The 72,089-nt window shown below is 43.1% G+C and overlaps 1 protein-coding gene across 1 annotated transcript; it reads left to right on the top strand.

Moving 5' to 3' along the window:
- Positions 1 to 22,985: 22,985 nt before the first annotated feature.
- Positions 22,986 to 59,815, top strand: LOC147882660 (uncharacterized). The gene is made up of 14 exons (XM_087400591.1): positions 22,986 to 23,371; positions 35,906 to 35,970; positions 36,054 to 36,128; positions 36,276 to 36,360; positions 36,629 to 36,699; positions 36,823 to 36,924; positions 37,055 to 37,144; positions 57,147 to 57,221; positions 57,322 to 57,354; positions 57,478 to 57,558; positions 58,224 to 58,283; positions 58,435 to 58,586; positions 59,107 to 59,270; positions 59,418 to 59,815. Exons 1-13 carry the CDS (start codon positions 23,317 to 23,319, stop codon positions 59,129 to 59,131), a joined length of 969 nt encoding a protein of 322 aa, XP_087256717.1. The 5' UTR covers positions 22,986 to 23,316; the 3' UTR covers positions 59,132 to 59,270; positions 59,418 to 59,815.
- The last annotated feature ends 12,274 nt before the right edge of the window (positions 59,816 to 72,089 follow it).

The following is a 72,089-nucleotide window of genomic DNA, read 5'->3' as shown; positions in this document are numbered from 1 at the left end:
AGTTGAACACCCTTTTCTAACCTCACATAGAGCTATCAATTGAGTAAAGGAGTTAGGAGGATAGGAAAGGAAAAAAACATGAGGTGGGTGATATATTTTCAAATCCAACATCATCAAACTTTACCCCCCTCCTATAGTTCCCATACTTCCACTGGTAGCACCTCTTCCAACAAGAGTGTTGTGTCCAACAATAGTGCCTCCTCTTGCCAGGTTGTACCTCAAGTCCTAGTACTACTCCCACTTGGGACACCACCATTACTCAAGGATCTTGTCTTTTGTTCCTTGATTTTCATGGTATTGTCATAGATGAGATCCTTAAGAAATCAAATACATCTTTATTATCAAAACATGGATGATACATCTGAGGGTTTTCTTGCACATGGACATTCAAAGATCAAGCATAGACTTCGTATGTTTGCTTGCAATGCAGATTGATAGTCGATTGGCAAAATTTTAAGCTCAGTTTGAAGAAAACTTTGGAATGATGATAATTATTCAATGCTTTCTCTCTCAATGGCTCACTCTAGAAGGAGGATGACTAAAATTTTGGGAGACTATTCCCATAAGTTCAAGAATTGGTCCACTAGAGTGCTAGTCAAACTATGTTAGAGGTAGCCACAACTATTGAGACCTTCACCCACAAGGAATATTAGCAGACACTGTTGCAATTGTGATGGTTGAGCAAAGACATTATAACTTTCAATGGGAATGGGAGAGAAACCAAGTTAGGGGGGGCCCTTGCACAAGTTCTTACACAAATACCTTTGACCATCATGTGAATCTCTAATTATGCACCTCATTGGTACTTTTGAAGTTCGAGAAAGCTAGGCTTTGCAAGTTTACAGGCAAACAGAAAGTGTATGCAAAGTTATCTCCTAGGTACTATGGCCCTTTTAGGGTTACAGAAAAAATGAATGAGGTTGCATACAGGTTGGCATTGCTAGAGCATAGGAGTATTCACAATGCATTCCATGTGCATGTTTACTCCATAGCTCACATTGTGGACCTTGTCTATGGCCATCCACACCACAATAAGTGCATGCTTGATTCATGTTGGGTGTATGATGAATAGCTAAGAAGACACTGGAGGAAGCATAAAACCTTTATCGGCCAGAAAACAATTCTCCCTTCGATCAATCTTGGGTGGGAAGATGACTCTAGCCCTTATTAGTGTAGCAATGCAGTTTCAAAAGTGCACAATGGGTCTATCACCATGCACATAACCCTTACATGCCTTGTCTTCATCTCCATGTACACTTCTAAAATCAACTGCATCCAAGAATTGGTAATGTGATTGCCCTCCCACATGCAAAGCATTATTTTGGACATAACCCACACTCTCTTTTGGATGCTACCTCCTTTCAAATTCACTTTTTAGGCTCTCTCCACATGGACTCAATGTCTCCTCCCCATTCTCTTTGCATGAAGACATAATAAAAGCACCTTTTTTAGGCATATACCCTTCATATTGAAAGTTCTTTTAAGGCTACTAGCATCAGTCTTAAGACCTCTCACAAAGGCATATGGAATTAGATGGCATGATGGGATCCATAGACACTCATCCAAACTAAGGATTCTAAACTTATTGATTACATCACCCCCTCTCCATCTCTAATTTTATCTCCACTAGATCAATGTCTAGATGTGAATCCTCCTCTCTATGTGAATCCTCTCCCTCCTGGTCAACATTTTCTAAGGGAAAGGATTTTCAATATCCACCAAAGGGACCTCATTCTCACCACAAAAATCTCTTTTCTTGTATAGATCCCTCAATTGTGGGTTCTTTTCTTTTTTCCCTTTGCACCCTTATAGGCATGACAACATGAGGATTTTCTCTTTGACCTAGTTTAAGAATCCTCTTTCTACACATGAGACTAATAAAAAACATACAAAAGAGTAGCCTAAACCATAATTATGAAGAATTGAAGAATTAGATACAAATACTATGAATAACCACAACACTATGAAGAATTGAAGAATTAGATGCAAATACTATGAATGACCACAACACACAATGCAAAAATTCAAGAGAGCAAAGTATACATGAACTGAGAATGAATTCTACAATTTAAAAGTTCCATAAAGCTAGATAAATCCACTTGAAAAACCGTTCAAGAGAGACAAAAAAGAGTTCAATGCATAAGTATGGCCCTTGTTTGAGTAAAAGCCTCTTGTTATCTTGCATAAGAGAGCCTTTTGCAAGATCATTTAAGAGAGAACCTTTTGATTGTCCATGTGAGTTTTCTTTATGCTAATAAAGGATCATAAGCCTCTTATTTATGAGAGCAATAGGCTTGTTATCTTGCATAAGAGATCCTTTTGCAAGATCATTTGAGAGAGCACCTTTTGCATGTCTATATCAGTTTTCTTTTTACTAATAAATGAGTGTAATCCTCTCATTCATGAGAGAAATAGCTTTATGCACATACATATATCTTGCAAAATCTTATGTCCAAAAGCAAATAGACATGACAAAGTGAAGAGGTTACTACTGCAAAAGGTTAATGCATAAACACAAGGTCAAGAAAAATCCTAGCCCAAAAGTATAGAGAGATGATAAAGTGTTGGCTCTTTCCCATGACTTTCGCAGGAAGAGTAGGGTATTCTCAGTATGCAGGATTCCGAGGCTTTTTGTCACCTATAGATATATAGGGTTTGTCGTTTGTAGTATACATGTAGCTCAAGACCTCGAGTCATATTTCGATGGGAGATGTAGGCTTAAGTGTTGTGAGCAAACATAGTGTATGGATGTGTAAAAGGAACGTGTATTATCATGGTTGAGGTAATGAAGGCTTTCACCTTCATTGGAGGTTGCAGGGTTTAGAAGGAGGTTCCAAAGTTTAGAAGGAGGTTCTAGAGTTTAGAAGGAGGTTTCAGGGTTTAGAAGAGGTTCAAGAGTTTAGAAGAGGTTCAAGAGTTTAGAAGGAGGTTCCAAGGTTTAGAAGAAGTTCCAAGGTTCAGGGTAGAGTACATGGTGGAGAGCTCGTCTCCCTCATAGTTCATGGAGGTTAAGGGTTGAGGAACTAAAGGTTTAGGGGGAGCATAGGAGTGGGAGAGAAAGAAGGTATAAGAGCATGGGGGAAAGAAGAGAGAGGAGGGAGGAGGAGGAGGGAGGAGGAGGAGGAGAAGGGAGGAGAAGGAGGGAGGAGGAGAAGGAGAAGGGAGGAGAGGGAGAGGATGGGTTGGTTAGAGAAGAGGGGAGGAGCAGTTGCAAGGTTAGGACATGCTTTTGGACGTGGAGTGCAAGGAAGCATGGATACTTGAGACAATTGCTTGGAATACCAAAGTAGAACTCAACACAATGCCCCAAGAGTGTGGGCTTCATTCCACTATGGGGTATTTATACAAGTTGGAGAGCTTCTCTCTCTATATGTAGGAATTGTAAGACATTCTCTCTCTCAATGTAGAACTTGCATATAGAAGTTGCATGTAGAAGTTGCAAGTTGCATGTAGGAGTTGCATGTAGAACTCGCATGTTGCATGTTGCATGTAGGAGTTGCATGTAGAACTCACATGTACGAATCGCATGTAGAAGTTGCATGTAGGAGTTGCATGTAGAACATGCATGTAGAACTCGCATGTAGAACTTGCATGTAGGACTTACATGTAGAACATGCATGTAGGAGTTGCATGTAGAACTTGCATGTAGGAGTTGCATGTAGAACTCGCATTTAGGAGTTGCATGTAGGAATCGTATGTAGAACTTGCATGTAGAACATGCAAGTTGGATTTCTAGGAGGGATTATTTCTAGCCTTATGCAAGTACAAGCGGAGCTTTGCCGCTACTCTACACACACATTCTGTACTACCTAAGTCCATGTTGGCACAGAGACAACATACTCCCGGATCCATTTGATTACCCATCCTCAGGTTATGGCTTATTTTGATTTCGGAGTTGGGATGCCATGTGCGTAACCTAATGGTTGTTGAGCTGACATGTGAGTCGTTCCTGTTTTAATGGTTTTGCACCATACAATTTGTGGTCTGTAGTCAAGAAGCTTATCTCCTCTTAAGGAGGGGTAGACGGCTGTGAATTTCAAAGAGGATCTCATTGCTGAGGCTACAGACTCTACCATCGAATCTTCTTGGGAAGAGGTTTGGTAGGGGCCTTGTTGTTGAGGCTAGCATTTCTTGCTATCTTGCATACATGTTGGATGCGATTGCACCCGTATCATTGAGCTTGTAGATAAGTTTGTATGCAAGTCTGATATTTTTGTATTTAGGAGACGGCTGTGATGTTTAGTAGGGGTCTCGCTACTAAGGCTGTAGACTCTTTTGCCAATTCAGCTTGAGTTTTGGCATAGCTTCTTGTCCTGCTTGTGAATTCATTGCATGCTTTGAGAGTATGGAATGAAAGTGTGTGATACTATTATTGATGCAATCTATTATGTGCCTATGCAAAAATCGTGTGAATGCATGTGATGTGTTGATTAGATAGGGGCTAACTATATGCTTATTTGTGGGATTTAATAGGGAAACTAAGACTCAATCATCCCTGATACAAAATTGATTAGGTCTTCCTAATTGTGCAAAAATGTGCATATGCTATTGAGTGTGCGTGTAACAATCTAGTGCAAACTATATGTGCAAAAATGTGCATATGCTAGTAAGTGCATGTGTAACAATCTAGTGCAAACTATATGTGCAAAAACGTGCATATGCTAGTGAGTGCGCGTGTAACAATCTAAGGCAAACTATTGAAGACTTGGGGTTCCCAAAACTTCATTACTATCGAGGATGGCTTGCGTGATGATGTTGTATCACTTCAATCGGCTCCCGTTTATGGTTGTGTTGAATTGGACTCCATCCAATGTTTTCAGTAGCATAGCTTGAATTTCAGATTCTTTTAGTGGTCTTGGCATTGCTATGGGGACACTGCCACTTGTGTAATTCTTGACGTACTCTGGCACTTCTTGAAGATCAGCCTTTGATGGTGTTGAACTAGCCTAACATGTGCCATGTGTACGGGGTGGCATAGTATTATAACCTATTTGTTTGGCTCTTAGAGACCTTTTTTTCTTTTCTTTTCTTTTCTTTCTTTTTTTTTGGTGAATTCTCTTGATCGATCTTCATTCACACATGTGGCTTATACTTTCTAAACTTCTTACGTTGGGAAGTGTGGAGTAACTTTTCCACTGGTAAGGTGCTCCCAAGTAAGGGTTCATTTGGTGCACATACTCCTTCCAGTCCCTCAGGGGACCATTCAAGAGGCGGTGGCTCTGATTTTGAGGGAGCTAGCTTTGTGAGATATAATTCAACGATCCTTGTTTGGACTCATTCGAATTCATTGAAGTGTTTGGCCTTGGCTTTTTTGTGATTTCCTCCTTCAGCTTTCTTGTGGGATCTTTTACTATTATTCAACTTTCGAGGTTCAACTTTTGGGAGCTCGACTGTCATTAGGGCATGTAGAATGGCTAAGTCATTATCAAAGATTTGATCTTCAATTTTAACATTCTTAGCCTCAGTTTCAAGGTCCTAAGGAAAATCTGAGTCATCATTGGTATGGGTACCTTCTTCAGGTTCATTATTCCACTCGAGGTCAGCCATAAAGAATGGCATCTCTAGATCGATTGGTTCTTCATGTGTGAGTGGACGATCTACTTGTAGCACCTTAGCATCTATTTGTGAGAAGATGGAGCCTAATGAATGGTAGTTGTCGATGGTTGCCAAAGTTTGTATCCAGTTATTGACATTGCTTTGTGAATCGCCCCCTATGGCATGCTATTATAGGGGAGCTAATTTGTTTGACATTGTCGTTGAAGATGTATCATCCAATGCTATAGGTTTTATAGCTCTTGTCCTCACATTCACCTAGACTACGGTGTCATGATTCTGGATTGTCAGTCTATTAGCTCCCCAGTCATGGAGGATTGATGCTTCCCGTATCCAAGTACATCATCCAAGTACATCCCAGTAAGATTTGACAGGATTTTTTTAGGAGATCCAAGGTTGTGAATTAAAGGGAAAAGTGAACTCTTGTGACCTTTGTTGACACACCATTCACTATTCCCAAGGGTTTAGCTCATGAATCATCTGCAAGGCGTATGTTGAAATTAGCCTTTTGCATTGGTGGGAGACCCCATTCATCGTAGAGCTCCTTTGATAGGACATTTACACCTGCTCCACCATCCACTATGGCTTGGACTTCATTATATGCATTGTGGATCAAAGGCACAGTAATGTTGTGTATATCATCTCTCTCACCCATTCGCATAGGGATATCTTCGATGTCGTCCATAGGTGGAGGGGGATTTGTGAGTTCAATCCAGCCTTTGAAACTCTCCTAGAGATTGGGACAATTCCATAGGAGGATTTCGATGGAAATCGACACAACTCAGGATGCTAGAGAGTGCATCTCCTTCAAGTTGATGTGGTGGTACATTATGTTGTGGAGTCTATTGTTGGAACAAAGACCCTAGTACAGTATCAATACTTTGTGGGGCCAAGTCATGGATTGGGTCTTGAGCTTGTTTCTCAGCCTCAAATTGAGCTTGTTCCTTTTGTACCCATTGTCTAAGTGCCTGAAAACGAGCCTTCTCCACTTTTGCATTTGGATATGGAGCTTCTGTTATTTGAGGCTCAGGAGCTGATGTGGATGAGCTTGGCTACTCATTACTTGGTAGAGGTGGAGGCACTTGTGCTTTCTTTTTAAGAAGTCGCTTTGGTTGGATTGGAATGTTAGGGTCCTTGGTGGCCTCTTTTTGGTGGCATGTAATTACATTCACAGGTTGTGATATCATGCTTGCTGGCCCCATGCTTTGATGGTCCACCTTAATGATGCCAATTGGGACGACAGGCTTAACCTTTGTTTATTGTGGGACCTTATTTTTCATGGGACAATCCATATAGGCATGTCTTATGCCACAATCTCTATAGAGTGGTTGGAAAGTAGTGGGGCTACCATGATGAGGGCACTTTGCAATCCAATGATTTTCTCCACAAATGTAGCATTTGATTGGCGCTCAATGTGTTGGGACGTACTTGATTTGCATAGACTGGTATTAGTCCCTTTGTGCCTTCTACATAGTACACTAGGTACTCTGCTTCATACTCAAATGGCGAGTCTACTTCCTCAGCTTGTAATTGATGTATTGGAACTGCTTGAGGAGCTAGATTTGGCGCTCTTGGATATGGTCATGGATTCGGATTCTTGAGTGATTGTGGGACTTGTGTCCGAACAGGATCAGGATTCAGCCTCGGAGCTAGGGGCGCTTATGTAAGTGCCAGTTACCTGTACACTGGCATGGGTGCCACTTGGTATTGTTGAGGTCGAGGCGGGTTATTGCGCATGTTGAAGATGCAACTATTTCATCATGGCCACCGACGATGCAAATATGGCACCACAACCTTGGCGGTGGATTTTCTTATGCAGTGATCCTGGCTCTTAGGATCGAGCATTCATTTGCTATATGATTGGCCATGCAGTGTGGACACCAGACATTTTCTCACCATGGATATGTCTAAGTTGGTGGCTGAGATAAGTGAAGCTTTTGTTCCATGGCATGCATCATGTCTTCTTTCAGCTTCATGGTCATCACCTCTAGGCGATCTTCATTTGATGGTTTGGTAGTGGACTTGGATTTGCCCTTTTTAGAGTGCTTATTTCGTGCACTGGATCTACCATCATCACTACTGGTGTTAGAGTCAGTCATGCCTTCCTCGATGTCAATGGATGTTGCATGAGCAGCACTGAACGTTTCATAGCTGCTATTCTTTTTCATATCCTTTCAGATTTTCTTCCTTAGTCCTGCAATGAATCAGGCTGTGAGGTACTTTGCATCGAGGCATGGGTTACATTTGGCGATTGATCTTTTCATCTTGCCCAGGTACATGCGTACATCTTCTCAATAGCCTTGTTCGATCTTGCTTAGTTGGAGAGCGGGATCATCTTGTAGCCTCTCCGTTTGAAAGCGTCTTTTAAATTCTATTTAAAGCAGGTCCCATGTGGCTCGCTCTTCCACTAGAAGGTCTAGGTACCATTCAGATGCTTCATCACTTAAGGCCATGGGAAGCCAGGCCACCTTGGTTTCATGGGATTGATCTTCACCTGAGGCAAGGGCTTAATAAGCCCTTATTATAAGAATGGAGAGGAGCGACCCGCGAGAAAAGGGGGAAAGAGAGAGAGAGAGAGAGAGAGAGAGAGAGAGAGAGAGAGAGAAGGGGGAGAGAGAAAGAGAGAGAAGGGGGGAAGAGGAGAGAGAGAAGAGAGAGAAGGGGGAAGAGGACAAGAAGAGAGAGAGAGAGAGAAAGAAGGGGGGAAGAGGAGAGAGAAAAGAGAGGGGAAAAGAGAGAGAGAGAGAGAGAGAGAGAAGAGGGAGGGGGAGCGAAAGAGAGAGAGAAAGAGGGGGGAAAGAGAGAGAGAGAGAGAGAGAGAGAGAGAGAGAGAGAGAGAGAGAGAGAAGAGGGAGGGGGAGGGAAAGAGAGAGAGAGAGAGAGAGAGAGAGAGAGGGAGGGGGAGGGAAAGAGAGAGAGAAGGGGGGAAGAGAGAGAGAGAGAGAGAGAGAGAGAGAGAGAGGGGGAGAGAGAGAGGGGGGAGAGAGAGAGAGAGAGAGAGAGAGAGAGAGAGAGAGAGAAGAGAAGCGAGAGGGGGTAGAGAGAGAGAGAGAGAGAGGTGGTAGAGGAGGGAGAATGGAGGGGGGTGATTGAGATGGAAGGGGGGCGGGGTGGAGAGGGGGCGGGGGGGTGGAGGGTGGAGGGAGGTGGTGGAGGGGAAGGGGGGGGTGGAGGGTGGAGGGGGGGGGTGGAGAGGGCGGGGTGGAGGGGGTGGGGGGTAGAGGGAATGGTGGTGGAGGGGGGAATGGTGGAGGGGGAGGGGGGGTGGTTGAGGGGGGGGTGGAGGGTAGAGGGTGGAGGGGGGGGTGGAGAGGGGGGGGTGGAGCGTGTGGGGGGTGGAGGGAATGGTGGTGGAGGGGGGAATTGTGGAGGGGGAGGGGGTGGTGATGGAAAGGGGGGTGGAGGGGGAGGGGGGAAAAAAACTTGACGAACAGAAAACTTTGATAGAAATCCAAAGGGAGGAAGAGATGGTCACTTGAACACTCTCCAAGTCTTTCTCAATGTAATGGGATTGTTGAGGACGAATGGACGGTGGGTGGATGGCTAGGTTATCGCTGCTACGAGATGGGCTCAAAGTAACTCACCATGTGAGGATGGGAGTAGGGTGGTGGTCGATGGAGAGGGAGGAGTGTCTTGCGTAGGGCTCAGAATGGGGAAGAGGATGGAGGCAATATGTGAAAGAAAAAGTATGAGAGGGATGGGTGCACTTTTATAGGGAAGGAGGGGGAGCTATGGATTTAGTCAAACACATGTGCACCTTTGAATTTGTCTACGTTTGAGTAGTCAAATACATGTGCAGCTTTGAATTTGTCCACGTTTGACTCGGGAGGTGGTTTTAATTTTTCTTTTAGGTTATGGCATTTAGAACCTTTAACCATTGATTGCCCATAACTTTTGGTGGTTGTGTTAGAATGTGCTTCCGTAAAAAGGAGAAATGTTCAGAATTTCAAGCTCTACACTCTAACAACCATCACATGGTCTGATTTATTCCTTAAGGTGCTATTTTTCCAACTAAAAAGAGAGTTAAAGGATAAGAAAAAGAATGCAAATTGGGGTGCAAATAAGAAGGAAGAGAGTGCAAAGGATGGGTTCACACCAACTGATGATCAAGGTAGATCAACGGAGGCATCCACCGTTGTTGCATGTTCACACCAAGTAGCAACCCGTTCTTGATGCAATATAGTTATGGGCTATCGAGGAATCCTATGGCCTGCATCAACCAACGATGTTGTGGTTTTCCAACCCTTGATGGTTGGGTGGGGGGGGACCACTCAAAATCAACTAATTTTGAGCCACATCACCTGAACACCCTTGTTGCAAGTTGAGCATTCAAGTGGTCTAAACCTAGCATGAGATCACCCATGTAGGTGGAGTAGATGTCACCTCATGCAGTAGGGTGTTTCCAACCTAAGTTGGCTGCCCGCCTTCAAATCTTGTGAGATGTATCCTATGTGCCACTCGTAGCAACAAGCCATGGGGGTGTGAGTGGGTGGGTGAGTGAGGGAATAAAGGGACAAAAAGAAAAATAAACAAAGATAACCATGTAGAACTCACTCCCAATGAAAAGGCACATAAGAAAGACACTATAAATTTGGTTGCATCACAAGCTACCGTTTTAAATGGAGGAAATTCCAAGAACATTGCCATAAGAGTAAGTAAATTCCAAAAAAGCCACTGTTAAGTGGCCTTCTACGTGAGGGAAGGATGTGGTCCCCACGTCAACCTCAAATAGTGACCTATCACACATCTGTGACTTGGGTCCCCGAGTCTCAGCAAATACTATAATGTAATCTTTTATGCATCGATCCTTTAACCCCAACCACTTCCACCTTATTCAAGGGTGCCCATAGTATAGGCATGAGTTCTCGCACAAGGCAATGATACTACCCTATTGTTTGTTGGCTTGCCCACTCATGTAAGACTTATAGTAAAAGAAATATGATTGCATAGAAATTGTAATATTGTATCGATGATTGAGTGCTCATGTAGCTAAAGAAAAATTGTAGGTGAGAGAATACATACAAACAAGTCATATGAACCAAACCTCCCAAAACCTTGGTGGCCTTGCCTACAAATCAAAGGGAATCTCTTAGTCTCAAGTTCAATTTGGCATCTTTAAACTATCACAGGAGGCTTCATGTGGTTTAGGCCCTCGTAGTGATTATGATAGGGTAGCTACTAATGTAATTTTGTTACCCTATGTCCTTAGTGGCCAAGAACATATCCCTCTTATTTAAATTGTCTCATTACCAACCCAATTTTGCATCAATGTATGGTGCTATACTTTGATAGGTGCATTGATGATAGCACTTACACCTCAAACAAGTGCATTCATAAACATGCAGCTATGTTTAGATTTCAAATTTGTACTATGAATTATTTTTCTATGGATTGATTCACACACCACACATCATTGCATGTTAAAATGGTAATTATGGTTAGCACAACTATCCTCGCTCTATCTCATATTCATCTAAAGGAGAGTACAAAATAGCCAATTTGAGCCCAAAAAGTTCACACAACTCTATTGCATTTTAGAGTTCCCTCCTCCTTCCAATTCATCTTCTAAATTTTGCTTAGACTGCTTTTTATTGAAAAAATATCCATAGCCTTTTCCTCTTTTTTATTTATATAATTTATCCCTTTTGAGGTAGAAATTATTTTATATATTTTTTGCTATGTGTGTTGTGCATTGTTGGTTCTAGAGTATAGACACCAAGTTTGGACTTGTTCCCATTTGCAAAGTCTTTTGCGAATGGGAGTTCTTAGGTTTCTTAGTATAGCACTCAATAAGGGTGAGAGGAAGAGGAGGGATCATAGGGAACTAATGCATGCAAGAGTCGGGGAGTGTGCCTATCATCACTCTAAGGCATGTAGTGAAGTGACTGTGGAGTGCGAATTTTGATGAATTGGCTCTGTCAGGGTTGATGTTTAGCGAGGCGGTGGTCGAAGCTAGGGCGGTGGATGGTGGTAAGTGATGGGAGGCCTTCTAGCTCAACTGGGAATGGGTATCAGTGGCATGATAGTATGGCTTCATATGCTGAGCTTGCTGCTAAATGTTTTGCTAGTGGATTTACTCAGATATCTAAGAAGGAAGCTCGATAGATGGTTCAGGCAGATGTTCTTTAGAGAGCTTGAGAGTCCGAATGTAAAGGATGGTGTGAGGCTGAACAAGAGCACGCACATGCATGTGAGATTGCTCTGGATTGTGTTAAGCTAGAGTTGGAGAAGCTTCATTAATGTGTTGTGTATCTTTTCTTCACGTTCTAACACAAAGGAGCTACTAGACTTCATGGATTTTGAATGTGAGGTACTTGCATGTGGCTATGAGGCTGAGTTTCTTTAGGATTCTTCTTGGTGTGTTGTGTCTCTGAAATAATCAAAAATGAGTTGGCTGGATGCTCCTTTTGGTTCAATGATGCAGCTGTGTTGGTATTTCCCTAGTCTTCGACCTTCAATGTTGATGCATTTCTCTACCATGAATGCACTGTTTGGATTGACTTTCCTAACATGTCGCAATGGTTGGGAGAGTCATCATAAGTCATTAAGGGTACACTAGGGTGTGTTTTGCTCTCCTTGTGCTACTCGGATGCATTTTGGCCCTAAACATGTCTAGATCCTCTGGGATTGCCCTTAGCCACTTCTGAATTTCTTAGAGGTTAGGCTACCTGAGGAGGTGGTGCATTTCAACGAGTCAAGTTTGGGCCTTTCCCAATACGTGATTTACACGTAAGAAACCTGACCATTTTGCTCGTGTTTACCCATGAAAGGTCTGAAAGAAGCTTGAAGGTGGGTTTTTGCACCATGTAGAGTCTAAGGCTAGTCCTAAGTATGAGAAACAAAATGATCATGGCATGCAATTGAATGACAAAGGTATGGAAGGTTCGAAGGTGGCCAAAGATAATTCTTTTGAGGATGATTCTAGTGCTTGGAAGGGTGTGCATCAAAAAGGTAAAGGTGAGGTGCAATTGTCGAAGGAGTCTTTGTCTTTGAAGTCGTAGATGAGGGGGAGGAAGAAGAAATTGATCTATGACAAGTCCCTAAACATTTCAAATCTTACATGCTATAGGACCACAAGATACTCCTAGAGCACGCTAAATGTGGTCAACTAAGCAAGGAGACTAATACGAGTATCATGGTCCAACTAAAGTTAAGGGGGTAGACCTTGCTAATGAAGGAGAGACCCTAAACCAATCTACATAGCCGATGATATGACCTCCAAGTAAGGACATGTCTTGCTTGCCTTGCTACATGAGTTTCAAGACTATTTTGCATGGAAATATATGGACATGAAGGGCATGCTACTTGTAGTTGTACAACATGCCATCCCTATGATGGATGATTTAGACTGGTGCGGTAGTGACCCTATCCGATGAACAAGTATGCAATGATTTTTTGAGAAAATATATAGAAGTAGATTGATGCAGGGTTCATTCATGAGATTGAGAATACAGACTAGGTATCCCCCATTGTCATAGTGCTAAAAAGGAACAATGAAGTTAGAAGTTAGAGTATGCATTAATCTCAAGAAAGTAAATGCCGCAACTTGCAAAGACCATTACAGGAAAGAGTTGCAGGCAAAGAGGCTTATAGTTTCTTGGATGGGTTCTCAGAATACAACCATGTGTCTATAACACCACAAGATCATCACTAAATTTGCCATGGAATGCATCAAGGGTAATGCTCTTTGGACTTACTAATGCTCCTAAACATTCCAAAAGCTAATGATCATGGCCCTCAAAGAATACTAGCGAGATTTTCTAGATGACCTATGCATTCATTCCAAGTGGGATGATCATCTCAAGTATCTAAGACTCATATTCGAGAGATGTAGTCAATATTAAATCTCCCTCAACCCCTTTAAGTGCCAATTTTAGGTGAAACATGGGGTTATACTTGGTCACAAAGTGTCCAAAAATGGAATTTCCATGGATTATAATAAGATTAAACTCATCCTGAAATAATCCCCACTCACTAATGTGAAAGGTTTACAAAGGTTCACCAGGCATACGAGCTATTATCGCAGATTTATCTACAATTATGTTGAGATTTCCCACCCTTTGTACAAACTGCCGATCGTATTTCATTGGATACAAGAATGCCAACTATCCTATGAGACCCTTAATCTAGCCTTGGCATCAGCCTCGATTCTTCGAACACAATCTAGGGATGGATTGTGAAAAGGAAGGGGGGCATGTTAACCATCGCAAACGGTTAATAGTTTGTGCACTACAATAGCAAGCGGAGATGTAGGAGAAAGTGTGAGGATTGGCATATGACATTTGCCTCGGAGTCATATGGGCCCAAGTGGTTGTAATATGAATGAGAGAGGTACATGAGAGTACAAGGGTTAGCCCTCCCTTTAAAAGGTGTTAAGGCCAAAAGTTTGACTTTGGTCTTCATTGTGTACTTGCAAGTTTTGGGAATATACGCTCTCTCTTTCTCTACATTCTCTTGCATTGAGTCTTCTTGTTTCCTATTGCTAAGTTGTCTTGTTTGCCACTATCTACCTACCCCATTCTCTCCTTCCTCTTGCTCTCATACCCTTCTTCCCTCTCCCTTCCCCTCCCCTCTCTCTCCTTTCTCTCTCGTGGAATCACTTACACACAATCTGGTAGACAGTTGAGTGCCACAAGTGTGAGGCTTGCACATATGAAGCTCCCACAAGGAGTTGCTTGGGAGTAGAAGCTTTGATGTCATTCTTCCAAGATCCCCACGATACGTGAGTCACCACCAGACTACACATACCACCAGACTACACATACCATTATAAGATTTTGGGTAATAATAGAAAACATAGTATTAACTAACACAACACACTACATAAAGAGGTTAGAGTATTGATTTATGTAGATGAGTCTAGGTTTTAATATATCCTAAACATCAATGTCTGTTACTATCTCATCACATACATAAATAGGTGTATGAATTTATAGGAAGGTCTTACCAACGTCATTTATCATGACATGGTAGTGTCTAATTCTTTAATAGAGAGATCTCGTGTGTATGAGGATACAAACATGATTAGAGTCAAAAAATACATCACTATGATAGTGACCTCTTCAAATCTCATAAATGTTTTTCTATTAAGACCTCACCAAAAGGATGGATGAGTCTATAAAGCAAAATGAAAAGCATGAGCTCAATCCTAAAATGCACTCTCAAGATTGATGGTATTACCATTAAGATATGGCAATAATAGGCTCTTAACTATCTAGAGATGAATGGAGGCTTGCCATAATAATAATCTTTGGTCATTAAAACTCAAAAAATGGAGTCCTTAATATATATGTAGGGACTTCTTGAGCTTAAAAAGAAGTGAAATCTTGTCAATAAAAAAGAATTTTGAGCCATTGAGGCCCAAGAAATATAAGGAAAGCTAGCCAATAAAAGGGCACAAAAGATAGCCCCCCTTAAAACTAGTTCCCAAATCAACAAATAGTATAGTCAACACTTAGTTTGACTTTCAAATATGACCTTAGAAAGACTTTGTGATAAGATGAAAAATTAATTGCCTTGTGTTACTAATATAAATCTTATTAGAATAGCTCATCATGCCCATTCCCAACCTCTAAGAAAGATTTTTTGAGCAAAGTAGAGTTTGAGCTAAACAAACCAAAACAAGCATTCTCATGCATCATGATCATCAGTGAATTTGAAGACTCTTAACTAGTTCTAGCTTTAAAAAATTGCCTTTCCAAGGGCCTCTTGTGAGTGGTGATAACATATATTTAAGTCTTCAAGCAAATTTTAAAAAAGGGATTTTTTAATGCTAGAACAGGCTGCGCTAGCACCACCTATTGTAGGATAAAATTTTTATTTTTTAAAGGTCTGTCAACAAGCTGGATGAAGCTTGATATGGACTCAGAAAAGCCAAATTTTTTTACATAGAATAGGCCATGCTATCACGGCCTATTCTAGGTTTAAATATCTACCTTTCCAAGTGCCTTTTGTGAGTGATGATATGAGACATTTAAGTTGTCAATAATATTTAAATAAAGAAAAACTTTTATGCTAGAATAGGCCGTGTCCATGCAGCCTGTTCTAGCGTTACAATTTTCCTTCTTTTGGCTAGGTTGGTAAGCTACATCAAGCTTGAGGTGCACTCTTACATGCTCTTGGAAATGCCAATTTTATACCTAGATAAAAAGATTTGAGTTTCCAGGTGCCTTTGCAAGTGTCGATAAGTAACATTTTAGTATAACACCATAGCTATAAATTTGAAATCGTTATGTTAGAATAGGCCACATATAGCTAGCCTTTTAGAGTGCATCTCAAGCTTTATGCACCTTACCAACATATCTTTAGAAAAATATTTTTTTCAAAGACTCCTCTTTTAAAAGAAGTTCCTAATTGGGCTATCCAACAAGCCTCACCCTTGAAAAACAATAGCCTAAAATGAGGAATCATGCTCTAAACTTGGTGGACTTTATGAAATGATTATTTTAATGTATCTAAATAATTAAATGTTGAGACAAACATCATAGATGTGTAAATCATGTCCTTCCATCTTATTTCATATGCTACACCACCCCATTTGGATTTTCCAATCAAAAGATATAGGTTGTCAATTTTTTAAGCTCAAATAGGCTCCACTGGTGTGGCCTATTCTAGCATAAAAAGTTTTAGTTTTATACCTCTATTGGTAAGCTAGATGGAGCATGAGATGCACTCACAAAATAAACTTCAAAAGAAAACTTTGTTCACCTAGAACTAGCCACCTAGAGCGGCCTATTCTTTTTAAAAGAAAATTCCTTGCCAAGTGCCTTTTGGGAGTGCATTTTAATATTCTAGCAAATCATTAAAAAAGAAGCTTTTTATGCTAGAACAAGTTGGGCCAATGCATCCTATTCTAGCAAAAAAACCCCATAAAACTCTGATAGCCTATATCTTTTTATTAGCAAATATAAATGTCTTCATGTACCCAGTGTGGCCTCTTCTATCATAAAACTTTGATAGCCTATATCTTTTGATTAGCAAATCTAAATGGAGTCATGTATCCGGTGCAACCTATTCTAGCATAAAAATTTGTTAGCCTATATCTTTTGATTGTTGTAAAATCTAAATGGGATAGGGTAACATATCAAATCAAATTGCAAGACATGATTTACAAATATATCATGTTTGTTTCAAAATTTAATAAAGTGCCATGCATAAAAATAAGCATTTTATGAAGTTATTGCTAATTTTCTCCACCAAATTTAGAGAATGATCGTCCATTTTAGGCTATTTTATTTCTATGGTGAGGTTAGTAAGAGTGACCAATTAGGAGCTCCTTTTCAAAAGGGGTCTTTGAAAAAAAATACTTTTTTAAAGCTATGTTGGCAAGCTGTATCAAGCTTGAGATGCACTCTTACAGGCTAGCTATGTGTAGGAAATGGAGAAATACCCCATCTGAGAATGCTATCATGGTTTGCAAGAATGAGCTCAATATTTTTTTGCATGCTAGCCATGCTATGCAAGGTGAGATTCTAGCATTGGAAACTTGGTTAGCTTGGTGGGATACAAGAGATTTTCATTGGGGTTCTTGGTTTGTTTCACAAGATGAATTTGGTGTGTTTGTTCCTACCACCAATCTTTTCAAGGCTAGGCATGCAAGCATGAGGTCAAGAGGGGGATATAAGGATCAAATCTCATTGTTTGAGGCTATAGGGATGATTTTGCCCTTGGAATTCCTTCAAAATGTAAGATATAATGCACATATGAAAGGAATTAGATTTAGATGTGGCCCTGGGATGGCTAATATGACAGAATGCTTTTATGGAAGAGGTATAGGGTCATCTTTGAGAAAGTGATTAGTTGACTTGAAAATTTCTTCAATGCAAGAAATGGTGTGACCTCACAAAAATAGAGCATTCATGCAACAATCCACACAATGTTTGCAAAAAATGTCCTATACATGAAGATCCAAATGAGGTCTTGGAGGAAGGCAACCAAAAGCAGCACACGCACATGCTCAAGATGAAGTAGGTAGCCAGACTATGGTGGTGGAGACAAAGGTACCAAAAACAATTTGGGCAATTCACTAAACAGAGCCAAATAGAAAAAAGACTTGCTTTGGATGCTTGCCGGGCCAAGGTGGAAGGTGTGGATGGATGGCACATTTGTGAAGGAGATGGAAAGAGTGCATTTGGAGTGCCAACGTGGCATTTTTAGCTGATGTATTGGAGTTTATTTCTTTGGTACATCATAGTGCACAAGAAATAGAAGCACACTCTATGATGTATTGGAGCTTATTTTCATTGGGTTTCTTGATTTATTTCTCTTTCTTGCTCTCTCTCTTCTCAATTTGCACTCATGCTTCTGCTTTTATGGAGCTTGTAGGAGAAGGATATTGACTATGTAATCACCATGGATAAATCATGTAATGTCAGTATTGTGGGTTGTAGATATGGGCATCTAGAGTTTGATGAGGTGGACTTACACCATGCTCAAGTAACTTTCTGCACTAATGGGCACACAAAGCACTTGATTGATTTTGGTGGTGATTTCTTTTTCACTCAAAAACTCTTGCTTGGAGTCTGGGGTGACTTAGTCATCACCAGGATGATATGCATGGGAGAAATTTGTGTGTCAGACACCTTAGTGTTTGATAGAACAACTTCCACATTTGGAAATGCTAAATCAAATCTCTCTTTTTCAATCAAAAGTTGTGGGCACTTTTGTTGGTGGAAAAGTGCCAGCTCTAAGAATGCCCCACAAGCATAGAAGGATGCCTATGATGAGATTAATGCCAAAGAAATGGATGTGTTCACCACATGCCTCAAAAATGCAGTGTTTGCCCAAGTAATGCATTTGACATATGCATCTGAGGTATGGACTACATTTATGAGGACAACACATCAGTCACTCATCTTAATTTAAAGAAACAATTGGTAAACCCTCATATGGAACAAGGTGATGCCTTGGTGGAATATCTAAACAAGATGAAGGTCCTCAAAGATACATTGAATAAGAATGGATTTGAAATGGAAGACCCAGAGTTTGTTGAATGGGTACCCCCACATTATGAGAGTCTTAGGGTGGCAATGATTGCCAAAGGCATGGCTATCAAGTTAGATGTATTGATAAGCCTATTGATCCAAGAGGAGGAGCAAGAAAATTGATTGAAGGATGACCATGCTGAAGGTGCACTAGTGGAGAAGATGCACAATATGCTATGCAGCTCCACGGGGCAAGAAGCCTCAAATGAATGCATAGAATGGTGAGAGTTCTACGTCCAAGCCTAGATAGAACAAGAAAAATCAAAGCCAATAGAGAAAATTGTCTTTTGCTAAGCAAAACCCATTTGCAAAGAGAAAAAATAACTTCTATGAATGCGCAAGTTGGCTCATATTGGCAAAAATTTTTATAGCAAGTCCAATCCTAGAGCAACAATGGTAAGAATCCATGCAGGACACATGCAAAAGGATTGACTATGCTTTTGCTGGGTCAAAAAGGGGTGAAAGCTCAAGGGAGATGTGTTGTGCAACAACGATGATACCAATTGTCACACATAGGTCATGCAAAGACCTTGGTGCATCACAACACATGTGTTGTAGGTGTGACCTAGTTCAAGACACTTGATCTAGTCAAGGGAGCTCCAAATCTCCATTTAGGAGGCAATCATCTACTTCAAAGGACTTGGTGACCTACCAATTCAACTTTCAAATGGGAAGGCAAAGTTTATTTTTGTAATGTTTGTTATGTGCCAAGGCTTGCCATGAATGTACTGTTAGTCATATAATGTGTTAATCAAAATATTTGGACCTTCTTCGATGATCATATGCTGCTCTTTTTCACTCAAAAAGAGACCATTGGACAAGGATTGAGAGATGAAATTTTTACAAATTGGAGGTCATAAACCCTGGTTAGAGAGTGTATGTATGCTTGCACATACATATTCTCAATTATGGCACCAAAGATATGGGCACTTTAACCTACATTTTCTTGCATGCAAGAACATGATGAAAGACCTCCCTCCCTCCCTCTCTCTCTCTCTCTCTCTCTCTCTCTCTCTCTCTCTCTCTCTCTCTCTCTCTCTCTCTCCACACACACACACACATGCATGCACGCACACACGCACGTGTGCGTGCACACACACACATGCATGCATGCATGCACGCACGAACACACACACATTTATATCTATATTTTAATATTTTTATATATCTCGACATATATGTCTTTAACTATGTATACATTTTAATATAGAATACTTTATCTTTCCCTATCTACATTAATAGGGCATGTCATCAATTGGAGGGAAACAATAAGCCTCCAGAACTTTATCGGATCTAATGCTACAATCCATTTTTGAATTCTACAAAATCCATAAAAATTAGCTTAGTGAAAGTGCCCAAATGACCACGTTTGGGGTCTAGCCATCGGTGCACCATACCTACAAATGCACCTGGATGTTTTGGGATTTTTTTGGGTTGTTTTTGAAAATTGAGTGCTTGTGGGAGGCAATTGGTATGATGTAGTTGCAAGATGGATGCCAAAAAATCCCAAAAATTTACGATGCCCTTAGAGGTATGATGCCCAGGCCAAAATAGTTAAAAGGCTAGAATAGTTAAAAGGCTAGTGAAAGTGCCCCAATGACCACTTTTTTGGGAGTCTAGCCAAGGCATCATACCTACAAATGCACCCTAATCTTTTGGGGATTTATTTGGTGTGAAAATTTGGTAATTTGGACGGTGCAATTGTAAGATGGATGATGCAAGATGATGCCAAAAAATCCCAAAAAGTTAAGGTGCATTTGCAAGGATGATGCTTAGGCTAGAACCCCCAAAAAGTGATCATTTGGGAACTTTCACTAAGTGCAAAATTGCCACTTTTTTGGGTCTAGTCTGGGCATCGTACCTACAAATGCACCCTCATTTTTTGTATTTTTAAAAGGTTCTTCCTACAAATTGTGAGTTTCTATAAAAATTTGATAGATGCCAAAAATCCCAAAAATTTAGGGTGTACTTGTAGGTATGATGCCTATACTAGAATGAGTGCTTATTTGTGCACTTCCACATGAAAGTTCCCAAATGACCACTTTTAGGGGGGTTTGGCATAGGCATCATACCGACAAATGTACCCTTGTTTCTTGGGATTTGTTTTTTAGGGTGGATCCTAGAAATTGTGAGTTTCTAGGGAAATTTGCCAAAAATCCCAAGAAACACGGGTACATTTATCGGTACGATGCCCAAGCTAAGTTCGCCCTAAAGAATGGTCATTGGGCACTTTCACTAAGCATTTTAACTTAAGCTCAGTGCAACTACCCAAAATGACCACTTTCTTCATACCTGCAAAAGCCTTTCTTTTTAAGGTGGTTCCCACAAATTGTGAGTTTCTACGGAAATTTGTCGATGCAGTTGCAAGATGGATGCAAAAAATCCCAAAAATTTAGAGAACCAAAGCAAGAGGTTAAACATCAATCTACAAAATTGTTAGACACTTATTGTTGGTCTCCCAATGACCTTTTTTTAGTTAACAATAAATAAAGAGATATGTCATTATATCTATACATATAGAAATACATCTCTCTCTCTCTCTCTCTCTCTCTCTCTCTCTCTCTCTCTCTGTCTCTCTCTCTCCCCCTCCCTCCCTCCCTCCCTCCCTCTCTCTCTCTCTCTCTCTCTCTCTCTCTCTCTCTCTCTCTCTCTCTCTCTCTCTCTCTCCCTCGCTCTTGCCCCCCGCCCCCCCTTCTCTCTCTCTATCTATGTGCATGCGTACATGCATACGTGTGTGTGTGCGTAGATTAAAAAGTCCCATCAATAATTGAGCCATTCAATTAATCCCATCAATTGGATAAAAACTACAAAAAGAGAAACATATAAGGAAAAAAGGTTTAGTTGAAAAATGCAACAACAAGAGTTTGCAAAATTTTCGACCAAAATGAAGAATTTTGAATAATATTGAGTTTGACAACCACAATATTAAAAAAAGATGTCGAATCCTCAGGTAGTCCAGGTTCCTAGGTTGGGTCCCACTTACCTACCACCATCCAAACACACTTAGGTTTTAGAACATCATATTTACGTTTGGGTAGATAGGTAATGCCTATTTCCCCTGGCTTATTATAGCTTCACCTAGGAATATAGACAACCATATGGATTCTTAGATAATTAAAGAAATTTTTAGTCACAAGTGAAGTTTAAGTCACGCGTGGAGTAAGGACCGAATGAGTGCATGGGTTGAGAAGGGATTAGCAGAGGTATGGGAGGATTAGTGGCCTTAGTGTGTGGGGTGTGGTCAAAAAGAGAGTGTAAAGGAGAGATTTCACGGGGTACATAAAAGAATAATTCACAGTGGGGAAGTATAGATGTGTGTGTGTGTGTAAAGAAATAAGTGTCAGTGTGTGTAAGATACATTTTTCAATCAAAATTATTGTGTGTGTGTGTGTAAAGATATAGTTGTATATATAAATATATGTACCTATATATGTACATATATATAGATATGTGTATACATTGTTTCACACACACACACACACACACACACACAAAGGTATCTATATATAGATATATGTATGTGTAGATATATAAATATATGTGTGTATAGAGCTCAGATATAAATCATATATGTATGCCATCAATGGGAAATTGGAAGTCTCTAGAGAAAATAGGCAGTTTGACCTAAGATTTATTTGCATGTATGATGCCTAAGCCAAACCCCCTAAAAAATGGCCATTTGGCCACTCTTACTAAGCGTTTTGAAATGCTTGGTCAAAGTGGCTAAATGGCCACTGGTTGGGCATCATACCTGCAAATGAACCCTCAAATTTTGGTATTTTTGTGGTTTCTATCTTGCAAGTGCATCATCCATACTACCTAAATTTTTTGGAAACTCTCAATTTGTAAGAACCACCCAAAAGCATTCCTAAAAAATAAGGACACATTTGTAGCCCCTAAAAAGTGGCGATTTAGCCATGTTTACTGAGCATTTTAAAATGCTTAATAGAAGTTTCCAAATCACCATCTGTGGGCGCCTTAATTTTGCGAGCTCGCTGCAATTGGATTATACCAAAAAGGGCTGGCCCAAGTGGTAAAGTCGTCCGATTGGGACTTGAATCCTGCACTTGACGTCTGATTGGTTGCATTGACGCGGATGTGCATGGCTCTGACGGGCGTGACTAGGATGCCAATGCAGTTTATACAAGATGGGGTTTGAAGACCTTGTCAAGTCGGTGCCAGTCTTCATTGGTTGTAGTGGACTCTTGTGTATAGGATGATTCTTAGGCTCCCCCCGCTTGAGCAGCAACACTCTTGCCTACTACTGATAACTCACACGCTCACGCCGAGTGCTTATGTGGTGGGGTAGGACGGGTGTGAAAGCCTTCTTAGGGCGAGAAAATGTAAAGGGAGGGGGGGACATGTGTGAATGGAAGTGAGCCACGAGAGACAACGTTGAAGTTTGAATAAAGAGTGTTTTGTGAAAGCAAAGCAATTGGGAGGGTTTAGCAGACCCTTTTATGAGGGCCACTATTGCAGCACAAATAAAATCAGGTGCTTTTTCTTCATCGGCTTCTTCAATCTTCATCTTTTGGTGATTCTCTTCTTCATCTTTGTTGATTGCAATCGCTCAGAATTTCCCATCGCCATACCCTAGCCACTCCAAATCGATACCTCCCTCTCCATTCAGCTCTGCCCCCTCCCAATTTCGCAGGTCTCCTCATGATTTTCTCCTAACATTCCAACCGTTCGAGGTCTCCATCATTCGCACCTGCTTCCACATTGGTTCCGCTGTTATGTACCTGCAGTGGCGCTTCTGAAGAGTCCCGCGGCCTTGGCAATGGCGGTTCATGCTGGCCTTGCAGCCTCAAAGATTCTGCTCATTGTAGGAGCAAGTGAGTGCGCATGATTTTAAGCATCGCTTTATGTCTTGCATTTGGAATTAGCGTCATTGATGTAAAGAAATGTGTCTCTACTGCGAATTGTTACTCTTCGTAAAATATTCTTCTGAACTACAAACTTTTTTGTTCTACGTCTTACATTTATTTACTTTAATCATTTGATCCGGTTAAGATGGAATCTTCGAGCTTGATCTTAATTGTGATAATCTGGTGGGCATTTTCCTGACGAGCTGATGATATAAATTTTTTTATTTATACGTCTATTGACTTGGTCACGTTGTCCTCCCTTCTCTCAGATCGTGTAGAGACCCGCGGTGATTATATGTAGTCATGACTGATCTTTTGAGCTGGTCCCTGCTATGCGTCATGGAGTTTATGGTTTTCACTCTTATGAGTGACTCTCGTGAGATTGAAACTGCACTATGTTGTGTTTTTAGAGGATGAGTTTGGAAATGTTCCTGGATTCATCTAGGTATATGCTTCTGCTGTATTAGCGGACATGCAGATTTCACCTTGTGAAGTTTTCGTCCAAGTTGCGGCCTGCTGGTATTGTGATAACTCTTTCTATCTTAAATGGTGCGTTGCCCTATCAGCTAAATTTAGATTCAGATGCTTGTTTGGGAGAGACTAAAATGAAATCGTTTAGACTTCACAAGCAGTTGTAGCTTGAATGAAGAGATTTTGACTACTTTTTGATTAGCCTTCTCCTTTAGTGCTAGCCTTCGTCATGGCTGAGTTTGCCCTTCACCTCCGGATTGCCGACAGAAACTCAGTACGAAGACTTTGTATAAATGGATGCTCAAGTATGTGTGGGTGTGTGGATTTGTATGTGTGAGAGCATACTTTTATACTATGGTCTACACCCACTGTTAGGCGCTGATGACGTCAGTGGGGATGTCGTAGTAGCTGGTCCCTGCTATGCGTGATGGAGTTTATAGTTTTCACTCTTATGAGTGACTCTTGTGAGATTGAAACTGTACTATGTTGTGTTTTTAGAGGATGAGTTTGGGAATGTTCCTGGATTCATCTAGGTATATGCTTCTGCCATATTAGCGGACATGCAAATTTCACCTTGTGAAGTTTTCGTCCAAGTTGTGGCTTGCTAGTATTGCGATAACTCTTTCTATCTTAAATGGTGCATTGCCCTATCAGCTAGATTTAGATTTAGATGCTCGTTTGGGAGAGACTAAAATGAAATCGTTTAGACTTCACAAGCAGTTGTAGCTTGAATGAAGAGATTTTGACTACTTTTTGATTAGCCTTCTCCTTTAGTGCTAGCCTTCGTTATGGCTGAGTTTGCCCTTCACCTCCGGAGTGCCGACAGAAACTCAGTACGAAGACTTTGTATAAATGGATGCTCAAGTATGTGTGGGTGTGTGAATTTGTATGTGTGAGAGCATACTTTTATACTATGGTCTACACCCATTGTTAGGCGCTAATGACGTCAGTGGGGATGTCATAGTAGCTGGTCCCTGCTATGCGTGATGGAGTTTATGGTTTTCACTCTTATGAGTGACTCTCGTGAGACTGAAACTGCACTATGTTGTGTTTTTAGAGGATGAGTGTGGGAATGTTCCTGGATTTCATCTAGGTATATGACTGATCTTTTGAGGAAGACTTCTACACCATAGGGTTTTTGGGTGTTTTGTTTTCTCGCAGCAGTCGGAATATTAGTCATCTGACTATGAAGTCGTTAGGATTAAGTAACCGCGGACGTATAGGCGTGTACTAAGGATTTGTAGGTGCATCCCACGTTATGTGAACAGGCCAATTAATACAAAGGATTTGTAGGTACATCCCACGAGAAAGGCTAAATGTGACGAGGCCAATTAATACACTCGGAGGACATTTGCCATTTTCTCTAAGAGCTTGGATGAAGTGATGCGTTCTACTTTTTGAAGCATCCTTTTGTAGAGTCCCGATATTTATCCGGTAGGGGTGAAAGATCTACTAAACTAGGAGGTCCTCGTGCTCCGCCTCAAATGTGCTACTAGTCGAGTCATTGCAGATGCTGTGGAAATAAATGTCAAACTAGGCGTTTGATTGTTAGGACACCTTGTAGTCCAAAACGCGTGTTGAACGCATGCAGCCTAATGCAAAAATGGCTTATTTACAGCAGCAAATCTGTGGGCCGTGATACGACGAATGCCCTCATAGCTATGAAGTTGTAAAGCAAGCAGAGGGAACACCTCTACCTCAAGCAAGGCTCCAAGGAAGGGCTGTAATAACAAAAGAATGGCAAGTCTCAAACAATGGAAGGGCTAAACAAGAAAAATGGAGGCTTCTATCACAGAAAAGTATGTAAAGAGGCTTGGAGAGTAAGTATAACTAATGGAAATCTGAACATCATGCACTTCCATAAGAATGGCCATTGCATGCCTCAAGGCTCCATTTTATGGAAAACACCAACACTAAGCTGGCCCACAAGTATTGTGGCCCCTACAAGATTATCCACAGAGCTAGAGAAGAAGTATGTTAGTTGGAAATACACCTACTTGGAAAATCCAGAGGTGTTTTTAAGTCGCACTTTTGAAACTGCATGGGGGTTAGAATCTGCAAGTCTTGTCCTAGCTGCCATCTATAGATGAGGAGGGCCACATCCTTCCCTCGTCCTTCCGTAAACATGGCTAAGAAGGTGAAGAAAAGCTAAGTGTTGGAGGAACACACCAAAGTCCTGCCAATACTGTGTTTGAAGAAATTTTATATGTGAGGGAGCAAAACGTGACTGAATAGAGCTGCTATTATATGGGATATCCTCTCTGGCTTTGGGCAAGTTCTCACGCATTGATTTCATTTCTTGAAGGCATACTAGATCTTCTCGTTCTTGTAATGGATTCTTTGTTATGGCGGGCAGGGGAGACCCTGTGTATAGGGTCCCTCTCCCCCATTCTCTCAGAGTTCAGCAACCGATGCACCTTAGAGTAGAGGTTTTCCCCTAGTAGTGGAAGGGCTTTATACTTTTGCAAGTCTCTCTTGTTCCAGTTCAGTCTTGAGTAGTTCTCTCTCTCTCTCTCTCTCTCTCTCTCTCTCTCTCTCTCTCCATTGTTGTTTAGCTCCGCTGCTCTTCTCACATGATATCAGAGCCAAAGGTTGGCTAAGAAGACCTGTGCTATGGAAAGGGCTTGGAACCAGCAAGCTACGAAGGATTTGCGAAGAGAAGGTATGGGCTGTTTGGGAGTATAGAAAAGGGCCTTTTTTTGAAAGGTTGTTTTCAGATTGAGAGGTGGTATGTGTTATGGCCAGATTAAAGGAGCATGGAGGAAGAGTTCTCTACGAGCCTCTCTGCCTCTTGCTCTCCGCTCTTCCTTTTTCCTTCATACCCCTTTTGATGGGATATCTCAAGGTGTATGCCTCAGGCACACCTTGGGTTCTATGTGTGTGTGCTAGAGGCATAGTTAGGTGCCCATAAGCACTGTTAGGTGGTGGTAGATGCCACATAGGATGATTGAGAGATTCTAGGAGCTGATTGAGGAGATGATTTAGGAGATGATTGTGGAGCTTGGTGGCTCATGTAGAGGTGCCTACGTATGGACCTCACCTTTCTTCATTCCATAAGCAAGCAAGCATTCTCTCATTTCGTGTTCAGCTTCATGCTTTCCTTTCACTTCTTCAACACCTTTCTCTTACCCTCCCTCTCGACTTTCTCCGTTCATTCCACTTCTGTCCAAATGGCTACCCTGTAAGAGATGGCAGAGAATAAGGTGAAGATACCGGTATTACCCACTTGCCCGGTAGATCATCAATTGGACGAGAATAATTATGGTGTTTGGCATGTTATGATGGCAGTCCTATGACTTAGCAGACTTCATTCTAGTGGGTGTCAAAACGCCAGACCCCCTAACCCCTTGCAAAGGCCTTAGGGATCCTAGATCATCAGGAGGCCAGGAATTTGCTCAGCTCTAGGATAGTCAATGCATGGGTACGTTCTTTCGTCTTTCTGAACTGTACTCCTGAAGTCATAAATCATGTAAAGTATGATAGCCAAAAGCATATGGGAGCACCTGGCATCCTTGTACAATAAGACTTCCCCCATGAAGAGGGTTTCTCTAGAAGTTTAGATGCGCGTAGTGGATCCTGCCAAGTCTTCATCGATGCAGGAGCATATCAATAAGCTCCAGGAACTCAACATGAGATTCTTCAAGCGGGGAAGGAGATTCCCTATGAGGATATGGCCATTATCTTGCTCTCTCATTTAATTTCTCAGTACACTGCCTTCTATCCATCATTGATTACTAGTGGCAGGATGAAAAGGACTTCATGATTTTGTGGAAAATGTTTGTATCATCGACAATTTTGTCATCAAAGTTCGTGGCAAAGGTATATATAAAAGTTTGTGGCAAAGGCAGCCTTGACATTATCCTTGATGGCAAAGAAGGGATGCACTCTTCTATGGTACTGTTTGTTCCCTCTCTTGGTTTCAATCCACTGTGTGTTTATGAGACCTTCCGGCTTGGTACCACTGTTCTGTTCGATGAACGCTCTATGGAGGTTAGGAATAAAGCTACCAGCTAGGTAGTTCAGCTGGTGTACCGTGAGTCATGGGATTTATACCTTGTCCACTCTGTCCTCAATCACATCCTCCCTTCAAGGTGACCTGTGGCAATTCCGTTTTGGTCACTTGAATGTTGAAGCACTTCTTCGAGCTGCCCACGAGTAGATGGTCAGTGTCGTTCCTGTATTCGAGGGAAGTAACAATGGGACACGTTTCCAAAGCAGGCCTCACGGCAGGCTTTTATTCTTTTGGAGCTGGTCCACGTAGATCTGTGTGGACCTATGACAGTTCCCAACCTGATTGTAGTAGGTTCATGTGGATCTATTTTCTGCCTCAGAAGGCTCTAGCTTACTCTTGATTCTAGGAATGGTGTGCTCTTGTGGAAAATGAGTCTGACTTCCATGTTAAAACCCTAAGGTCTGATGAAGGTGGAGAGTTTTGTTCCCACGGCTTTGAGGAATTCTGTGTGATGAGGGCATTCAGCGGGAATTTGCAAATACTGGCACTGCCTTTGAAGCAGAGATAGTTGAGCAGAAAAACCGAACTGTGGTAGAAATGCCTCGAACCATGTTGCCCACCGAGAGGTTCCTCGGTTCCTCTGTGCCAAGGCCACAGCCACAGCAGTCCATAACCAAAGGTTACTCTCTTCGAGGCTTATTTTGTAAAGAAGCCAGATGTATCCTATTTCTGCACATTAGGATGTGATGCCTCCCAAGAAACAAAGCGAGAAGCTGGATGTTAAGGAGGATTACCAAAAAGCGAGCCAAGAGCGAGCTGTGAAAAGCGAGCCAAGCAGGAAAATTGAGTGATGAAATCTGAGGAAGTCAATTGCTCGAATGTCTTTGCAGAAGACCTCACGAAAAATTGGTGTAGAATTTGTGAATTTTGACATCACCTATGCGTTTGGAATGCGTGAAAACCCCCAAAATGACTTTTGAATCACCAAAACTCTAGATGAGAGAGAAAGAAGGGACCATAGAAAATATCGTTGAAATGGAGTACAAATGGTTTTTGGATCATTCTAAAGTAGTAACATAAAATGTGAGGAAGAAATGGTACCCGAGAAAAAGAATAGAGGATGCATTGGTCCTCGATGATGGACGACTTAAATAGTTCACTATTAGCCAGGGCAACTTGGTCTTGGCTCGCTTTTTGTGGCTTGCCTTTTTGATTGGCTTGCTTCAAGCCGCTCGGATTTTTGACTACCTCGGTGTTAAGTCCACCTAGATGATATTTATGGGTTACAACTCCTAGCGAACATGCTATAGGTTGTATGACTCTTCACGGCAGGAGATTGTCCTTAGTAGGGATGTTATATTTGATGAACAGATTCCCTCTACATGATTGAATTAGAGCCACCCCTTATTATCGAATCAATTGATGAAGATAGTGGTGATGATCTTGTTGCTGAACCTTCTCAAGTACCAGCAGCTGTCTATTCAGCAACTGAGCAATCCCCAATTTACGGGGCAATCAAATAGCTCACAGGCCAGCCAAAAGGCCAGCTCTCTCAGCCAAACAAATGGCCAGAAAGTCCAGCTGGTCTGGCCGACCAGTTGGCCGACCAGCTGGCAGGCCCACCGACCAGCTGGCAGACCCAACCGACCAGCTGGCCGACCAGCTGGGTCTGGCCTATAAAAGGCCTCTGCCCTCACACTTCCGTGGACAGGACAGGACCTGCAGCTGCTCCTCATCTCCTCCATCTTTTGCTGCAGGCCCGCCTGCTCCATCTACCTCTCCTCTCCACTTCTGCCTCCTCTGCTGCCTCCTCTTCTGCCTTTCCTTCATGCCTCCTGGCTGCTCCATCCTCTACTCCAAGATCTGCCCTCAACTTCTGCTCCTCTTCTCCAGATCAGATCCTTCTACTCCAGATCTGTCCCATCCTGCTCCAGATCTGTCCCCTTCTGCTCCTCTTCTCCAGATCAGCTCCTTCTACTCCAGATCTGTCCCATCCTACTCCAGATCTGTCCCCTTCTGCTCCTCTGCTACAGAACAGCTCCTTCTGCAGCTCCTTTTCTTCATCATATTGCTATTCCAGATAGCCTGAAGGTTCCTTCCTCAGAGCATGCTGGTTTCAGCCATTTCCTAGGGCAGCTCCAGCTCCCATCATCCTCGTCATCATTGAGCTACATGGAGGACTGCGTTACGCTCCCTCTGCTGCTATCTTTTCTACTGTCTCTCTACATGGAATCATCTTTCTGATTCACCTCAGCCACGGTCCTTCAGACACGACGGCTTGAGGTTCTTGTATTCAGTTTTTCATATTACCGACAGGCACTATGTTTTCTGAGTTCCGTTCTTCAGTTGTATCTGAGTATTGTCTATTTTCTGATCGCTCCACTGCAAACCCTATGGTTTCTCTATCGTTTCTCTATATGGTATCAGAGCCATGGTGATCTAAAGACCCCAGATCTCAGGTGATCTAAAGATCCTGCTTCTTCATGGATGCCATAGGTACAGGGAGCATCACTCCTATGAACATATCAGTTTCCTCTTCATTCTGCTGCGCACTAAGGGAGAGAACTCCATCTTCTACTTCCATCCCTCCCTCCCTTTCAGAACTCCATTTTCTACTACCATCCCTCCCTCCTTTTATAGGTTTCTGGCTTGACACTCCCCATTCCTTCGAAAGAGGGGGTCATGATACTTCACCTCTACCTCCATCGGCATCGACTTCCAGGATCTACAAGTTCTCCCTAGGCGGGACCCTTTCTGTTCACATGTGTCTAGATGTCTGTTGTTTCGAATCTTCTACCTGCATGGAGGCGGGGATAGACTCCTCTCTCCCGAGGTCCAAGATCGGACACACACTGGCTCACTGTCCAGCTCCGACCTCTCTGGATTATCAGTCCTGCTACGACAAATTTGTTCTTTCCCTTTGCACTTTTCTCCACCTTTCGGCGGTGAGAGGGGGTGGCTTATTCTCTCAAGCTTCACAGTGTTCTTATTTCTATCTGGTATCATACGTGTAACTACAACACTTGAGGAAGTGAACAATTCCCTTGCAAGGGCACTCCTCTTGTGATCTTCTATTGGGCATTTCACAGGGATAGTCAGCACCACCATTGACATCCCTACACGAAGCTCCAAGCACACAATGTTTGCCCCTCAAAATTGGCAATTGAGAGGGGTTATTCAGCAACTGAGCAATCCCCAATTTACGGGGCAATCAAATAGCTCACAGGCCAGCCAAAAGGCCAGCTCTCTCAGCCAAACAAATGGCCAGAAAGTCCAGCTGGTCTGGCCGACCAGTTGGCCGACCAGCTGGCAGGCCCACCGACCAGCTGGCAGACCCAACCGACCAGCTGGCCGACCAGCTGGGTCTGGCCTATAAAAGGCCTCTGCCCTCACACTTCCGTGGACAGGACAGGACCTGCAGCTGCTCCTCATCTCCTCCATCTTTTGCTGCAGGCCCGCCTGCTCCATCTACCTCTCCTCTCCACTTCTGCCTCCTCTGCTGCCTCCTCTTCTGCCTTTCCTTCATGCCTCCTGGCTGCTCCATCCTCTACTCCAAGATCTGCCCTCAACTTCTGCTCCTCTTCTCCAGATCAGATCCTTCTACTCCAGATCTGTCCCATCCTGCTCCAGATCTGTCCCCTTCTGCTCCTCTTCTCCAGATCAGCTCCTTCTACTCCAGATCTGTCCCATCCTACTCCAGATCTGTCCCCTTCTGCTCCTCTGCTACAGAACAGCTCCTTCTGCCCCAGATCAGCTCCTTTTCTTCATCATATTGCTATTCCAGATAGCCTGAAGGTTCCTTCCTCAGAGCATGCTGGTTTCAGCCATTTCCTAGGGCAGCTCCAGCTCCCATCATCCTCGTCATCATTGAGCTACATGGAGGACTGCGTTACGCTCCCTCTACTGCTATCTTTTCTACTGTCTCTCTACATGGAATCATCTTTCTGATTCACCTCAGCCACGGTCCTTCAGACACGACGGCTTGAGGTTCTTGTATTCAGTTTTTCATATTACCGACAGGCACTATGTTTTCTGAGTTCCGTTCTTCAGTTGTATCTGAGTATTGTCTATTTTCTGATCGCTCCACTGCAAACCCTATGGTTTCTCTATCGTTTCTCTATACTGTCCCCAATCCTCAAACAGAGAGTGACCTGGATAGTGATCCAGATGATTCCCCACCTTCTTAGGTAGCAGGGGAAAGTCCAAGGTTCGGCTATCAGAAAGTACCTGGATGGTTGATTGAAACTCTGCGTGACTCAAACATAACAGATATTCCCTCTTCATGGCTTCGAGAAGAGGACGGTTCACGTAGATCCCACCGGAATAAGGAGAAGATTCTAGAAGCAGGCTCGATACAGTTTAACTACTACTTCATGTCCCGCATTCTCAAAGACAAAGAACCCTCGATTGTCCAGGAAGCACTTTACCAAATGCACTAGAAGATGGCCATGGAGCTGGAGTGAGTTGTGCCCCGACCCAAGCGCCGTTCAGCCATTGGTGTCAAATGGGTCTACAAGACCAAGTACTCATCAGATGGTACTGTGGATAAACATAAAGCCCATCTTGTGGCCAAAGGTACTCGCAGCAACCTGGGATCGATTATGATACACCTTTGCTCCTACTACGAGGATGGCCACTCTTTGGATGATCTTAGCGGTTGCTGCTCATGAACAATGGCCAATTTACTAGATGGATGTCAAATCTGCCTTTCTCAATGGTGATCTGAACAAAGAGATCTACGTGAAACAACCTCTAGGCTTTACCAAGTCAGCAGGGATGGTTGACTAGTTGAAGAAAGCTCTAATACGGGCTCAAGCATGCTCCCCAAGCCTGGAACGAAAAGATGGATGGGTTTTTATACTAAAAGATCTCGAGCTGATCGAATCTGTACATCTTCCGACATGATGGTCTTACTTCCCTCATCATTTTGTATGTTCATGACTTGTTCGTCACAGGTAGTCACATAGCTCATATATTTGAGACAAAGGCTGTGCTTTCTGAAGCCTTTGAGATCGGGCTCTTGCACTTCTTCTTGGGTTTGGAGATCTGGGAGAGCCACGGAGGCCACTTTTGTCACAGAAGCGGTATTCTCAGGAGCTTATGGAAGCTTTTCACACGAGAGAGTGTCGCACCATCTCATTACCCATGGACCCCAGTACCAAACTATTTAAGTATGATCCATTGTAGCCCATTGTAGCCTTGTCTTTGACAGAGGCTGAGTATTGTGCTGCTTCTTCTGCTACTTGTGAGGTTGTTTGGCTTCGCCGTTTACTTGAAGAGATTAGGTTCCCACCACAGATGTCCCCACAGTCATTCACAGTGACAATTAGAGTTGCATTGCACATGCTTGTAAGCTGGTGTTCCACGCACAAACCAAGCATATTGAGATTTAGTACTAGAAAGAAGGTGCTCGCTGATGTGGTCCAACTTATCTATTGCAAGACAGATGATAACAAGGCGGACATCTTCACCAAGCCCTTGGCCCAATGACTGCTTGGGGACCATTCCAGCTCCCTCAGGATGATCCATGATCCAGGAGCTGAGAGGGGGTGTTCTGACACCCCCTGTATCATAGAGTGAGGGCCTTGGTTGTGGGTCTGCCCGCCCTTGAAAGGTAGAGTGAGGGCCTTGCTTTTGAGTTCGCCTGCTCAGGAGAGGTAGAGGGGAATAGTTATGGGGACTGCTCAGTCCATAGAGGGGTGCGTGGCTGTTCTCACATGCCCCCATCCTCGTACCAAGCCATGAAGCTGTCGGCTCTGCCATGGATGATGCCAGGGGGTGCTCTCCATCTCCAGCTCACTACACAGAATGTTCAAGGTACGCTCCGCTGACTTCATAATTGGAGAGCTCAAGATCATGAGGGACTACGGACATAGTATTTCGCACATGAGTAGGAGGTCCTAGCTCCGATATTAGCAAAGATGTTCAACCATGCTGTATGCCACGGTTTCCCATCTACTTGGAGGACTACCACCATTGTGCCAATACACAAAGCAGGAGACCCCATCGACAATGGGGATTATCGCACCCTTATGATTGGCCACACTCTGGTCGCCAAGATCTATGGGTCGGTACTAGAGAGGGAGATCAATAGTCACAGAGTCTCATGGGCAGCGGTCTCTAGGGTAGGCATGCTTCCGACGACAACACTCCACCCTTAACCAATCTTCACCTTGAGGGCCATCATCGAGGAGGCAAAATCGAGGCACTAGAAAGTCTATGTTTGCTTTGTAGACTTTCGGAAGGCGTTCAACATTGTCCCACGATCTCGTATGATTAGGAGGTTTGAGGAGATGGAGATCCGAGAGGTCTTGATTTGGAGGTCACGAGTCTATACGAGTCCGTCAGAGGGAGAGTTCGGGCTTCAGGAGGTACCATCAGAGTGAAGCAAGGATGCCCTCTTTCACCTACCCTCTTCGGCTCTACATGGATGACATCACATCATTGAGCGCCTAGGAGGCAAGGGATCACTGCTGGCTGACTTGATGATACTGATCTTTAGCAAAGGGGTTGCAGAAGCATTTGGAGGCACTAGAGGTATTTCGCAAGGAGAGAGACTCGACAGTCAAACCTTGGGAAGACCAAGGTCATGATCTTCGATACCTCACATGCTATGCTACACCGACATAGCTTCACTTATCAAGGTGAGCCAGTAGTGATAGTACAATCCTACACATATTTGGGGGCAGTCTTCACAAGGCCAGTTTATAGCATGACACATGCAACCAATGCTCAATTCTCACATGGATAGGGAGCCTTGGCTCGACTAGAGAGGTAGTGCTTTCAAGCTCACTTTTAGGACCCGCCAACGAAGAGCTAGCTTTTCGATACCCTAGCGAGACCAACGGCCATTTACACAGCACCTTTCTAGAGGAGTGACCTCTCGGCAGCAGAGTGGAAGAGATTTGAGCGGCTATAGGTGGTTATTGGTTCCAAGATGAATTGGAGTAAGCCTAAGATAGTAGAGGCGGTGTTCACCATGACACCTCTCCAGGTTGATGCCATCTTTCAGACAGCGACTTACCTCCACAAAGTATGGACCCTACCTCGTGGCAGACTACTGAGGCTGGCACTAGAGTTTTCCATATGACTAGTAGGGAGCGGGACTGATATACGGTATGCATGCATCTCCGCATGGTTTGCCTGCCACACGGTATCCAAATGGACTGGTTGTCCCCTTCTAGTACAGCATGGGCGCACTACCCGAGTCGCTCCCTCGTGATGAGATTAACCGCATCATTCGGTTAGATCTCCTCCAGCTCTATACATCTCGGACTTCGGGCGAGGACTGGGAGTTCCCCACCAAGGTCCAGTTCTACCGTGACCATTTTTGGAGAGTATCGGGGGAGGGACTCATCATCAGACCCCAGTACCTTGAGGACAGAGGAGTATCACATGCTTGAGGATTGCTATTGGTCAAATGCGGGTCTCATCACATCAGCAGCTGGGGATCGAGGCAGGGAGAGCCGCAGGCATACCTAGAGAGCAGTGGATCTGCAGATTATGCACACTGGAGATAGTTGTTGACAAAGCCTTCATAATGTTTGTCTTGTAGTCACCCCAGGAGGGGTAAAAATTTAGAATGTTGCCCTGTTCACAAATGGATGACTGGAAAAATAGATGGATTTTTGGCTCTGGAGCTGCATATACTTTTTGGTTGTGATTGCATACGAGCATCATAGCATGTAGTGTATTAAAATTTGTGCCTTGGAGCTTTTGGAGTAGACTCTTGTGAAAAAAATTAAAAAGTAAAAATTTACTTTGTAAGATTGGATATATTCTAATCTTATGAAGGTATATATAGACTCTTGTGAAACATATTTCGTTTTATGTATATTATGCCAAGTTGTAGACCAAACCTGAGATCTTTTTTCAATCTATGGCTTAACATGTCAAGCGAAAACCTAGAAGGGTGTGCAGGGCTTACTCTGTAGAAGTGCCTTTCAATCATTCCTCTAGATTTTTGCTTCCCTTTAATAGCGATATGTCTAAAAGTGTGCATTGTGGATATTTTGGCTATTTATAGTTTTTGTAAATCTCTCTCAGTGTTGTGACGGGATGTTCTATGATGTTTTCAGGTGTAGCAGGTTCCATACTGCTGAAAAATGGTAGTCTATCAGATTTTCTTGATGATACATACAAGGTGTGTATAGTCATTACTGAGTAAGTCTTGAGAATCAGCAATGCTTTCAGCAAGTGCTTGCCTTAGCTGATGTTATGCTGCAGGTTCTTGTGAAACATTTGAAGAATGAAAGCGAGTCCTCCAGACAGAGTTCGGTTGATCCGAATCTTTTAGCTCAGGTATGATTACAACAATCGATTATGTTTTTGGCAGGGCCTGAATACCAGAATGTGTAAATTGTTGTCAGTCTTGGCGAATGGGCTGGGATGTGAAGGATTTATTGTAGTCAACATTTTCTCATTTGTTGGGGCGCATGATGAATGCAGATTAATAGATTGAGGCAGGAATTGAGCCATCTAGCATCTGAAAGATCGTCAATTACACTTGTGACAGGGAGTTCCAAAGCTAATGGTAAGATTATCGCTAGACACTTTTAGTTTGGTTCTCTGTTATGAGCTAATTGCCTTATAGTTTGACTCTTACTTGAATAGATTCTCGTAGTCTGTGACTCTAGAGAATGTAGATGCTTTTTTTTCTTGTCCAATCACCTTTGTTTTTTATAATCCGACAGGATATAGGCTTATCATGGTTGGAAGGACTACAAAGCTGTCTGCGAATTTTTGATTTCAATAGCTGTTGTTGGTGACTTTAGTCATACTGTATTTTGTTCTCTCTTTAGGAGCTTTTATTTCTGTGGGTGTTCCTGTATTGCTTATTGGTGCAACTGGCTATGGTTATCTCCGATGGAAGGTGAGTCTTGTTTCCCCCCCCTTTTTTTAAATAGTTTTTCACTGATTAAATGTGATCCATATTTTCTTCAAAGATAAGCTTAGATGCAGGTGGCTGCCTCTAATGAATGGACGTTCAATTCAGGGATGCTCCCTTTCCGATTTGATGTACGTGACAAGGCGCAGTATGTCAAACGCTGTTGCAAGTGTCTCAAAGCAGCTAGAGCAAGTTACGACTGCACTTTCGGTATGTAGTAGAACAATGATTGCCAGGCTTGTACTGCTATTCCTTTGGACCCAAAAGTTTCCTAGGATATGTTGTTGCAAACTTGTAGGCTTGTAATTGTGTGGAATCTGATGTGTATTTTCTGATGCAGGCAACAAAGCGGCATTTAAGTGCAAGATTGGATAATCTTTCCAGCAATATGGATGAAAATATTCAACTGCAAGGGGAGCTAAAAAATGAGGTCAGTTATGGAAGTCACTTTTTCTTTCATCTCCTTCTTGAAGCAGAAGTGTTGCGTTGATGCGAAGCTCCTTAGCATTATTGAAAACTCCATGAGAAGACCGCTAAGGAGCACATCGAATGAGTCTAGTCCAAACACTCGTGGATCAATTTTACGATTCCACCAAGCTCTCACTGCAGTACACATAATGCACCACCTAACCTAGCTAGTCGTTTACAGAGCTTCTCTCATTAGAAGCCCCTAGATGTACAGCGGTCCCCTTTAATTATGCACTAGCTCAATTAGGACATCTATTGCACCTAGGACTTAGGACTAGTCCTAACTATCCTAACTGTTCTGACTAGGCACTAGTAGGGCTTGGGCCATTTTAACCCTACTAACCAATGGCCACTGTCTAGTTTCCATCTTCCTAACCTAAGGTGTTCCCCATAGGGGTAATACTACATCTTATAATAGATGTAACATCTCCTCCCCTTAAGAAGAGTTGACATGCTTGACAATAATGTTAGGAAACGGTTTTTTGATTTTGCTTACACTCTTTCATGTAGTTTTTTTTTTTCTGAATGATCTTTCCCCATTACTAAATATTCTTGAATAACAACATAACATGTACGCTTTTCTTTAATTTCAAGAATTCTTTTTGGTTCATGTGGAAGCACTTGAGGTTTAATCAATTCTATGAGAAGTTCTTCTCCTACAAGATGCAGTTGCTTTATCAAATGACTAACATGAAATATTGGATGCAATCTACATCCTTCTAGTAATGCCATATGGTGAGCAAGCTCAAGTATTGTGAATGGACCACATTTCCTCGGAGGCAACTTGGAACATTTACCAATCATTACAGTTTTAGAGCACTCGACTACTCACAAAGAAACTCTTTCTCACTTTCTTGGGCATGCCTCAACATTTGATGCACGTACTGGAGAAATTATTTGGCCAATCCTTCCCTTGTTTGGAGCTGAATGCTTGGCAAACTCTAAAATTGGATGACGGTCTTCCTGATTTGTTTGCCATTTACTAACATAGGCACACTACATGTCTTCTAGAGTTTGATTGACACGTTTTGTTTGACCATGTGACTGTGGATACTTAGATGTGTTCAAATTTAGCTTAAAACTTACTATTTCGGTTGCTAACAATACCGGTGGGTAATAAACCTATAACTGGAAAACTTCTTCGACATACAATTGTGCCAACTCAAGGGGTTTCACTTTTTTTTTGGTTGGAATGAATGAGCCAACTTAGTCAATTAATCAACTATTATTCACACACAGTCATTACTTCTATGCGTTCTTCGTAAAATCAATAATACTATAGAGATACTATCCCATTTGCTGGATGGAATCTCTGATAGGTGCATCAAACCGCCTAACTTAAGATGTTTTGCCTTATTAACTTAACACCTCCGGCACTTGACAACATAGTCTTGGACGTCCATATTCATACCAAGCCAGAAGAATTGTCTTTTCAAAAGCGTGTGAGTCTTCTAAATCCCTAGATCTGCCATACTTGGACTATCCCAACACTCATATGACCATTGACACCTTGTGTCTTTATCATTTGGGATAACAAATTCCACTCTTATAGACTACATAATCGTATACTATGGTATACATTCCCCATCCTTGCCCAGTACCAACTACTGGTACATCACGCCAACAGAGGATCCTGGAACTATAATCCAACTGGTACTACCTCCGGTGCAAGGTTTGCTTCCTTGCATGGGCACCTGTATCTGAGAGCTAGATAGTCCCCTCTGAAGCCCCCTCTCAAGTCCAAACTGGTACACTATCGCCAGATAAATGAACTTCAGTGCTCCAATGACAACGGATATATAATAGCTCACAAGGATCAATCAATTGTGTTTGGGTTCCCGCACTGGCAATCTATAGACCCATCCGGATCTCTAGCAGCATCAAACAATAGCTGCAACAAAACACTAGGAGACCCCCTCTGGATCTGCCAGGTTATAACGTCCAAACAAAATAGAAATTGGTAACAAGCTGCCACCTGAGTCAATGGGAACAACTCCTCTTGGCTCGAGTCTTGCCTGATAGCCTGCCTCGATAAATGAACCCATGCTTGGTGCATCAGATCGGCAGGTCCAGCTGCCACAGACAAGCAAGCAATCATCCGTCTGGATCCAGAAAGCATGTTGGCAGCGCTTGCCTCGTGCTTCTAGAAGGCTGGAGTATACGTGGTTGCAACAGTCACACTATTGGACCACCTGGTTATTGGACTCCTCTGCGTTCCTTTGGGGACATTGACACCAATAATGACTTTTTTGGCCACATGGGTCACACGTACGGGATGCCTTGGGAGCTTCTCATTCCTCAGCTGTCAATTGATTTTTTCCTTTTTGATCAGCTATCAAAGCCTCATGATGACTGTCGTAGGTACGATCGACGAAGCGCTCCTTCTAGTCCAAGCACCATGGAGACCAATTCCTCCCAAGTCAACTGATTCCCCTACCACTGGTGATCAAGGATGAATAGAAGGCTCTGTACTGGGAGGAGCACTGGGATAGTAGAGTAATGGCCATGTCCTCTGATGAAATCTGCTTCCCCGCCTAGCTGAAGTTCTTGTAACTTGATGTGGTCCCGCATCGATGAAGACTTCTTGGGATCCAACAACCTCATTTGGTCCAGTAAGACCCTCTTCATGGGGGATGTTCGGTTATACATGGACGCCAAATGCTCCCATATACTTTTGGCCAGTGCCATGTGCTTCACGTGATTAATCACCTGAAGAGTACAGTTAAGAAATATAAATGATCCTACCCTGGCATTAGCACGGTCCCAGAGCTGAGACGGGGTCTCGACCTCCTCCTGCTCTAGGATGCCAAGGTCTTTCATCAGGGGGTCTGGTTGGGCAACACCCATCAAGATGAAAGCTGCCAGGTCGTATGATTGTAACACAGACTCCATCATTACCCGCTAGATGCCGTAATTGAGCCCATCTAACTGCCGGTCAACCGGGAACGTGGGCAACACTAGAATTCTAGTCTTGTTCTCTGCCATCTTGGACAAAGGCGCCATGTTAGAGTGAAGAGGACGATGAACTGAAAGAGAAGATGGATGGGATACAAGGATACTGAAGGACGAAGAAAAGGAGAAGGCGAAATAAGAGGATGAAGGGGCTGTCAGCCCAATGTACCTTCACACCTCGCTTTCCATCCCTTGGAAACACCTCCTCTCTGATCTGAAAACACCCTTCAAAGTCAGCCCTTTGTTGGTCACCCAAACAGTCCACTCCTCGCCCGTGCTCCTCAAAGACACCTCCAAACAGCACCCTAATCCTTCTCTCTATGTGTTGGTTCAACACTCCCTCCGCTTCTTGGGTCTCAAGCCAACCGTGGCTCTGATACCATATGAGAAGTGCAGCGGAAATGAACGGAAAAAGAGAGAGATAGCACTCCTCACACGCACACTGAGAAGGAGAGGAGAGAGAAAGGCACAAGAGAACTGCAAGTGATCTCTGGAGAAAACCCTGCTACAACCGGGGGAAAACCGGGGAAAACCTTGGAAACAACAGGCTGCTCGAGAGCTCGGGAACACACAGCTCAGCAACCAAGTGGAAGGGAGCACAAGGGAGTGGATGAACTGCTCCACTACCCTGCTCCTCAGGTGCACAACTGGCCTGGCTCTGCTCTTCTGCCCGGCCCCGCAAAGATGTGATGATCTGCTCCTCAAGATGCTCTAACAAGGAGCGAGGGGGGGCCTATATACAGCCCCTCACCCTCCTCCAGTCGGCTGGATCATGCAGGCCAACTCACTGCCCTATAAGGGCCGACTCAGGTCCTAGGGGACCGATCCCCCTCTGCCCTCTATAAAGGGCTGGCACTCAGCCCTGCAGGGCTGCCTGAGGGTCGACCACTAGGCCAGCAGCAGCCATAGGAGGCCGACCTGCTGCCATATACAGCCCTAAAAGGGGCTGGCCTCCTCTGCCCGTAGCAGACCTCCAAGAGAGCCGACTGGCCTGCCTCCTCTCCACGACCTATAAGGGCTGCCCACAGGGCCATAGGGGCTGACCTGTCCCACCCAAGCCAACAGCATCGCCTAGGTGGCCGACCAACAGGTCGGCCCACCTCTGCCTACACATAGGCTCATGGGGTGCTGGACTGCTGCACATATGCTGCCCCACAGATGGTCACACATGCACACCACATAGGCGCCTCTATGAGAGCTTGGAGGAACCTCTCTACCCTACTATGGACCCTAGCCTCACATTGGGTGAGCACACTCACAAGCAAGGCCCTCTCTCTCTACGATGACATCAGGAGATGTTGACCTCCAACAGCCTCTACCAGCCCCTCTTCACACACTTGTCTGCCCTTTGGGGCTCTTATCATGGGCTGCACTTACTCTAACTAATCCTAAGAAGGAAAGACCTCCAGTGGTACCTAAGAGACTGGCCTATGTAGCTCATGCCTGACTATCCCTCAACTAAGGGTCACAGCATACAACAAAATCACCTATAAAGAGATCTATGAAGCACTTGATGATGTAGCCAGTGTGTCATAGTGCGGGGTGCATGTGACACATGTTTGGGTACCCAGGTGAGGTGTGGTCTTTACGTTTCTCACAAAGAGATATGTCTCTACTCGTGGGACAATGCTTGTAATCCTTCAATGGAGGTCCACCCTCAAATGCCAGACCCTAGCCAACTAGTACCTAACTGAACAGTAGGAAAACATATGCATTCTTTTTGCAAACAATTTGTGAAAATTAAGATATGCAGTAAATGCATTTACCAAGCAAGTGGATATAGCAATCCTACAACAAAGCTAATGTCGGGTCTTGTATCGGGATAAACTAGCAAGTATGAGTCCTCTAGGATAAGTAGGTATCCAATTCTCCATTATGTAAGCCCCCAGAATCTCTCTAGAGTACTTCTGTTGTGGAATGAAAATGCCATTCTTCTTCTAATGTACCTTCATCACAACGAAATACTGCAACAGCCCAAGGTCCATCATCTCCACCTCTTTCTCCAAGAGTGTTTCGATTTCTTTAATATTTTTCGTCATGATCACTTATCCAAACTTGATCATAAACTCTTTCCATAAGAGGTATACATTGGCATCTGAAGGAATTTTGCAAAACGCGATACATCTAAATAACTTATCGAGCATGTATACCATGGTCCACGCCCTTGGACCAGATCGCTCTAAATTACTCGTCCATTCCTTGAAGTGTAGCTCTATCAGTATGCCCATAAGCTCAACATAAGTAATAAACCTGATGGATTTACATCCTTCACTAAACTTTTTGACTATGCTTCTTGCTTCTTCTTTTGTGTGAAGACCCATACGAAGAGGATTGTAGAAAAGGGGTAGGGGACAGATTAGAGAAAGGGGAATAGAAGAGCTGAAGGGAAAGAGAATGAGGGGGAGAAGGAAGGAGAAAGGGGGGGGGGAGAGAGAGAGAGAGAGAGAGAGAGAGGGAGAGAGAGTATGTGCTTGAGCTTTCACCATGTGATCCTTAAGGAGTCATATGTGCCAAGTCATAATCTACTTGCTGGTTAAACATAGTTCCATAAAAAACAGTAGAGGGAACATGAACTTTATAACCAGTAACACCAGCCAAGCATCCAGATCTCTCCAGGCACTCGTCACTATCCATCACCTTCACAAAGTATCAATACTGCTCTCCTGACCAATCCTCAATGTTTGACATCCTGACAGTAACACTTGGGTCCATGTACATAATCTCAGCAGCAGTCGGAGTTGCCACCAAGAAAAGTTCCTCTGTCACAAGCTGAGCTGGCTCCTCCGACTCTGAGCTCGCACCCTTCTTCTTCTGATCAGCCTTCTTTTTGAAATCTTTCACAAAATGTTGGGCTCAAAGTAGTAGAAGCACTTCTTCTTTCTTTCTCTTTGCTCTTGTCCTGAGCTACCAGGGCCTTGTTATTCTTAGGTGTACCATCATACTTCTTTTCCCAAGCTTCTTCCTGCAACAGCAATGGAACCAGCTCCTCGAAAGCCACATGCGCCACCCTATGCCCTGCAGTCATCGTAGTCACAAAACTACTATAGCTCCAAGGGAGCATTCCTAGCAACATCCTTACCATCTTGGTTGAGCTAATTGCCACTAGCTGATCCCGCACCACCTTCATTTTGGTGATGTGTTCTTGTACCGATTGCCCTTCATCCATCCTCATGCCGTGCTTAGCTCTGTCTCGAGGTCCTAGATTCTCACCTTATTGTCGAGCCCATACATATCTCTCAATGTCGTCTAGGCCTCGAAAGACGTTTTCGCCATCTGAATATGAGGCAACACATATCCGCCATCATACCCACCATGATAGCCAAGGCTTCTGCATCCTGGATCTATGATGCTCTCACTAATATAGGGTGTGCTGGCATCAGCATCGTTGCCGAGGTTGGTGTGGCTGGAGTAGTCACGGTGGCTTGAGGTATCAGCTCTGTCCGTGTCGCAATCCCCCACGGCCCCCTCAACACCAAGTGGCTCCGAACCTTCATTTTCCACAAAGGGTAATTGGTCCCGTCGAGCTTGCCTGTCTCACCAAAATTTGGGATCTGATATCTATTGGTCATGATAATGAATTGAAAGAGATAAGGAGTTTTAGAGTGTCGTATACTTGTTTGAACTTGAGCTGGATACAATCTTTCAGATGGCCCGCCTGAACGTGAGCCTCCCACAATCCTTTAGACACTGAAGCTAATTCCTTCGAGCAATTAATCAAGGTCGTCCTTCAGCAAGGCCCTTGCCTTCAAGCCCCACTTCTTGAGAACTTCCTGTTAGGGCTTTGATACCATGTTAGAAAAATGAAATCCCACCAGAGGGTATCCCGTGGCGGAATACTGATAGATGGGCCCAGGAATTACACCAGAATTGTTTCACTATAGAATCAAGCTTCATAAACATATGTGTATTTCACAGCCATTCATGTGTGTGCAAGCCAGCAAATAGATTGTGCATCAAGACAAATATTGAAGAAACACTTATATATTTCTGTCCGTCCACAAACTAGACACAATACAATACCAAAATGTTCTCGTACTATATGCCTGGCACCTCTAGATCTCTGAGCCCACATGCTCCACTGAGCTGTAGGCCATCTTTTGGTGGTTCTAGTGATGCCCTATAGGCCATGGTATGTGCCTTGTAGGCATAAGTGTAGGCACTTATTGTGTTAGTGCCTCCTATGCCACATAGGACACTTAGTCCTATGTGACACCTAGGACACTTAGTCCTAGGCCTAGATACAAGTACTTTGTACTTGTGTTTAGGAACCTTATCTATCAATCTAAGTTGACGTGACTTCTTCTTCGACTCGTCCTATACTGCACACTCTCTCTCTCTCTTCGTTTAGCATCTTCAGTGGTATTAGAGCAGGTTTTGATCTTGTCTTCTAGCTCTACTCAGCCCTTGAGTCCTCCATTGCTCTTTGGGAAGTCTGCTGCCCTGCTGGTCGACATAAATTTGCAGATATTTGCTGTCATTTTTGGGACAGCCAGCTTATTGCAGTGATAGCCTTGAGGCTTTTGGGTTTTCAGGTCTTTTACAAGTTATCACAGTTGCTATGGCTGGGAACAATCAAGATTTATTTGGAGTTCTTCGTGAAGATGATAAGTTGGATGGCACCAACTATTCGATGTGGTCCTATCTCATGAAACATATTCTTGTTGCAAAGCATTTGTGGAATATTGTTTCTGGGGCTGATCTGAGGCCAGCCAATCCTTCAGTGGTTGTTTCTACTGCTGCACCTTCTGCAGGTGGTACTTCTCCTGATGCCTCTTCCTCTAGCACTGCTGCTGCTGCTCTTCCAACTCAAGAACAGTCTAGATGGGATGCAAGAGATGCAAATGCACATTCATGCATTGTTTTATCATGCAAGAGAATCATTATTCCATACATCCGTTCTTGCAGGACAGCAAAGGATGCTTGGGATAAATTGGCTTCTCTATATCAGATTCGCAATGAAGCTCGTGTTGCATATTTGAGAAGGCAATTATAGGAAGTGAATATGAATGAAGGTGAGTCAATGGATGCATATTTGACAAAGGTCAAGGACCTCATGGAACAGCTTGCCAACATTGATGAAGTGGTGCCAAATTCACAGCTTGTCAGTACTACATTGAATGGACTACCAGATACATATCAAGGGTTTGCTACAACCCTTCGATTAGTGGCCATGGGTAATCCAGACCACTATTCTTTTGATCAGCTTGTTACTTTGCTTTTGCAGGAAGAGCAAAGTAGAGCTAACAGACAAGCCATTATTCCTTATCATGCATTTGCTTTACAGCAAATAGGAAGAGGCAAGGCTTCCAAGCCTATGAACAAGCCAAAATCTGCGCATAGCAGCTGCAATTCCTCTACACATAGCAGTTGTAATTCCTCCCATGCATCTAAAAATACAGCAGATAAAGGAAAGAAGAAAAGATGCAACTATTGTCGCAAGCTTGGACATGACATTTTAGAATGCAGGAAGCGCATTGCTTTGGAGAAAAAGAAAGCAGGATTGACAGTTAATGCCTCACATGCCATTGAATCCCATGAGCTAGCAGATGCTTCACATGCACATGCTCTTCAGGATGATTGGGCATGGGCTGTCCATTGCTCATTTGATCCCTCCAAAGCTGATGCACTTTTTACTGCTAATGATGCTCAGTCCTGGTACTTTGATAGTGGTGCTTCCAAGCATGTCACATCTTGCAGACAGTTGTTTCATTCTTTAGCTGATGCACCTCGAGGGGGGACTGTTACATGTGCCAATAATGCTTCATATGCTGTAAAAGGAGTTGGAGATGTGCAGCTCACATCCATTTCCAGCCATCCTGTCACTCTGACAAATGTTCTTTTTGTGCCTAGAATTGAAGTCAACTTGATTTCAATTTCAGCAATTGCTACTTCAGGTTTCAGAGTAATTTTTGATGGCTACAGATGCCTAGTATATGATCTTCGTGATGACAATGCCATAGTTCTCACTGGCACTTTGCAAAAAGGACTTTATCACCTTGATCATCATGCAGCTGCACTTTCTACCGAAGCATTGGCTATTTCAGATTCACAGCTTGCTGAAACTCATCTTTGGCATGAGAGAATGGGCCATCTCAATTATAGAGCTCTTGCAAAGCTACATTCATAGCAGATGGCAAATGATGTACCTCATACTCACACAGTTTCTAAACATGTGTGTGAGGGTTGTCTTTTGGGTAAGATGCATCGATTTCCTTTTCAAAAGAATTGTCCAAAACTCTCACAAAGGAAATTGCAGCTAGTACACAGTGATGTCTGTGGCCCAATGAGGACAAATGCCATTGGAGGATACAAGTATTTCATGACTCTCATTGATGATTTCACAAGGTATTGCTGGGTATATCCTTTGAAGGCAAAATCTGAAGTTTTTTTATGCTTTCAGAGATGGCTGAATATGGTTGAGAATGAATCAGGATGCAAGCTTGTCACCCTCAACATAGATAGGGGGGGTGAGTATATGTCAAAGGAGTTTGATGCATTTCTTTCCTCACGGGGCATTATTCACTCATGCACTACTCCTTACACTCCTTAGCAGAATCTTGTTTCTGAAAGGAAAAACAGGTCCACAATGGAGATGGCTAGATGCATGCTTAAGGCCAAGTCTTTGCCCAATAAATTTTGGCTTGATGCAGTAATGTGTGCCAACTGTGTGCCAACTATGTGCTGAATAGATCACCTACATGGGCATTAAAGACTATTACACCTTATGAAGCATGGAAAGGCAGGAAGCCTTCACTTTCACACATGAAAGTTTTTGGGTCTCTTGCATATGTTCATGTACCATCTCAGCTGAGACATAAGCTTGATGACAAGGCAATCAAATGCATATTCATTGGTTACAGCCAGGAGAGCAGAGGGTATCGGTTATATCAACCAAATACTGGGAAGATTATTGTCAGTAGAGATGTGATCTTTGCTGAACATTCAGCTTCTCCTCTTGTGGACTGCAAAGCAAAGCCAGATATTGACATGTTTGATGCCTTTGAATCTTGGTTACCTCTACCATCATCAGAAGAGGATTTTGAGCAGCAACATGCGCCTCGTGCAAGCCCTCCACAAAGCAATAATCAGCCTCAACCTCATGCTGATTTGCAGGTTTCTCTTCCGGCACAAAATGATCCCATTACTCATGATGCAATCATTGAAGAAAGAGCTGTTAATAGACAGCAAAGGCAAGTTCCTAGATGGCTTCTTGATACATTGAGGGATAGCAAACAAGATCAGCCTTTTGCTGCCCGGACAAGATCAGGGAATAGACAGCATGGTCACTTTCTTGAGTTTGCACTCCTTGCTACAGCTTGCAATGAAGAGCCTTTGTGCCATAAAGATGCTTTTGACAGCAAAGAGTGGATGGATGCAATGAAAGCTGAGTTACAATCTATTGCCAAAAATGACACTTGGGAATTAGTAGATCTCCCACCTAGCAAGCATGCCATTAGAACGCGATGGGTCTACAAATTAAAAAGGAAATCTGATGGCAGCATAGATCGATACAAAGCTCGTCTTGTTGCAAAAGGGTATGCCCAACAACAAGGCATTGACTTTGAGGAGACGTTTTCTCCCACATCCAGGATTACTACCATTCGATGTGTCATTGCCATTGCAGCCCATCATCATTGGCAAGTGCACCAACTTGACATCAAGACTGCCTTTCTTCATGGGGATCTGCAGGAAGAAGTCTATGTCACACAACCTCCTGGTTTTGAGGTTGTTAATTCTGAAAATAAGGTATGCGGGCTTAGAAAAGCCCTTTATGGTTTGAAGCAGGCACCCAGGGCATGGTATGCTGAAATTCATGCACACTTACTATCCCTTGGTTTTCAGAATAGTCCCACAGAACCCACTCTTTATTTCCGTGGGAGTGGATCTGATTTTTTAGTGCTGATTTTATATGTGGATGATATGCTTATCACGGGCCCAGATACTCAGCAAATTGCAGCTTTCAAGGCTGATTTGCAGCAGATTTTTGACATGTCAGACATGGGACAGCTCCATTATTATTTGGGCATTCAGTTTGCTCATGTTGAGGGGGGTATCATGATGTCTCAGTCCAAGTATATTGGACAGCTCCTTGATCGTTTTCAGTTTGAGGATTGCAAGCCAATCTCTACTCCAGTGGACCCTGGCTTCAAATTCTCAGCTCATGATGGGAGCCCACCATGTGATATCACTCTTTATCAGCAGGCTGTTGGATGCCTTATTTATTTATGTCACACCAGACCTGACTTGCAGTATGCAGTATCTCAGCTCAGCAGATTCATGCACATGCCCAGTTCACAGCATTGGCAGGCAGTGAAGAGAGTCTTCAGATATCTCAGAGGCACTCAGGATTTAGCCCTCTTCTATGGTGATCAGGGTTCACTTACCATGCATGCTTACACGGATAGTGATTGGGCAGGATGTTCCGACACCAGAGTGTCACATACTGGCAATTGTTTTTTGCTTGGCAATTCATGTATTTCTTGGCTCAGCAAGAAGCAATTGACAGTTGCCACGTCTAGTTGTGAGGCTGAGTACAGGGCAGCCTTCACGGCTACAGTAGAGTGTGTTTGGCTTCGATAGTTACTTACAGATCTTGGTATTTGCCAGACATCCTCCACTATTGTCTACACTGACAGCCAGAGTGCTTTGGCCATTGCGCGTAACCCAGTGTTTCATGCGCGTACCAAGCATATTGAAGTTCACTATCATTATGTTCGGGAGCGGTTGTCAGCAGGCGACATAGAGTTGTCCTATCTTCCCATAGAGGACAACATCGCAGATATGTTTACAAAGGCACTTCCTCGTCCCAAGTTCGAAGTCTTTCGACAGGCTTTACATTTGGTTCCCTTTGTTACATGATCTGACATTCCTTGTACATTCATAGGTGGCTATATCCTTTTGGATGAACATGTGCCACCATGACCAGAAACTACCAGGTATTCTGAGACGTTTCCAGAGTACTTCAGCCCATCCCATGGAGGGGGGTTTGTAGGCCATCTTTTGGTGGTTCTAGTGATGCCCTATGGGCCATGGTATGTGCCTTGTAGGCATAAGTGTAGGCACTTATTGTGTTAGTGCCTTCTATGCCACATAGGACACTTAGTCCTATGTGACACCTAGGACACTTAGTCCTAGGCCTAGATACAAGTACTTTGTACTTGTGTTTAGGAACCTTATCTATCAATCTAAGTTGATGTGACTTCTTCTTCGACTCGTCCTGTACTGCACACTCTCTCTCTCTTCGTTTAGCATCTTCATGAGCTTATGTAGACTCTATCCAAAGGATCCCTTCCACCTTGTGTTTGGAAAGCCGGCCTATGTGGGCAGCACCTCAAGCTTAGTCTGCAGCTCCTCAAGCTTAGTCTGCAACAGATCTGCCTCTGTTCAGCCCCGTTCTAGGCCCTGGAAAGCTTCCATCCAGTCTGTACTGAGGTTTCCCTGCAGATGCTTGTCCTTTTCATCCATGGACAGCCCTATGGCACTCCTGCACCACTTCTTGGTGGACCTGATCTAGGGCAGGATGTGCCCAAGAGAGAAGAAAGAGAGGGGGCTGCCACATGGGCAGCACCTCACAGCCAAGAGTGAAAGAGATGGCTGCCACATGGACAGCAGCAAGGCTGTCATGTGGACAGCACTGCTCAAGAGCATCTTGGAGAGCTTGGAGCGAGGTCTTTGGGCTGCGAGTATCTGCAGCAGACGTGCAGGCGGACAGCACAACTGTATGGGCCAGTACGGAGGGCTGGAAGCAAGGTACGGAGCAGATGCAGATGACCAGAGGGCTGGAGCAAAGGTGTGTTACAGGCGGGTCAGGAGAGCAGGGTGAACAGGCGCTGACATGGCAGGGGATGGAGCAGCACATGGCAGCCCATATGGAGGGCTGGTTGGGCTGGGCAAAGCCAGCTAACCAGGCCCTATCTAGGGCTGGCCAAGGGCTCAGCCCTTGCATGGAAGTGTGGGCCAAAGGCCCTAGAAAAGAGAGCCCCAAAGGGGCGTGTGTCTGTAGTAGATCCTGGCATGACATACTCCTTATTTTTTTGTTGCCATTGACCTTGCTGACTGTCATGTGCATGGGTTGGTATCTGACGTGTACTGGGTACACAAGACTAGCTCAGGTACCCTGGGGAGGCTTAGAGCTAGGCAGGCTTGACTCTCGGGTTGAGTGGCAAGGGTACGAACCAGTTAGAGGTCTTCGCTATTTTTGGCGCTTGGGGCCCGAGTCTATGAAAGAGGCTCAGAGGTTCAGTTCTCAGAGAGCCGATGGGAGCAAGTTTCGTTCCCGGGTGCTAGGTCTGATCCTAGATTGAATCGCGGACGCGCGCCTGCATCATAGCGTAGCCCAAGGCCCAGTAGCAGATCCCAAGCTTCACAGCGCCACCTGGTGGTATGGGACACCGCTAGTTTAGATCTGGTTGGGAGTTCGTGCCAGTAGCTCAGCTCATGGCTCGGAGGGGACATCTCCTGATTCGGGATCACATCCCGTAGATGTCATGGTTGGGTGGTGAGCAGCCTGCTTTGTTTTCTCAGGTTGTGTGTGTTCTTGTGTTTGCTTGCAGATCAGAGGTTTTAGGAGTGCTGGGACGTGTCAGTTGGTATCAGAGCCAGCTCCTGAGGTAGGAACTTCTGTTCCAAGAATTTTGGACGATTTGTTCCTCCAGGTATGCCCTAATTTCGAAATTTGTGCTGCAAGTTCTTGTTTGGCTCATTGGTTATGGGAAGTGGTCAAAATTTAGGGAAAAGGTAGGAAGAAGAGAGGGAGGATGAATTTGAGATTGCTGAAGGTTTAGGTGAGAGAGGGTGTGAGGTGTAGCTAGGAGAGAGTGGAGAGGATTCGAGGAGAGGCGTGAGAGGGGCTGTTGGGTAGGCGAAGGGTTGAGGGGAACCCTAGGGGATCCCGTGTTTTGGTCAGGGCTGCGCAGTGGGTTAGCTGACGCAAGTAGGTGCGCCATAGGCTGGAGCATGATTCGGCTAGGCAGGGGGAGTGCGCCATAGGCTGGAGCGTGATTCGGCCAGGCAGGGGGGGTGCACCATAGGCTGGGAGCAGGGTGCGGCCAGGCTGCTCGGGGAGGCTGATGCGAGAAAAAGCACCACCCTCCAAGTTGGGAGGGTGGGGCGAGAAAAGCATCGACCCTCCAAGTTTGGAAGGGTGTGCATGCTAAAAAAAAGCATCAACCCTCCAAGTTTGGGAGGGTGGGCTTTTCTAGAAAGCATAGCTTCCTAGAATAGCTGCACCGTCTCCTTTATAGCCTGGCGAGATCCCAAGCTCAGCCACAGCTTATGCTAGTGTGCGCAAGAAGATCCCTCTACACCTCTAGCGGATTTTCGTCACCTAGGTACGGTTCGTAGCAGATTACCGTACGGTACAGCCAGTTGCGGAACCAGCAGGGGGAGGCTCCGGGTTCACCTACTCAAGCTGATCATCAGCTTTGTACCCCTTCTTCTCGGCCAGCTTCTCTTCTTCCGTCACCTCCTCTTGGGACAGTTTTTCTCTCTGCTCCACTCTCCTTCAAGCTTCGATTCCACCAGTCACTTCTCTCAGTTCACTACTCTTTTCAGATCAGATTTCAGACATGGCTGATTCTGTAAATCTTGAGTTTGCGATGGGTGACCAGGATTTGGACTACCCGGCGGAGGAAGACCAGGGTCTCTATAACGATCTGATTACGAAGAAAGCCTTCAGTGAATTCACCACTGCTCTTGATGGAAAGTTTGAGCAAGTTAATGCGAATCAAACGGGGTTGACACAGCAACTCCAAGGGATTCAAACTACCCTTACACTTCCGACTAGCACTGTTCAGGCGCTCACGCATGTGGATGCCATGGCTTCAGTGTTAGGTCCGAACATCACTCCAGATCCTTTTCTCGGAGATCAGAAGTCTCGTAACAAGGAGGTTGTTGACACTTGGTTGCACAAGTGGCAAGTACACTTCCATTTTCACCCGTATCCAGTTGACAAGAAAATATAGCTTGCAGCCGGGTTCATGTTAGGAAAGGCTTTATTATGGTGGAAGGAACTCCAACCCAAGCCTGCAACATGGATAGATTTCGAAGGGGTCTTCAAGAAAGAGTTTTTGAAGACGGAGGACGATTATGATATCGTAGGTAAGCTCAGCCCTCGATATGTCCAAGCTGAACTTGACTTTTGAGGTTTATCTTCAGAGGTTTCGGGATTTGCAGACCAGAGCTACAAAGATGGATCCAGTGACCTTGTTAGGTTTCTTTGTGGATGGTTTGCCTGACTCGTACAAGTTGCAGATTAAGAACAACAAGTGTACCACGTTGTAAGAGGCCATGAATTACGCGCGTATTTATGATGATACCATGGCCAATGCAAAGGGAACCACAGTTTTCGGCACGAGTGGGAAGAACAAATGGAAGTTCTTCCAGTCTACCACTGGTACCGGGGAGACGAAGTCTATAGACAACGCCTCCAAGAAACACTTGACTCAGGCGAAGAATGGTCGTGCCCATTTCCTTCGTACCTTGAAGCTAAAGAAGGAAGAACGTTGCTTCTTTTGCGAGGAACGGGGCCACACTAAGAATGATTGTCCTAAGCGCAAGAACCAAAAGCAAGCGCTTGGACCGAAGCTCCTGGCGGGTCTGGGTACCAAAGCCAAGGGAGCGAACCAAGTTTCGATGACAGGTATTTCTGCAAATGTCATTACCTGCCCACTTTCTTGTAATTGCACTTTTAATACTTCGTTATTTGGTTCCCATGATCTTTTCCGAGTTTATGGAGAAGTTAGGGACCAAAGAGTTCACATTCTCTTTGACCCGGGCAGCTCTCACAACTTTGTTAATCACAAACTTGTGCAGAAGATGGGGCTATCCACGATACCTAGAGGTGCAGCTTTCAGCTGGGAGGCAGTTTTGGGATCGCAAGATTGAAGCGCTTTCTATTCGGATTCAAGAATACACAGGGGCTCTTACGTGCTATGTTATGCACTTGGAGCATGTGGACTTGTTAATCGGAATAGAGTGGTTTAAAACCCACGATATTCGGATTGGATGGAAGGAACATATCCTTTCTTTTTTGGATAAGGACACCCAATTTTGTATTCAGTGTGATAATATTTCCTCTTCTCAGGGACCTATTGTATCTGCGATGGAGTTGCGGAATATATTAAACACTTCTCATTATGATGTCTATCAGTGTGTTTTGATTCCGCTTTCTTCATTTGTTGTCTCTGTAAATAACAAGAATGATTTAAGTGTGTTTGAACACCGTGAATTGAGAATGTTGTTAGACGGTTTCAAGGATGTATTCCCTGCTCAACTGCCGGAAGGTTTACCTCTAGAACGGGCAGTAGATCATCGCATAGACTTAGTACCTGGGGCTCAACCTATTAGTGTATCACCTTATAGAATGAGCCAGCTTGAGGAGGATGAGTCACAGCTACAGGATTACCTGAATATGGGCTATATTCGCCCAAGTAAATCACCTTGGGGAGCACCTGTCCTCTTAAGGAAGAAGAAAGATTCTACGTGGAGAATGTGTATAGATTATAAACGATTGAATAAAGTGACAATTAAGAATCGATACCCTCTATCTCGTTCCGATGATCTGATAGACCGTTTGGTCGGAGCGAAGTATTTCACTAAGATTGATTTGTGTACGGGTTATCACCAAATCCGTATCTATGCTAAACACATAGTAGGTATGGCCACTATGAGTTTCTTGTATTACCTTTTGGTTTGACCAATGCTCCTGCCACCTTCCAGCAAATGATGAACAATTTGTTCCGAGATTTTCTAGGCAAATTCGTTGTAGTGTTCTTAGATGACATCTTGGTATATAGCCGAACGCTTGAGGATCACATAGGACACCTCTGGATTATCTTAGTTATTCTAAGACAGCATAAGCTCTATGCCAAGATGAGTAAATGTGACTTCTTTATGAAGGAGATCATTTACTTAGGACACAAGATTTCTTCTGAAGGTATTAGCATTGATCTGGATCGTATCCAGAAGGTTTTAGAATGGTCTATCCCTCAGACTGTGAAACAACTTTGTTCTTTCCTAGGATTTACGGTATTTCTACGGAAGTCTGTGTGTGATTATTTATATGTCACGGCACCCCTAACAAACATATTGAAAGGTCGTGGACGCAGGTCTACCCAGCCGATCTCTTGGAATGATGCATTGAACAAGGCTTCTGAAACCTTGAAGTTTTCTATCAAGGAAGCACCCGTTCTTGCATTACTCGATCCTACCCGGCCTTATGTTTTAGAGGCCGATGCGAGTGATTTTGCGATTGGGGCAGCTCTATTCCAAGAGGGCAGACCTGTAGCTTTTGAGAGTAAGAAGCTAGACGACACTCAATATCGTTGGCCCACACTAGAAAAGGAACTCTATGCTGTAGTGTATGCCCTTAAGGTTTGGAGACACTACTTGTATGGTTCGAAGTTTCTTGTATTGACTGATCATCAGTGTATTGACTGATCATCATTCAATTAAGTATGTGTGTGATGGGTCTGAATTGAGGGGACAGAAAGCTAGATGGGCAGAATTAATGCAAGATTTTGATTTTGAAATACGTTATCGAAAGGGTTCGTTGAATAGTGTGGCGGATGCCTTAAGTCGAGCCAAGTTTGTAAATGCTATGTCATTTACGGAAATATCCTCAGATCTATTTCAATCCTTGAGAGGGCTTTACGCAACTGATAGTCATTTCAGTTCTTATTGGCAGAGAGTCCAGGATGGGAGCTCCATGGTTGACCAGGACTCAGGGATTGTGCCACCTACGGTACAGGCGGTGGAAGGTCAGTGGATGATTAGGAACGGCTTGCTGTTCCGGAATGGAAAGATTTGTGTGCTAGATGTTCTGGAACTTAGATCCAAGATTCTCTGGGAGTGTCATGATGCTCCTAGTGCTGGACATCCGGGTATACATCGGACTCTGTCTCTTATGAAGCATACCTTTTATTGGCCTAAGATGCGTGCATTTATTGAGAACTATGTAGTAGGTTGCTGGGTTTGTCAGGTTACTAAGGCAGAACGCCTTAGAAGCGCGGGTTTATTACAGCCACTGCAGATTCCAGGTAATAAATGGGAAAGTATTTCCATGGATTTTATTACTGGTTTGCCTCGAACGCGCAAGGGTCATGACTCCATTTCGGTCATAGTCGACCATCTGACAAAAATGGCTAGATTCTTACCTACTAGAACAACTATTTCAGCTGTTCAGCTGGCTCACGAGTTTGTGGACAACTTGTTTAAGCTGTATGGTTTACCCTCTGACATAGTCAGTGACAGGGACTCAAAGTTTACAAGTAACTTTTGGACACTTGTTTTGAGAAGTTAGAAACTACTCTATGTATGAGTTCCTCAGATCATGCACAATCCGATGGCAGTACAGAGAAGGTTAACCAATTGGTTGAAGATATGCTTCGGGCATATGTATCTAAGAGACAGTCTTCATGGGAAGATTATCTACCTATGATAGAATTTGCTTATAATAGTGCAAAGCATTTGAGTACTGGTTAGAGTCCTTTTATGCTTATGTACGGGTTTCAACCTAAGTCTGGTTGGGTTAAAAGGGATTCAAAATGATGCTGCAAAGAACTTCTTGCAAGACATGCAGAAAATGTTGCAGTTTGCCAAGGAGTCTATTAGAAGTGCCCAAGATCGGGACAGATTTTATGCTAATAGACATCGTTCACCTCGAGAGTTCTCTGAAGGAACGATGGTATATTTGCGAATTCCCAAGAAATCCAAGTACTGGTTTGGTTCCGAAATTATCCCCCAGATACTGTGGTCCGTTCAAGGTCATTAAAAGAATTGTACCAGTTGCATATCGACTAGAATTGCCTCTTGATGTTAAAGTACATCCAGTCTTTCATGTCAGTAGACTGAAAGAAGTCTTGGGTGCGGATGATCAACTTGTTTCTCCTCAAGAGATAATAGAAGTTACAGATTTGACTTTTATTCCACACGAACCTGAGTGTATTCTTGAATTTCGTGAAAGACAGATTCGAAATAGAACTATCACGGAATACAAGATCAAGTGGAAGGATTGTGTTGAGGAGGATGCAACATGGGAGACATTACAAAACCTCCAAAGAACATTTCCGAGTTTTTTAGCGAACTCAGGAGTGAGTTCTTAGAGGAGGGGAAGTATGTCATGTGCACCGGTTGGTATTTGACGTGTATTGGGTACACAAGACTAGCTCAGGTAGCCTGGGGAGGCTTAGAGCTAGGCAGGCTTGATTCTCGGGTTGAGTGGCAAGGGTACGAACCAGTTAGAGGTCTTCGCTATTTTTGGCGCTTGGGGCTAGAGAGTCTATAAAAGAGGCCCAGAGGTTCAGTTCTCAGAGAACCGATGGGAGCAAGTTTCGTTCCGGGGTGCTAGGTCTGATCTTGGATTGAGTCGCGGATGCGCGCCTGCATCATAGCGTAGCCCAAGGCCCAGTAGCAGATCCCAGGCTTCACAGCGCCACCTGGTGGTATGGGACACCAGGCTGGTTTGGATCTGGTTGGGAGTTCGTGCCAGTAGCTCAGCTCGTGGCTCGGAGGGGACATCTCCTGATTCGGGATCACATCCCGTAGATGTCATGGTTGGGTGGTGAGCAGCCTGCTCAGTTTTCTCAGGTTGTGTGTGTTCTTGTGTTTGCTTGCAGATCAGAGGTTTCAGGAGTGCTGGGACGTGTCACTGACCTTTGCCTTTCCTTTGTTTGACTTTTGGTGTAGTAGCTGTAGAACTCATATTAGCTGCATCGTGCAAATCTGCTTTGGTTTGGACAATTTTTATGAAGTATGTCTACTGCTATGATGCATTGGACTGTGTGAACTGATATTTTTTGGTATTTTAAGCTTATCATTCCTTTGTAACCTGGCATTTACACTTCTTGTTTTAAGAGGTGATTGATGTTTCTTGCAACTATCTGAATTGGCTCAGTTATTTAATTATTTAAACACATATTTTGAAGTTAGGTCCTGCAGTCTCAGCTGTGGGCTTTCTATATCACGGTAATGGGTATGCTGATTCCAGCATCTGGTTTTATCTATGAATCTAGGTCACTGAAATTCGTGGAGATGTTGCACGATATGGTATTGAGATTGAGACTGTACAAAGGCTTGTAAAAACTCTGGTAATCGTTACATTCTGATATGTTCTTGTTCAAAAAAGATTAAGTTGTGTGGCATTTGTTGCTCTACCTCTTATGTAATGGTCTTGAATGTTGGAAACAGGGAGTCAAGATTGACAGTATTGAGAACAAACAGGCATGTGCCATTTATCCTTGCTGTGAATTGCTTCTGAAGTATTTCAAAAGATTCTTTGTAGCATTCCATATCTCCTCCGGGAGCATTTGTATAGTTAGGTTATCTGATGTGTTTTCCTTGCAGGATTTGGCCAACTCGGGGGTTATTTATCTGTGCAAATTTGTGGAGGGAATGCATATTACTCAGCAACCTGAAGCGCTGCAGGTTTATAAACAAATGCTTTCAGTGAACAATTTGTGAATACGAGTAAACATGATTATCATGCTGTTGACTGCAAAACTGGAATCAACTAACACAAACCATGCTTTTCTAAGCTATTATCGAAGGAAGCATATTCTTCCTCTTTGAATGTGGAGGACTTCACTCATTAGAGAAGTGAGATGGACACCATAGTGGGAGGTATGAGATGCCACAAGATTATGTATGCATGGTGATTGTCAAATGAGACATTCTAGTGAGGATTCATCATCTTACTTTGCCAGTTGAAAGCCTGGTGATTTCTTAGTGGCAGGTCTTTTGTTTAGTGTCATGGAATGCCCTCAGCAACAGTTTTAATTAGGGCTCTTGAATCTTTTTTGCATGTGAGTGGGTTAGCGCTGTTGATTTTGTGTGTTTTCTGAGAATGCTCATGAGTGTTCATCTTAATGATGGCTAGACATAATGTGCATGGTAAGAACTTGTGGGGCGGCTTCTCCATCTGCATTCACGTTGCTTGTTAACAATTTGATGTGTACAGTTGTCTGCTGCTAGAGATATTGTCTTTAGGGAAATTGCTCTATGAAATTAAGGTGTAAACATGGGACTTTATTCTTGTTAACTTTCTGCACTCAGATTGATGGATAAACTAAATGTTATGTGAACATTTTCAGGGCATCCAGAGACCTCGACTTGAGCGGGCGCCGACTGCATTTGGAAGGACTGGACTAAAGGTAGCTGTGTGTAGGTTGAAGTTAAACTTGCGGTGTAGGCCCGAATACAGAGGGACTCTGGGTTCTTCTTTCTCTTTATCCTAAATCTGACTTTTTTGATATACTCATAACTACATTTACTACTCTAAATTTGATATACTTGATCCACCAGGAGCTGCAGTCCATATCACATGCTCTGCAGTCTCCACCGTCCAGCACAGAAATTAGCGCCCAGTTTGAGGGTGATGGTGCGAGTAGTAGTGGGGATCCCAGCCCAAGTTTGCAAAGAAACCTTGCTTCCACATTTTTAATTGGCCTTACAAGGTAAGAGCAACAGGCATCTTGACGATTTTTTCAGTCAGTTTTGACCTTGATCTCGTTGCATTGTATCACTTTGAGTCAATATTGCTAGAAAAAAACATCAATGCAATCAATTGTGCCATTGCTATGGGAGTGTCATGTTGCACAGAAATCACTATAAATTGTATATTGAAAGGGTTGCTTGTTTGCTCATCGGTTTGGTATCTCTTACTTTTGGATAGTGACATTGGAATCATGAACAGAATTTTTGGTTAAGTTCATAGTCATGCTCTGCTTTTTGCTATGTCTGTGGGTCTCATATGAGATCTTATTGGGTGTTTGTTCATCTCCTGTAGATATAGAGATATCTTGTAAACTAAGATGAAAGCTAATGCGTTAAACATAATAATTGGGAAGTATATTCTTCTATTTTGATGTGCACTCTAATGATTTGTAGATGTCATGTAAGTGCTGACTTTAAAAGTTCCATAATGTTTCAACAGTTTTAAGGATCTTCCAATGACATGAAATGGGAATTTCGCAGGTCCCCAATTTTCTCAAAAAAATAAGCGTGAGTGACTTTGTTTTAAATAAGAGATGCTCTATGCGTACTAGAAGTACCCAGCAAGTAGCACACAAATGCTAGTTAATTTTGACAGGAGCCTAGAGTTGTAGCAGATGTGGCTATCAACATCCCCCAACAAACAGGTGTGGTTTCTTGTCATGATGTTTATCGATTTAATGAATATGTATTATGCTCTGGTTAATTGATTTTGATCAGTTTTGGAAATGAGGATCTCAATTTTTAAACAAGAACTTCCATCTGTGGATGCTGAAAAATGGAAATGTGAGCAGGCCAAGAGTTCAGGTGATGGATCCAGGCTGGCTTACCTGGATGACTGCAACCAAGTCACTTGCAAAGCTTGTTTGTATTATTATTATTAGGCAGATACATTTTAAATGGGGAGGCTCTTTAAAGTGCCTGCTATTTGTGATGTCTCTTGGCCATAATCCATTTAATAGCTCCTGTAAGGTTCGGTGAAGATGGTTTAGTTAAAAAAGAGTAGTGATGGAGCTTTTCCTTGATGAGACTTGCAAGATATCTTCTCTCACTGAGAAGTAGCTGCTTGTAAATGTGACAAAAAGTGGGTAGTAAGATTAGAATCCAAGTGGTTATTTTAGACTATGTAAATGATGGGCCCGAACGTTTACTGTTTTAAAGATGGGGGTTGTTAACAACATGGCAATCAGTTGTAAACAGGTTTTAAAACTGTGCTGCTCTTTTCTTGTAAGTTTAGGCCTCTCGTTTAAGGAACAGTCTTCTCCCAAGATGATGATGGTTCATAATGAATTAGTGCATGAAGTAGATGCTTGATTCCATGCTTGTGTCTTTCATGTCTTTTCTTGGTTTTTAGGTATATATTTTTTCCCACCCTTCTTTGGGGTCTGGCTGTGAAGGTTGTTAGAGACTCCTAGGTTCAGTTGTGTTTCTTAGACTTTTTAGTATACCATTCAGAATGTTTAAAAGGAATGCCATTAGGGCTATTGAAGGTTGTTAGAGGCTCCTAGTTATGCTTCTTAGACTTTATAGTATACCATTCAGAACTGATTTGAAAGCAGTAGGTGTATGTAGTTGGCTTTTGGCTCAGCTAGTAATGTTGTGACGCTTATCTGATAGTGGGGGGCCAATTCTCTGAAATGAACAGAGGGGATTATAATAAGTTTCCTATTATGTCCAAGCCAGTCCCACGAGAAGTATTTGTTGAAGCAATTTCTAGGGTTACGGTAGCTGTTGACTGACTCTTAAATAAATAAATTCTCATGTCTTGTTTGTCAGCATCTATTTCTATACAAGGGTAGAGACTTGAGGTCATAGGTAATGGCGAGGTCATAGGTAATGGCGAATGGTACTGCAGTGCCTTATTTCCTTAGTCTCAACTGAGCAGCTAGTTCTGCATGTCACTGCACTATTTTTGTGCTGGTGTTTTACATGACCAGGCTTCCCTGTCCACGTTTTGAGAATGTTTGCCATTGATTCGATTTTCTGTTAAGGTTCTTCCAATTTTGACTTTGTTATTCAACAAGTCTTGTGAGTTGCTGGTGTCCAGTCTAAGGTTTTCTATGTCCCCTTCTGAGGTTTTATGAAGCTGTGTGACAATGAACAACTTACACTGAGTTTATGAAGCTGTGTGACAATGAACTACATGTAGTAATGTGGTTCTTAAATGTTATGGTGAAGTGGATAGGTTATTCATGTAATTTCCCCTGTGCTTCATGTTCCTTTGGGTAACCTATTTTCTCTTTATATGTGGCTATGCCACCGTGCTCTCCAGCAATAGTAAGAGCTATATTCTAATTTTGAGATACAATGAGAATTTCACGACCATTCCCTTTTAAGTCACTTTGAATATGCATCAAAGTCTTCCTTGCTGGGGATAAGGTGGATCTCCAAGTGAAGTGGTAGATCATGAGATTCTTATGGTTACCCATGACTTAACACAAAAGCATTCATTTAAGTAGTTTTCTAAATGTGCTTCTTTTCACTCCTGTTTTGCAACAATAGCTGGAGTCCCATGGCAGGTCCCACAAGTGTAGGCTTGGGTTGGGTAATCTCACGTATGAAGAGTATGGTGCATCACTGGTTGGGGTAATTAATGACTCTTTTCATATTTATTAATCCATGGGTGACAATACTTTGATGTAAAATGTGTACTCTTATACATCTCAGCCATGTTGCACTATGATACTCCTCAGCTCAGCTCACTCTCCAGGTCCACTGTTCTCACATATGGGATCAGAGTAGAGTGCCTGCTACCCATGCATTTATTCAGCTGGAGGGATATCATTTCACTGTAGCCTAGCTCCTCCAGGTCAGAGCCTTTTTATTTGAAAGGCAAGTGTCTTCATTATCTAGAGCCTTAGATACGTACCGCCTGGAGACTTTGAGCTGATTGGAGCTGATTTAGTTCATGTATTTTATTTTCCTCCTAGCTTCTATGGTGGTTGCTACTGCCTACAACTCTCATGTTGCATTAGCTTGTAATTGGCTACTGCAATTGGTCGCCTCTGCTACATCCACAAGTAATTATTTCTTCTTCGACATGTGAGCTATGTACTACCACCTGCTATCGTTGCTTTGACGGATCTACACTTACAGTCAACTAAAATACTTTGCAGTTTGGCACTGCATAATATAATATTGTAGAGCTAAAAAAATGGGGCATATCTTCTCTACAGAGTGCTGCCTTGCATTCTTTCTATATGGAGCTCTATTTTCAACATCCTTTGCTGCAGGAAAGTGATGCCTACCTTCTAGGAGCCTCCATTGAATTGATGAATATTCTTGAGCTCACACTTGAGCTACTGTCTAGATAATATGGTCCTTATCTACTCCATGAAGAGTTTCTTATCTTGGAAAAGACTGAAACTTGCCTTTATCAGTGGCACATTGCTTCTATTGCTTGTCTACATTGCTGAGAGAGAATTGTAGACGATTTCTTTTGATGATTTGTATGATTCATGCCGTCCAATCTATTGGTCTTGTGAGAAAAAGGTTATTTAAATTAGATCTTGGTATTCAATAGTGAAAAAAGATTAGGTTTCCTCGAGTTCTTATGTTACAATATGCACATGTATGGTTAGGGAATATTTTAGTGTAATTTTTTGCAGAAGCCTTGAGTTTATAAGCGAAGTTGTAAGATCTTGCTTCACCAAGAAAACAGCTTGGTTTTCTGAAACGTTTTCGTGAATTTTTATTGGTGAGCAATAAAAAACTTACACTGATAAATATGATGGAAAGGGATTCCATATATGACAAAGCAAGGTAAAGTTTGTGTTGCTGAAGAAGGGACTATGGAATGTTACCGATGGCAAAGAGAAGCAGCCTACAACTAGAGACTCAAAAGCAATGGAAAACCAAGGTAAAGTTCGTGTTGATGAAGAAGGGATTATGTAATGCTACCAATGGCAAAGAGAACTAGATGAGAAGGCCTCTAACATTATTGCCTTGGGGTTAAGTGATCAGTTTATCCTTCACAATGATGAAAAGGACACATCATTTGAAGCATGGAAAAAGTTAGAAAAGATATTTGGTACTCGAGTTAATTCCATTCTCTTGTTGCTCATTTAAATTCCATGAAAAGCCTAACTACTCAACTCTCCAGAGTCTTGATGAACATGGATTAAGATGTGTCCATTGCAGTACTCTTGAAAATCTTACTGCAGGAGGACTATGGAACCATAGTTACAAATCTTACAAATCTTTAATCTCCAAAATTAGAGGATAAGCAAAGGTTGTGCTACTACAACCACCATAATCATGAAGAGGTTTACTTCACCAAGAAAATAGTCAAAGGATCCTCATCAAGGCCTACATTCACATACAAGGGCAATAAGAAGTGTCATTTTTATGGCAAACCATGGCACAACGAAAAGGATTGCAAAACTAGAAGAGGCTCTCAAAAATCTATTTGAAGAGGAAGAAAATGCTAAAGATATTGCGCTTAATGTGCTAAAATTGCTTGTTCTTTTTAGGCCAGAAGGCCTACTTGGATCCCAAACACATGTTCTCAGTGTTGTATTAGTATTCCAATGTAGTAATTGTAAACCAATAGACTAGACTTGGATCGAGGCTATAAAGCCCAAATGAGTCTACTACTAATGCAACTAGAGTGTACCAAGTTGGAATCATGTGTGTTGTCGCTAGTGGTGGACATGCCATGGAGTTTCCCATGGACTATTACTAGGGTTGAGCCGATCAATTTGAGGGGGTAATTATTGGACTTATGGGTATGAGGGATCGATAGTCTTGGAGCCTTGCATGTGTGATCAACTATGAGTGTGTGAGTACCTATCCAAGTAGGAGGAGGTGGATCTTGAAATTCTTTGCTAAACAAGGCAATGATAACCAAAGCAATGATGTAAGATAGATCTTGCCTATTTAAGAGACTCGTAGAGAGAATAAAGCGAGTGCGTGTGCCTTTTGTAATACAAATGTTGTACTCTCTGCATCTTAGCTATGCTGCACTATTATACTCCTTAGATCAGCCCACGCTCTAGCTCTAATGTTTCACATTGGCAACTTAGTAAGGGGGCAAGGAAGGGAAAGGTGGGAGTGAAGGAGTTGGCAATCAAAAAGGGGAGGGCAATAGAAGGGTGTAAAGAGAAGGTTGGAAGGAAAGGGGAAGAGTGAGGATGGAAGGGAAGGGGTAGAGGGGTGGAAGAGAAGGTGGAGAGAGGAATTGAATTGGTGACAGTGAAACAATGGAAGGGAAGTGGGAGAATCATGTAAGAAAACAATACAACATATGTGCTCAACAGATAACAGGATCTCGTACGCAAGAGAGAAAACAGATAGTATGGAGAATCAAAAATTTGATTATCGTAGAATTGATACAATAGATGGCGTTGCCTCCCAACCGTGCACTTTTGTGAAAGAAGCTTCGATGGCGAGTTGGAAACAGTAGAGAACGGAGGCTGGATGCTAAGGAATCAGGGTTGCTGTAGCCAGTGATAAAATGGGCTTCATGGGCTTGCTCTTATATAGTCATCAGTCGTAGTCAGTTGGGCTCAATTGGGTGATCAACCCAGTTTGCCCAAAACGGTCGACGGGGGGTCGGTCCCGAAATAGGCCATCGACCACATGATAGAACCGGTGCGTAAAATAGAGCAACTAACCTACGGTCACCATTTGGCCCACAGCCATCCTGGATCATCTGGGACTCCAAACGGACCTGGCAACCCGAGAGTGGGCTGCCCCGGGAAATGCTCAGTCTACCCTCAATGCGGTCAGTCATGGGATGCCTTCCTGAACTTGCATGTAGCCTAGTTGGCAGTGTGCCAACTTCGTCTAGCCTTCAGGCCACACATGGCCCCCATTTGGTGTCCAAACCAGGACCTACCGGATAATCGAGCTACTCAAATGCCTTCTCTTCATATGGGGGGCTTACAAGTAGAGTTAGCTGGTTCTCGCGTAGTTACATGAGAGTGAAGCATTGATATCTAATACTGCCCCTCAATGTCCACCCGCAAGTGAACTTACTTTTTCGGTCCAATGCTAAGTCGATGAAGATGCCTCTCTAGCAAGTCTCTTCCAAGAGCCTTTGTGAAGATGTCCGCAGTATTCTCTGTAGTCAGACAGTACACCAAGTCAACCTCTCCATCCATGATGAGCTCGCGTACAAAGTGATATTGAATCTCAATGTGTTTTGTGCGAGCGTGGAACACAGGGCTCTTTGCAATCGCCATGCAACTCTGATTGTCACATGATAACTGCGTAGGCTTGTTCTGCACTGCACCCATGTCCCCCAGAATCCTCCTCAACCACACTGCCTCACAAGAAGCAAAGCATGCTGATTTGTACTCAGCCTTGGTAGAAGAAAGAGCAACTATGGGTTGCTTCTTGCTGACCCATGACACAGCTCCAGATCCAAGTGAGAAACAGTAACCTGTCACTGATCTCCTGTTGTCCACGTCTCCTGCCCAATCCGAGTCACAGAATCCGGTCAAGATGTTGTCCTTGGTATAGGTGATGCCATAATCATTTGATGTATTTCAGCACCCACATCCCTGCCCTCCAATGGTTCTCCTGGGGCTTATTGGAAAACTTGCTTAGTACACTAGTCGCAAAGCTGATGTCTGTTGCACAAGTAAATCAAACTGCCCATAAGCCTTCTATACTTCGCTTCGTCCACCAATGGTGATGAATCCTCGTTTGAGAGCTTCACGTCAACCTCCATAGGGGTACCAACTGTCTTGCACTCAGCCATGCCAAATGCCTTCAGTATCTCTCTAGCATACTTCAGCTTTGAAATGAAGATCTGTTTCGGCTCTTGCCAAAAAGAAATGCATCAGTATGAGGTGTGTCATTTCAAACTCTCTTCCTAGCAAATGCTTTGTCTGTGAGATCTTCTCTTCATGGTTCCCTGTTATGACAAGGTCGTCCACATAAAGGACCATGATCATACACCTGCCTCCTTCTCTGAAGATATACAAATTTGCATCTGATGGGCTCCTCTTGAACCCGTTTTGCAGAAAGTAGTCATCAATTCGTTGGTACCACGCTCGTGGGGCCTGTTTCAGTCCGTAAAGTGCCTTCTTCAGTTTATAGACTTTACCTTCTGAACCGGGGATCACAAACCTGGTGGTTGTTCCACGTATACCTCCTCCTTGAGATTCTCATTCAGAAAGGCGGATTTTACATCCATCTGAAATACGGGCCAACTTCCCTGGGCAGCTAAAGCCAAAACACTGCGAATTGTGGTTAGTCGAGCTGTGGAAGCAAAAGTATCCTGATAATCAAAACCATGTACTTGTGCAAATCCTTTTGCCACGAGCCGAGCCTTGTACTTATCCAACGTGCCATCGGACTTGTACTTGGTCTTGTACACCCACTTGGTGCCGATTACCTTGCGTTTTGGTGGACAATCCACAAGGTCCTTAGTGTTCTTCATTATGGAGCCATACTCCGACTGCATAGCCTCCATCCACCTATCATCACCCTATGCCTCTTCAAGACACTTGGGTTCATCAGCACGGATTACTTCTGTCATCAAAGCATAGTTGACCAAGTGTTCCTACGCTCTTCTTTGCTCCTCTAATCTCTTGGACCGGCGGTGTTCGGATGGTTCCTCCTCAATGGTTGGAGGTTTTCTGCCAACCAAAAGTTGCTTTACCCACTTTGGGAATGGCGTTCTGCTACTCTATTTTGCTGTGATGTATGTAGCGGGGGTTTCTGCCTCTTGATCCAGTGACTTTTGCAGTAACTCTCGAATTCAGTTGATGTAAACTCTCCACCTCTGTCTGATCTCAATTTCTTCACCTTCTTTCCCATTTCTTTCTTGACCATTACATGCCATTCCTTGAACTTACTAAAAGCCCCGTCTTTAGTCTTCAAGAAGTATATCCATATCCTTCTACTGTAGTCGTCGATCAGCGTCATGAAGTAGTAGGAACCACCCAAAGCTTCCGTCTCCATCTGTGGAACGAGCTCTAGAGGAGCCTTTGCCCTGCTGGCCTCTTTAGGAAAGGGCTGTCGATGCTGCTTGCCCATCATGCAAGCTTCACATAGATCGGGCAGATCTGAAATTTCTAGTAGGTCTGCAATCATTCCACTTCTATGTATCTCCTTCAAAGAACTAAGGTTTAGATGACCAAACCTCTCATGCCACAGCTTAGTGTTCTTCACATCGGCTCGAGCGCTGAAAGTTGAGAGTTCATAGATGTTGTTGCGCCGTGTACCTTTACCAATAACCTTTCCTTGAAGATCCAGGATCTGTGCACCATTCTTATCGAATTGAACTTTGAGGTCCCGATCCGTGATCGCAGAAATGGACAAGAAGTTCCTCTTGATATCTGGCACATAAAGAACATCGGACAAGTGTTTTACAACTCCATCTGACTTGAGAGAAATCGTACCTTTTTCTTTTGCTGGACATTTTGCATCATTGCCGACTGCTACCAGAATGTCACTTCCAACCGGATGTAGAGAGGTATACCAATCCTTCTGACTAGTCATGTGGCGCGATGCACCACTATCAATAATCCAAGGTTCCCGCAGGTACATGAACTGCCTCCGTGCAAATCTCCTCAATTGCTACAAATAGCTCTACTGGTGCTGCCTGTGCACTGTTGTTGGACTCTTTCTTTAGTCCGTTCTTCTCATTTGCAATCTTCTTTCGGCACTCATTCTGCTTGTGCCCTGCCTTATTGCAATAGAAGCACTTGATCTTCTTCTTTCTCTTTTTATCATAAGAAGAAGATGGGTTACCAGAGTCCTTACCCTTACCTTTCTTTGATCCAGCGTAGAAAGCCGAATCTTCTCCAGTCCTCGTCTTTTAACGCATCTCGTCCTCCAGAAGCATCGTGCTGAAATCCTTAAAGTTGAGGGGCGGATTTTTGTTCTGTGTATTCAGCGCCGTAATAAGACTGTCGTACTTTGGTGGGAGAATCCGTATACACCTTCGTGCTAGATTCTCACTGGTGATGGTGATGCCAATCGCAGTCATCTGATTGCGCAGATTCTTCATCTTAGTGATGAACTTCTCTGTCGCTTCAGACGCAGACAATTTCTCATTTGCGAGTTGAGTCTCCAGATTCTGAATCCGCGTCTGATTCGTGGTCTCGTACTGATTTTTCAAGACTGTCCATGCCTCCTCCGCTGTGGTGACATGTTGAATTAACGCCATGACGGAATTACTTACACTGCAGACAATAGAACACAGTGCATCAGCATTTCTTCTTGTCCACGCGAGAATCTCATCCGTAGTTGGTACTATCTGTTGTCCTGCATTGGCTGGATCCGGTCTCGCCAACTGGCCTTCATCTTGAACTTCCAGAGTGGATAGTTAGAGCCGTCCAACTTTCCGCTTTCGCCGAACGGTGGGATTCGCAGTCTTGCGGGCTAGGCCATCTCGCACAATCTGCTCACAAACAGAAACACACTACCAAATCTTCTTGCTAGAGTCCAGGCTCTGATACCATGTAAGAAAACAACACAACGTTTGTGCTCAACAGAGAACAGGATCTGGTACGCAAGAGAGAAAACAGATAGTATGGAGAATCAAAAATTTGATTACTGTAGAATTGATACAATAATGGCACTGCTTCCCAACCGTGCGCTCCTGTGAAAGAAGCTTCAATGGTGAGCTGGAAACAATAGAGGACGGAGGCTAGATGCTAAGGAATCAGGGTTGCTAGCCAGTGATAAAATGGGCTTCACGGTCTTGCTCTTATATAGCCACCAGTCGTAGTCGATTGGGCTCAATTGGGTGACCGACCCAGTCTGCCCAAAACGGTCGACTGGGAGTCGGTCCCGAAATAGGCCACCGACCACACGATAGAACCGGTGTGCAAAATAGAGCAACTAACCTACGATCACCGTTTGGCCCACAGCCATCCGGGATCATCTGGGAGTCCAAACGGGCCCCGTAACCCAAGAGTGGGCTGCCCTGAGAAATGCTCCGTCTACCCTCAATGCGGACAGTCATGGGATGCCTTCCCGCACTTGCATGTAGCCTAGTTGGCAGTGTGCCAACTCTGTCCAGCCTTCAGGCCACACATGGCCCCCATCTGGTGTCCAAACCAAGACCTACCGGATAACCGAGCTACTCAAATGCCTTCTCCTCATATGGGGGGCTTACAAGTAGAGTTAGTTGGTTCCCGCGTAGTTACATGAGAGTGGAGCATTGATATCTAACAAATCAAACAAATACAAAATGTATTAGTTCTCTTTTCTTGCAATTTAAAAAATTCAAAGAGATCCAAAATATCCAATCTCTTTATTGAAAGTGTAGCCAATTTGGGTATTATCCATTTCATCTCGATGGTAGAAGAGAAAGATACTCAAATTTTGGATGGATGTTCTATCACTAAATGATTAGGGGACAAAGTTCTGGTGATCATTATCAATTTCATCCCAATGGTAGAAGAGAAAGATACTCAATTTAAAATTTCACTTACCCTTCGTGTTATCAATGGCTCAACAAAATTTTGGTAGAAGAGAAAGATAATCAAAGTTAAAATTTCACTTACCCTTAGTGTTATCAACAGCTCGGAGCACAGAGTTCTACTAGTCATGAAGCAATTATTTAGATGGGTTTTTAGACATGCTCTCCTTCCAAGATGTGAAAAACAACCCTAATGTGGAGCTTGATGTAGATCTAGTAATACCTTTACTAAAGCCTTTTTGAGGCTCCCCTTACTGCATCGAGGAGATTGAGAAACAAGCTCTTCTTCTTCCACTTGCATGGTTGAGACCCTATTGTTGATGTGGTTTGCACTTTCAATTGCATTAGTTGGGCCCAATGGGATGTAGGGCCAATGTGCTTCTTTGGTGCATGGAGCTGAATTGTAGCTTTGGGCCCCCAGATCAAGAGCCTAGTGTCTCTCCCAGCTAAGGCCATGAACTAGATTCATAGTATTGATGCGACCATGTTTATCAAATGATGTGTTTCCTATCCTCCTGCAGCTTCTCTTTTGCATAAGAAGATAGAATTCAAGACAAACTTCTAACCTAACAGCTTTGTTCCTCATAACTGAGCATATACATTTCTTTTTTGTGCTAGAAACCTCTCCTTTTCTTAGTATTCAGTACAAGAAGACAAAATTCGAGATAGGCTTTTCTAGCGGGATTTTCCTCATAACTCAGGATATACATTTCTTTTTTCTGCTATAACTTCTCGTTTTCTTTCTGAATCTTGTGTGTGGCAATACAAGGAAGGTTTGAATTGAAATGTATGCATTGGAAATCGGACAAATGGTGGATGGTCTTTGGAATTGTCTATTGCATTGGATCCAAAGTGGCCTAAAACCCTTCATTCTTACCTCAAACCTCTAGATTTGCAAGATCTAGGTCGTGAAGAAGAGCAAAAATAGGAAAGGTCTGTTTAAAGCTTTGTCTCAAAGGAGAGACATAGTGTGGATCCTTCACATTGGGGTAGGGCTTGACATGTGGAGAGGATGGATCCTTATCCCTTTTATTCTAATGGCCAAGATGACTTTGAAGTCTTTAAAGCCATGCTACATTAAAAAACTATTATACATTCCAAAAGAATCACCCAATGGCCAAGAAGTCTTTGAAGTCACACTACATTAAAAAATTAGTATATCTTCCATAAGAAGCAACCAATGGCCAAGATGACTTTGAAGTCATGCTACATTCTGTAGCTTATAGTAGACAAAAAAAATCAATAGAAAATCAAGTGTATACATTGCATAAGATTTTTCATTTCATAATATAATTTACATAGGGCCATATACAAAGCAATAAAAAGAGTGATAAGATGCAACTTTCCTATGAGATTTCTATCACCACATGTCAAGATTTCATTTCTTCACCACAAAAACATCCATATTTTTCTATGGAAAGTACAAGAAACCTTCAAAGAGAGAAAAAACCATGAAAGAAGTCATTGAAACATACCATTTGCATGCACAAGTTCCAGAGAAGGATGCTCTCAGGGATGCACATGCAAGGTAACTTCATGATTGCATGTTCATGAAGCATGACAAGACACTGAATGTCCATGAGGCCATGAACAATTGCCACAGGGGGACTAAATGTTAATCCAAAGAAATGTGGGCTAAAGACAAAGTCCAGAGATTGAAGAAATAACCAAAGTGTGGGTGAAGAAATAAAGTAAAAAGAGTGGATGAAGGAATAAAGGAATAAACAAGTGACCATCAAGCAGTTAAACGAGGAGCATGGAAAGTGCAAAAGAAGCCATTGAGGACTACATTGTAATCATCTTTCTTAGAATGTCTCCTTATGCACGTAAGCATGGAAAGTGCAAAAGAAGCCATTGAGGACTACATTGTAATCATCTTTCTTAGAATTTCTCCTTATGCATGTAATGGATGATGTCTCTTTTGTGTAGTTATGGAAACCGATGTCTCTCTTCTTCATTTGTCTCTTTCCCTTTCTATTTTTCTCTCCTATCAATGGAATACAACTACCTATGTTGTTTCCAAACATAGATCCACTATCCTAGAGCGAACAAAATGTAAGAAAGGTGACCAACATCTTCAAGTTAGATATAAGAGAGAATAATTGACAACATTTTGGCACCATTTCTAGGGAGAAGCATGTCGAAGTCATGAGTGAAAGGTTTGTACTACTTAGATTTATAACTCAAGTCTAGAACTTTGCAACACAAAAGAATTTCCACTAGAGAATAGATGTCGCACACAAATCAACACTTATTTCAGTGACAAATGACCATGACCTGGGGTAAGCATGACCTGTGCATTAGCTGACGAGAAAAAATATATTAACCAATTAGCATGAAAAAATAGAAGCAACACTTGAATCCAAAAATCAATTCAAGTATCTTTCTCTGTCTTAAAAGACAAAATCTTGCTAGCCACCCCTCTAGAGAAACCACTCTGGTCATATGCTAGAGAAGAACAATGCCCAAACAAAAGACTAGTGGGTGTTGTGGAAGCTACTAACCATAGTCACAGTTTGTCAAGAAGACTTCCCTACTAGCCATGATCCACTACAAGCCAAAACTTGACTCTTCCCCTTATCGCTTTGGGGTCTCCTCAGCCCCTTTTCTACTCTGCAAAAACCAATAAAACCTCTATATCACTAGAATAACTAGCATCACATAATTCAAGCACACAAAATATTTAACCTAAATTACACCCTTAGCACTCAAAAAGTCATAATGAATATACATAATATGTACATAGAAGAAACAATCACAAATAGAAAAGCATACGATAAGAAACAAAAGAGTCACCTCTTGTCCTTAATGCAATCCTTCCATTTAGTCTTCAGTATGCTACACTAATCTTGATTCCTAAATATAATGCTTTGATCTTACAAAAGGTTGGTTTACTTTGTGAGAGGAGAAAAAAGTTAGTTGATATAATACATTTTGCATGCCTTGATTTAACATTTCTCATTTTGAGGAAGGAATGAGAATAATGGTATACACTAAGGCCATGAAATTATGGTGGTTGCAGAGGGATTTTGCTCATCATATTTTCAAGTTTATATTAACCCATCATTCACAAGCATCATGT

The sequence above is a fragment of the Dipteris shenzhenensis genome, chromosome 29 (genome assembly GCF_047967505.1).
Source record: "Dipteris shenzhenensis isolate YYH24624 ecotype China chromosome 29, Dip_SZ_1.0, whole genome shotgun sequence".
NCBI classification, from domain to species: Eukaryota; Viridiplantae; Streptophyta; class Polypodiopsida; order Gleicheniales; family Dipteridaceae; genus Dipteris; species Dipteris shenzhenensis.
This window is presented reverse-complemented; position numbering and strand designations above follow the sequence as displayed.

Coding starts and splice junctions, on each gene's coding strand:
- LOC147882660 (XM_087400591.1), top strand. CDS start 23,317: ATGGCGGTTCATGCTGGCCTTGCAGCCTCAAAGATTCTGCTCATTGTA. Junction 57,355..57,477: donor ACAGTATTGAGAACAAACAG/GCATGTGCCATT, acceptor TTTTCCTTGCAG/GATTTGGCCAACTCGGGGGT. Junction 57,559..58,223: donor AGCAACCTGAAGCGCTGCAG/GTTTATAAACAA, acceptor GAACATTTTCAG/GGCATCCAGAGACCTCGACT.